The sequence below is a fragment of the Apium graveolens genome, chromosome 6, assembly GCF_009905375.1.
Source record: "Apium graveolens cultivar Ventura chromosome 6, ASM990537v1, whole genome shotgun sequence".
NCBI classification, from domain to species: Eukaryota; Viridiplantae; Streptophyta; class Magnoliopsida; order Apiales; family Apiaceae; genus Apium; species Apium graveolens.
Genome location: NC_133652.1, coordinates 47,209,192 through 47,281,280, shown reverse-complemented (window position 1 = coordinate 47,281,280; position 72,089 = coordinate 47,209,192). Strand labels below are relative to the sequence as shown.

At 34.7% G+C, this 72,089-nt stretch overlaps 1 protein-coding gene across 4 annotated transcripts; it reads left to right on the top strand.

The window, feature by feature from the left end:
* The first annotated feature begins 34,953 nt into the window (after positions 1-34,953).
* On the top strand, positions 34,954-43,984 carry LOC141664172 (lipid droplet phospholipase 1-like). 4 transcript variants are annotated; one of them, XR_012551866.1, is made up of 11 exons: positions 34,956-35,309; positions 37,136-37,280; positions 39,508-39,575; positions 40,202-40,272; positions 40,625-40,891; positions 41,502-41,665; positions 41,899-41,954; positions 42,090-42,142; positions 43,141-43,309; positions 43,434-43,505; positions 43,591-43,984. XR_012551866.1 is itself a non-coding variant. In XM_074470061.1 (11 exons), the coding sequence occupies exons 1-11, from the start codon at positions 35,153-35,155 to the stop codon at positions 43,705-43,707; spliced, it is 1,365 nt and encodes a 454-aa protein (XP_074326162.1). In that variant the 5' UTR covers positions 34,959-35,152; the 3' UTR covers positions 43,708-43,984. The 4 variants fall into 4 exon arrangements, 3 of the variants coding, with proteins under 3 accessions (XP_074326164.1, XP_074326162.1, XP_074326163.1); XM_074470061.1 differs by having other exon boundaries at positions 34,959-35,309; positions 43,408-43,505; XM_074470062.1 differs by having other exon boundaries at positions 35,177-35,309; positions 37,129-37,280; positions 43,408-43,505.
* The last annotated feature ends 28,105 nt before the right edge of the window (positions 43,985-72,089 follow it).

Below are 72,089 nucleotides of genomic sequence, written 5' to 3'. Positions count from 1 at the left end.
AGACTATGGTCTACAAGTGAAAAGAATTCCTATTTTCTGTGATAACACAAGTGCAATTGCCATTACTGAGAATCCAGTACAACATTCAAGAACAAAGCACATAGACATCAAGTACCATTTCATTAGGGAACATGTAATGAATGGTACTGTGGAACTACATTTTGTTCCAAGTGAAAAACAGCTTACATATATATTTACCAAGCCGCTGGATGAATCCACCTTTTCAAGGTTGGTAAGTGAGTTAGGTATGCTTAATTATTCTTGAATTATTTCAAATATTTTTGCAAGTTGCAATGCAGCCAGAAATTTAACTGATTTCAATGTCTTAGATGAAGTTTTGGCTAAGTCAAAATTTACATCCCGACGGATGATCATTATCCATCGAGTTTGATTATCCGTCGGAATAGAATATCTAAAAATCAATTATCTTTCTGGATTATTTTAATAACCCGACGGATCAAATGTTTTTTCCTCATCCGTCGAGTTGTCCAAATCATGGTCGTTAATTCTCTGAACATCATCCATCGAGTTTACTTACAGTCTGTAAGTATATTTCTACGGATGGTTGATAGAATTTTGACAGTTTATTTTAATTTAAACGGCTATTTTGGGCAAATTAGATTGGTTCTTTATTACTTTTGTCAGTTTATTTTTGAGATAGTATAAAAGCAAAATTCATTTTCATTATTTTTCTTTTATCATTCTCAATTCATCTGCTCTAACTTCTTTCTTTCTCAAAAACAATTACCCTCTCTCTGTGCAATTTTTACTCTCTAATAATGGCACCAGTCGTCAAAATCATGTCTCAAACTGGCTTTATCTATGAGAAGAACAATTTCACAGCTCTAGTGAACAAGGGGATTTAACAGTCTGGAGACAACTACAAAATGATGGATTTTATGCAAGGCTGTAAGATCAAATATGCCATGCTAGAGTCTCCCACTATCTACTGTGAGGTTGTGGAGGAAATATGGACAACTGCAGTCTACAACTCAACCGACAAGACCATCACTTTCACTATTAAAGGTAAGGAATTATGTGTTAATAGTGACATTGTTAAAGCATGCTTTAGGATTCCTGATAATACTGTCACTACCACACACACATACACTGATATTGTTAACATGTTAAACTCCATGGGTTATGCACTCACCATCTCTAAATTAAGTGAAATTAGAAGATTGGGTCTTAGGAAAGAATGAAGTTATATGTGTAATGTAGTTACTAAAGTATTTTCTGGTAAAATTAGCAATTTTGATTTTATTAATATCTCCATGCTCAACATGCTTTACATGCTAGTAACTGATAAATACTTCAATTTTAGTGATCTAGTACTGTTTGAGTTGGGGTTTAAGTTAGGGGAGCTTAATAAGAGGGGTAAGAGTGTTTATTATGCTAGATTTTTCATGATGCTTGTTAACCACCTCTGTGAGGACATTATGATTGAGAACCCAACCAACAAGTTAGATTGTTGGGTTCAAGAAAGGAGAATTGCAGATCTAAATACAGCAGATCACCAAAAAGAGGTGCCACTCTTCTACCTTCCAGTAATGGAGGCACCTCAGGTAAGTGAGGTAATTTCAACTGTCTCTACTCTCCCAACCACAAACATTTCTTTGCTTTCTAGTGCATCAATGACAACTGTGTTAATGACCCAACAGTTACCTACCTAAGCTGCCAAACCATCAAAACTTTCTAAATCCAAAGCTAAGAAAGCCCCATCTGATTTCTTTCAAAGAGATCAGTTGTAAAATCCACCAAATCTAAAGAGGGGAGTGTGAAGGTGGGTAAGAAAGGTGAGGGACAAGGTGAAAATCAAAGAAGCCCTAAGAATAAGGATGGTGAGCATAGTGTACCCAAACCAAGCCACACCACAGTTTCCCAACAAACTATGGTTGTTAATAAGGACAAAAGCTCAATTCTAGTTTCATCCTCTCAAAAGGATGTAACTATTGAAACAAGCTCTCAACCAGGAGCACAGAATAAAAGGGGTAGGGACACAAGTTCACCATAAACTTACACAAGAAAGAAGAAAAATAAAATACTTGGGGATGTACAGGGTACACACACAGTGCAAACTGGAGCTAAAGACCCAGTCACTGCACCATCTCAAAGTCAAATTGATGTGGCTCCAACAAATGTGGAGTCACAGCCAAAATCTGTACAAATTGAAACACCTCAAACACCAAACTCTCCCACACACTCTTTGGATGTTGACATGATTCAAACACCTCAACCATATTCTCCATCTTTAACTCTGTTGGAGAAGCCAAAAATCCATGCAAGTGAGCATCATCTTCAAGATGATTTGTTGGCTCACTTGCCATTTCTTTCTGAGACTGTTGAGACATCTGTGCCAAAATTTTCATCAATCTGCACATTGTCTACAATAGTCTCCACTCCACACTCATTCATTTCTACTCACTCGATGAATATTGTTCATCCGTCGAGTAATGATTATATCCCGACAAATGTGCCTAACAGCAGTCATCCATCGGATAGTTAAATTACTAACCCGATGGATATTTCTCATCCGTCGGGTGTCTATGCACAACTCCAAAGTTCAACTATAGTTACAAGTGCAAATGACTTAGTAATTATGCAATCACTATTAGGATTGAGGGAAGGTAGTGACTTGAGTGAGAGTCTAGGTTGCTCCCAGGAAAAAGGAGAGAAAAAGAGTGATCCAATGCAGACCATTTCTTCAGGACTGGAAAAAGTGAGTGTGAGGAGTCCCACCTTAGATGGTGAAGGTGAGGGTGTGAGGGTGGGGAGCCAAGGTGAGACCTTGATGCAAGAAAAGAAAGAAAATGAGAGAAATGCAGGTACAGGAGATATAAGGGTGGATGTCATCGTAAGTGAGTTAATGAATGTCCAGGATGCAGACAGGGAGGGACTATCTCAGCAAACTCAAGTTGTTATAGATTCTACCTCCTTAGATGCTGAGACATTTACTCACCCTGTTCCAGCATATCAACTTCTAGCTGGACAGGGCAATGCCAATGCAAAAAGAATGCTCAATTTGGTACACACCACACAGTCCATGCAAAGAGCTAAGGAGCTCTCGGCTTCTCCATTTCTTCAAAGAAAAGAAAATCCAAATTCAAGTTCCAAGCATTGTTAAATTGTGAGGTAATTATCCAAGGTTCCTTGTACATAGATATAGATATCCTATGAATCTAAATTTCCATTTCCTTCACAATCTCTTCCAATAATTCATGGAAGAAGAGGGTGAATAGTGTTTTCAAGATCTTGAAAATTTTGATCTTGTGTTTTCTTTAGATAAAGCTTTAGTAAGGATTTTCAAGGGTTGTTTCAAGCTCCTTAGTTACTTCTACTCGCCAAGGAAGGTATAATCTCATACCCTAGCCCTACTTTTGAATATTTAGAGTTTTTATGTTTGGTATGGTTCATGAGAAGCATGATTCTTGTATACTTAGAGTGTGGTTGGATTTGTAATGAGTTTGAAGTTGTAAATCTTGATTATTGGTTAATGAACTTAAGTATAGTTTTTAGTTCATGTTTAAGGATAGTATAAATTAGAAATCTTGAGATGTTGGGGCTGTTGTAGTAAAGTATGGATGGAGTTTGCTTGTAGTAATGATTGTGGGTTGATCGTGGATTGATTTGGAGTGGTACAAATTTGGTAATCGTGTAAACATAACCGTCGTAATGCCCGATTTACCTTAGACTGTTTTTGTTCTTAACTTCAGGACCCGTGAACTCACTGTTAGGTTTTGACCATTGCCATGATTAGATAATTCATGTTACAAGCTTCGTTTTGATATGTGTTTCGCTTGAATCCGATGTACGGTTTAGGAGAAACGACGTTTTAAGTAACGGCATTTCGCGAACGAACCATTACCCATCGCCTTACTTTGAAACCTTGGTTAAGGCCCTTAAATGACTAATTGGGGTATGAAACAATTATGTAAAGTGGATTAGGCAGTTTTTAGGGTACGCGGAAGAATCGCCTTAAAATTCTTAATGGTTAATTTATTAAAAATGGTGGAGCCGAGGGTACTCGAGCGACTTAAGTGAATCGTTAAGCGCAAAAGCGAACGTTAGGGTCTAATTGGTTAAAGTATAGATTCTTAAGCGACTTTGGTTTAATTCCAACTTATATGTTATTTATAGGTTACCAGACTCGTCCCAAGCCTTTTCCACCCCCAGTCGCTCAGGCAAGTTTTCTACCCGTTATACTGTTGTTGTGATGTATATATGTATATGCATTATCTTGTGATAAATGCATGATTGTTATTTGCAAATCATGCGATATCTTGGAGCATGTTGATATGGTATATATACATGCCTGTTTCAAAATCTTGATATCTAATTGTTGATTCAAATGCTTATAAGTTGCATAATACCTATGCTAGAGATAAGCAGTAGCTACGTATACCCTTAGTATAGGGGACCCGAAGGTGAACATTTTTCTAAACCGGGAGTCGATGTTCCCGGGTATAGTATATGTATATATATATATAAATAGTTTTCAAAACTAGTAATCGAATAAGGTTTATTCGATAACTTTATTTTATTTAATGAATATTATTTTGAATATTCATTCGAGGACTTATGACTCCGCTTATTTTATTTAATGAATATTATTTTGAATATTCATTCGAGGGCTTATGACTCCGCTTATTTTATTTAATGAATATTATTTTGAATATTCATTCGAGGGCTTATGACTCCGCTCATTTTATTAAATAACATTCTTCATTTTATTAAAGAATAATGTTTCGATAATCAAACTTATTTTCGATTATTCAAATAAAGATCGTACTTTCGTATAAGTATATCTTTGGTTATTTATTATTAATTTCAAGTATGAGTCTTAAAACTTCTACTTCAATTATTTTTATAGAGATTATCCTTTATGGGAATATTATTTAAATAATAATATTTAGATATTCTCCAACATATCGGGACTGATTTATTTTATTAAATCAGCATTACTCCAAACATTCTTAAAAATGTTTTTGAGTCTTCAAAATGATTTTGAAAGTTAGAGCGGATCCCAAACTCATTTTTATATTTAAGATCTTCCTTTCAAAGGGGATTTAAATACTCGCTCAAAACCCAAGGGGTCCGGCTCTGTGGTATATTTTATATTCGCAACAAGGTTGTTGTTTTAAGAAAATATTTTGATTACTTGCCCATCGTTCGGGAAGTAAGTCCATCTATTTGAGTCGGCATAAGCAACATGGGCTCAGTGGGCGTCCATGAAAGTGTAAGTGGCTCAGTGGGAGTCCATCAATGCGTAAGTGGCTGAGTGGCAGTCCAGCATAGGTCCTAATGCGGCCAGGGTGATGACGAATGGGGAATTCGTCCGTCTACTAGTAGAAAAGGTTACTTATTGGTATCTTTGCCTGATCAGCAAGATATCGGGTTTATGCCAAAATTCTTTCTTCCCAAATTCATTGGGTATTGCAACTCTGTTCATACTTTACATGACAGAGGTTTTCGGGAAATGTATGAGAGATATATATGGATATATATATATATATATATCGGGACTTAGTGAAGTATCTCGTAACTTCATTTCATTCAATACTATTTCAAAGGTCGAATCTATTCAAGTCTTATGTTGTAGTCCCACCTATGTGATGAACTTCGAAAACTTAGTATACTTGAACAGTGGTAGTTCAAGTGGATTTCTAAAATGGTATAAGTATAGTGAAGTAATTGGTAACTTCATCTTCCTTTAAGCTTATATCCAGTAAGTAATTACCTTACACTTGATAAAGGTTTTCAGTAAGTTATCCATTTAGATACTTGCATTATTGTTTCACTACTAGAAAAAGTAGAATAGACATCGCCTCTTAGACATCGGTTGCTTTTGGAGCCGATGTAAAAGGTGTTTTCTACATCGGTTTTAACGAACCGATGTCTTTTGTTAATATACACATCGATTTTTTTAGCCCAACCGATGTTGTAAGTATATTTTAAAAATTACAGAAGCGCACCTTCCCCGTTTTCCCCCTTAACCAAAATTTCGATTTCCTCTTTCAACTCCCCCCTTTTTTGCCTTAGTCTTTTTTTCATTTCCCCCCCTATTTTCAACTTTACACTTGAAAACATAAATTAAAATATAATAATATACTCTATCAATGATTACATACGGATCCAATTTAAACATTACTCATAAAATCAAAAAACAATTTACCCTCTACTCTCTCTCTCGACGGAACCCTAAAGAACAAGAACAGTGTACTCATCGCTGATGAAGATCTACAATCTTCGACTTCAAAAATCATATCTCCCACAACTATGCCCTTTACAAGCTTCGAGGTCAAATACCAAAGTTTCAAGGTTAAAACTTCAATTTCAATTTGGGGGTTTCGAGTCCAGATGATGAAATTTGGAGTCGGAGGTTTAAAGAGGAAAGAGCCTCAAGAATGAGGCTAACTTGAACTGGGTAAGGTTTAAACACCAAGTTTCAAATTGGGGGTTTCAATTTAAAACCCTAATTTTTTTATTAGTCGAGGATATATTAATAACTCTGTAACAACTAAGTATCGATTTTTGTCCATAAATTTTTAGTCTCGATAACGATATAGTCTCAATATTGATTTATGTTTGTGCGGAGTGGAATTACGGGTAATCATATATTATATTCTACTACCTTTTAATGGTACGATTTTGGATTTTTTGATTGGATACTTGAATTTATTTGGATACAATGTTATCTGCATTATCACATCTCTATCTGCATCTATTTTTTCTCCTCTTAATTCACATTACAAAACAGATTTGCAAGTATGCAGTAATATGATGATATATACAATTAACCGAAGTCTTTTCATATGTTTAATCTCTCACAGGTGCTCCTCAACACTCGGCCTAAAATTGATGAAAGTAGTAAAGCTAGCCAAGTATATAACATATTAATTAGTAGAGAAATATTATGCATATGATTTGGCCTTTCGAGGTGTTATATATTAGTTGTACGTATGTTATTAAGATCCTTAGCTTGTAGCTAAGCAGGCTTTATTAGTTAATTCTATTTGCAAGTCCTGAGACTTTGTAAGTGAGTACTTGTATAACTCTATATATAACATATTCATTATTCACTCTTTCGTACTAATGTAATGGAAAGTGAATAAAATGGCCATATATCACTCGCAGACAAAGATTATTTATAGATGATCTTTACATATATGTATTAATGTGATTGTATACAAGAGTGCTTGATTCTTACACACATTGTTCATTGTATAAGTTTGTCAGGGGTACTAATAACAAACCCTGTTCTTATAAATTAAGGCTTAGGTGGTAGGTTGCGCTGCCTATGGATCCAGTCAATCCATGTATACCTCCGACAACTAAATTTCTCTCGTGAATTTTAATACACTAGTAACTAATTTATACTGGAAATATTAGTAAGAAAAGCACAAAGCAGTTTGCACAAGGCTTTTAATGAACTAGTGAAATGTTATAGTATTATTATATATCGCATTGTTATGTGTTGTCATGGTATCCTGGCACCAAACTATACCTCTTGATTGTCACGTTTTCCGGCACAGATTTTACCCTTATTTGCTGGACCGATATGAGTAGGGATATAATGAAAATTCCTTATCTTGTTCATGTTGATTCCCACCCTAATGACTTTTCCCGACAACGCAACTTCCCCATGGTGCAAGTTCCCATTTTTTTTCTTTTTTTGTGGTGTTCTCTCTTTTCATTGTCTTCTATTTGTTCTTTTCTTTTTTCACATTCTGGCCAAAAAGCATGTAGTCTGTAGCATGTAATTGAGAAATAAAATCTTATGTTTGGGATAATATGTATACTATATACAGGTTCGAAGAGATGGAACCAATATGTCGCTTGCACAGAGCAAGAAGTTGTCACAGCTCACAGCAGATAATGCTTAATGGGAGGATCGGCAACTATTAAGGTCTGAAGTTGTTAGAGGTACTGAGGTGAAGACTACAGAGCAGGTAAAACCAATAACTGTAGTGTTATATTGTCCTTGGATCAGATTGTATAGACTTTCGTACGGGTTTTGGATTGAGTGGCACATCTTTTAGCTAAACTTTGAAACTCAAAATTCGTAGGCAATTACATATTATAAACGCAGAGATAATCAATAAGGCATCTGTCATCTATTGAAATCAGACAATTGTTGTGTGATATTTTTCCTTAAAATGTTAGCTTGGTCTCCAATGTACAGTTATTTTCTTCCTATGTGTGACGTGTTTTGAATTCCATAGTCTGCAATCATATTCATGAGTCTGTTGTTGTAATGTGCACGGGAGCCATTATTAGTCAATGTAATATAGAGTTTTGTGCATTGGTAGATTACTTAGAGAACTAGAGCTGTCTACCTCTGAAATATATTTTTAAATGATGCCAGGTTGATGCAGATATTACAGTAGTTGGTGATGATGGTGAAGTTGATTTCAAGGAGGACTGTAAGTTTGCTCAGCATTCGAAGAAGCATGAAGCAGTGGGTAATTTTGTAAAGTCCAAGACACTTTCTCAACAGCGTCAGTATCTTCCCATATTTTCTGTGAGGGATGAGTTATTGCAGGTTTGACCTTCTTATAATTTTCCATGTTGCAAATTTGATGATAGTTTGCTAGTTTTTTAAGTACTCTCCATCTATGTTGCATTTGGTTGTGTTGAGATAATTTTCTGACTACATCAGTTGATTCAAATATGTTTAGATTGCAGATGCTTCCAGTTTCACAAATGCCATTTAATGCTCTATATTTTATATTGCTACTTAGTTTTCAGTCCACGCATATGGTTTCTGTTGTTTTTTGACTCTTGTAGACAAAATCGAGCTCTTGAACCTCATGCTTTGATGCTTGCTTAAGTGCTGGTTTTACTTAAACACTAAAGATAGGTCAATTGGTAGGTAGTTGATGCCAAGCTACTATTATTAATAGTTATGTAATCGTTTTCCTTTCTTAATGCAAGGCGTACCATTAGTTACGTTAAACATTTTCCTTTATTATTGCAAGGTGTAGCATTGACATCTTTTAGGCCCTTTCTTTAATTATGTAATTGTTAGGAGCACAACTTGTCGGGAAGGCTAAAACTGGAAGTCAGTATAGTGCAGTATAGTCGGTATAGTTGTTGTATTTTATTCTTCCAATCTGGTGGAAATAAATTGTCCAGTATTACCATGGACTACTTTAGAACACTAGATATGCTAGAGAAACTCTTATCCAATCATGTAGAAATGTTTTCTAGGGTACCTGACCTGAGCAGCCTTTATATATTCATTGACAAGTACAAGTACGCAACTCATATTTATTTTAGTTTTAATAAGATGTACTTAATGAGTGACCTGTTATGGTTATAAGTGGTAGTGAATATTCATTTTAAAAACACGTTTACTTGGTTTTATCTTACCAAATTTCTATGACTACTTATCTTCAGATTACGAGTCCAATTAAAGTAAACATGGCAGCTGAGGAAAATTATAAGAATCAGCGAGGTGATGGAGATGTAGTAGCTGAAGTTTTTGAGGTTTACGACATGATTCTATATTTTGGCATAATTGGGATAACTTTCAATGTTTTGATAACATTTTGTCGGATATTATAGTTAGTCACAATTAGAAGAGATGGATGAATATATACATACAAATATATATATATAGTATTGATGTTTGGATTGGATGAAAATATTGTACTTGATGTTTGGATATTGGTTGATGAATATATAGATAATTTGGTATTATGTAGTAATTGGATTTGGAAATTTTTTGGTCTGGCAATTTTTTTAGTATTTTTTGGCATCGGTACAAAACTGATGTCTATCAAGGCTTAATATATCAGTTTAAGTAGTACATAAACATCACTTTATCAAAAAACCGATGTTAAATACTATAACAGACAAAGGCATAAGAATGCAAAACTGATTTTAAATAGAACTTTAGACAACGTTTGGTTAAAAATAATGGTATTATTAATTCTTATAAACATCAGTTTGGTAACTATAAAAATTGGTTCCCATATAAGAACTGATGTTAAAGTTCAAATTCACATCGGTTTTGCTTGAAAACCGATGTTATAAGTATTTTTTAACATCAGTTTAATGGATAAAGGGAAATATTTTGCTTATCTGGCATATGTTTAAATTGATAAAAAAAATATATTATAATAATATATAAATAATTGTTGTGCATTAAAAAATTAACATCAAGATATAGATATCAGTTTCACACAGGAAACTGATGTTATATGTTCACTTTCACATCAGTTTAAAATCGATGTTAAATGGGGGCTCTTTAACATCACCCACAAAGACATCGGATTTTTTTTATTCATAGACATCGGTTTTTAGCTGATGTTTATTGATGTTTTTCTAGTAGTGTTTACACTATATATTATCTTGCGAGCTGTAATGCTCACTCTTGCTTCATTTCTTCATCACACAACAACAGTTAGAAAAGATGGCCAGACTCAAGCAGACCCAGCGCAAGCGCATGGGAAGCGTTCCGCGTCTTCTTGTTGATATCGTAGTTGCTGTAGCTGTAGAGGTAGATCTATTTGTAGATCAGGCATTCTACTTTTGGGAATCAATTATATATAATTATAACTTGTGGCAGATAATGGCAATTAACTGTAAACTTATCAAGTAATCATTTTGGGTTGTAATAACTTTTAAATTGTGGATTCAAGGACTTGTACTTATTTCAATTTCATATTTGAGACTATAACGTGTTTTGGTGTGTGTTAGTGTGGGGTCACAGCATGAGGTTATTTATTATTATTAATTAAGTTAAGTGATATTATGGAAAGAAAGACCGTGATGACCCGGATCCCCGACCCCGGATCTGGGGGTGTTACAGAAATGGTATCAGAGCTAAGCATGATAAACCTCAGAGATGATGCGACGATTTAATAATAAAATCACAACGATAATAAGAACTCTTGCCAAGTTCATGGTCGGACTACTTAAAGTAGCGCTGACAGTTAAAACCCTTACGGGAACCCTTATAAGAATCATGATAGTAACTTAGCTCGTTTAATGTGTAGGCGCCTGAGATAGAGGACCCAGAGATGTTCGAGCGTGAGCATGATGAGGCACTGCTAGATGCCGAAGATCAGGAGGAGCCTGAGATGGAGGAGGAGGACCCCTCAGAAGAGTCAGAGACAGAGGTTATTGCGATTTCAGATGAGGAGGACCCAGATGAGGTCCCAGTAGTTGAGGAGCATGTCGTAGCTATGGTAGAGTACACTGGTACCCCTTTACCCTCACTCCCGGTGGTCAGAGCTCCTACCCCTCCACCACTATCTTGGAGACCCTATGATGACAGATCTGAGACCCATATTCCCGAGCCTAGGCAGACCGAGGAGGCACCCCCAGCGGCTCCGGATTCACCACCTCTCGACCCTGCCCATAGGCAGTCTTTGTTAGCTCACGACTATGTTCAGGATGTTCTGAGAACTCGAGTGGCTGTTGCTGAGGCCCGGCTGGATGAGGTCAGGAGGGAGTTGGTGTGGAGAGGGCTGGTAGGCGTGCCCGAGCTCATGAGGCTAGAGCTACCATACCCCGATCCCTGAGGAGGGAGCTGATTGGGATAAAGCTCACGACCCGTGCGAGACTCCGATCACTTCAGGAAGATAGACATGGCAGGATCTCCAGGAGGTAGGCTGACTACATTTTCCGTTGTGCGACGGAAAGAGTGTGGGAGCTGACCCGCTCCGGAGTTTGATTCAAGACCAGTGATGTGGTAGTCTAGTCGTCAAGTTAGTCGAGGCCATAGTAAGAGCCAATTTTCCGTGATAGTTGACTTGTACATAGTATCCCTTTCTCTGACTGGACAGATAGACTCATGTATTTCACTTTTGGGCAGATGACTATAACACTGTTGTACTTTTGACCAGATCAAACTATGTATTTCTCGCATTATGTATATATTTGTTTCCTTTCAGTCCAGTTCCTTAGTGACGAGATCACTATTTTTATCGTTATTATTACTGCACTTCTTATTAGAACTGTCATAATATAATAGAATTGCGAGATACATTCTCCCCATTATAAAAACTGTGCAAGGCACAATTTTATGTATGATTGTGACCTAACGTTGAATTTTCCCAAAATTTATCAGTATCATGCCGCCAAGAAAGATTGGAACTAGGGCGAACCCTGGATTTGAGGACCAGAGAAGCCATAACCAGGACGGTAGGAACCCAGATTACAGTGAAGAGGAAGATGAGGATTGTGTTGAACAGGATGACTCCCTGTATGAAGAAGAGGAGAAACATTTGATGTTGAAGGATTTGAGATAGAGACTGAAGAAGGAGAAACTGAGGTTGAGCAACAAGTACCCAACCCAGACATGGATCCCATGGGACAGTTCATGCAACTACTAAGGCAGAACTTGGAACGTCAACCCAACCCACTCCCTCAAGGAAATAACAATGTTGTGGCAAACTCTTTCAGGGCTTTCAAGTCCCTTAAGCCCCCTGAGTTCCACGGATCAGCCGACCCAGTTGAGGCAAGGGCATGGCTAAAGGAAATGGAGAAATCCTTTGAGATTCTGAGTACCGATGAGGCACAGAAGACTGTATTTGCTACCTACCTTCTGAAAGGAGAGGCCAACTACTAGTAGGAGGCCAAGAAAAATATGGAGACATATGCTATCATAACTTGGAAGAGGTTCAGTCAGTTGTTTTTGGGAAAATATTTCCCAAGGTTTATGGAGAACCAGATGGAGCTCAAGTTCTTGGAGCTAAAGCAGAATAATTTATCTGTGGCAGAGTACGAAGCAAAATTTACTGAGTTATAAAGGTTTGTGCCGGATTTTGTAAGCACCGAGGAAAAGAAAGCTAGGAGGTTTCAGCAGGGACTGAAACCATGGATTCAGAATAGGGTGGAAATCCTTGAGATTACAGATTATGCCACTCTGGTACAAAAGGCAACAATTGCAGAAGCCGGAAGTGAACAGATGCAAAAGGAAAGAGAGAAGAAGGGAATAAAGAGGAAAAGTATGAGCATGGGTGGAGGTTCCGGAGGAGGGAGCTTCCCAACTAGATTTAATCGAGGAGCAGTGTCCCTAACGGGAAGGAGCACTGGGTTTAAGCGGCCCGTGAATGTGAATGTGAGCCAGAGCGGCCAGAAGTCAAGAATATCCTATTCCAACCAGTCTTGACCCCCATTGTCAGCCTGTAACACTTGTGGAAGGATGCATTCTGGGGAGTGTAAGGGAAAGCCAGTAACCTGCTTTAAGTGCGGTCGAGAGGGTCACTATTCAACTAAGTGCCCTTCGTCAACCCCTGTAGTCATTCCAACCACCACTTGTCATCAGTGTGGACGCCCGGGTCATTGGAAGAGGGAATGCCCAATGAACAAACCAGCAGCTTCGGGAGCCAGCAGGGCTGCCTCCAATAAGCCACCTACCGCGAGGACTTTCAACATGACAGTGCAAGATGTTATGAAAGACTCAGATGTGATAGCAGGTACCCTTTCTCTAAATTCAGTCAGTGCAAATGTTTTATTTGATTCGGGAGCAACTAAATCTTTTATATCAAATGACTTTGCGCATAAATTAAGACTTAAGGCTGAACCCTTGATAGAACCCTTACAAGTGAAAATAGCCAACCATGAAATTATTCCTGTTAACCAGATCCACCCTGCCTGTGAGTTAGACATAGGGGAACAATCTTTTAGTGTTGATCTTATTCCTTTTAAATTAGGGGAATTTGACGTAATTTTGGGAATGGACTGGCTATCTAGCAATGATGCTCAAATAGACTGTAAGGGGAAGAAAGTTAAGTTGAATATCCCAGGGAAGAAAGAAGTCATATTCAGAGGGAAGAGGCAGACGTAGAAATTTTTGACCATGACCCAGGCTAATAAGATGCTACGAAAAGGAAACGAGGCTTACCTAGCCTATGTGGTGTACACACAGAAGGAGGTGCCCAACTTGCAAGATATTCCGGTAGTCAACGAATTTGAAGATATATTCCCACAAGACCTTCCGGGACTACCACCCGATAGAGTGATTGAATTTGCTATTGAATTGGCCCCAGGGACGACGCCAATTTCAAAGGCACCTTACCGGTTAGCCCCATTAGAAATGAAGGAACTGGCTACCAAATTACAAGAACTTTTGGATAAAGGTATGATAAGACCCAGTGTGTCTTCGTGGGGAGCACCAGTATTATTTTTTAAGAAAAAAGATGGGAGCATGAGGCTGTGCATCGACTACTGAGAGTTGAACAAGCTAACCATAAAGAACCGGTACCCGTTACCCAGAATAGACGATGTGTTCGACCAGCTAAAGGATGCTGTTTACTTTTCCAAGATTGACCTGAGAACTGGATATCACCAACTAAAGATTAAACCCGAAGATATTCCCAAGACTGCATTCCGTACCAGGTATGGGCACTATGAGTTCTTGGTAATGTCCTTTGGATTAACCAACGCCCCAGCGACTTTCATGGATTTAATGAACAGAGTATTCAAGAAGTACTTGGACAAGTGTGTGATAGTTTTTATCGATGATATTTTAATCTACTCAAGGACCGAGGCAGAACATGCAGAGCATCTGAGGATAGCTCTAGGAATACTCAGATAAGAACAGTTATTTGCCAAATTCTCGAAGTGTGAATTCTGGCGGAAGGAAGTACAGTATTTAGGACATGTGATCAATAAAGAAGGAGTATTGGTCGACCCCTCCAAGTAGAGGCGGTCTCAAATTGGAAAAGGCCAACCACACCCACAGAGGTAAGGAGTTTCATAGGATTGGCCGACTACTATCGTAGATTTGTACAGGATTTTGCGAAGATCGCAGCTCCTTTGACGCGACTTACTCGTAAGACAGAGAAGTTTGAATGGACAGAAAAATGCGACAACAGTTTTCAAGAATTAAAGAAAAGGTTAGTAATGGCCCCGTTGTTGGCATTGCCAGACGGAAAAGGAGATTTTGTGATATATAGTGACGCGTCGCACAAGGTATTAGGGTATGTGCTTATACAACACGGTAAAGTGATTGCTTATGCGTCGAGACAACTGAAGGAATACGAGATTAGATATCCTACTCATGACCTTGAGCTCGCGGCAATAGTTTTTGCCTTAAAAATTTGGAGGCACTACTTGTATGGAGAGAAGTGCAAGATTTTCACAGATCATAAGAGCCTCAAGTACATATTCACGCAGAAAGAGCTCAACATGCGCCAGAGGAGATGGTTAGAGCTAATCAAGGACTATGATTGTGAGATTCTCTATCATCCAGGGAAAGCCAATGTGGTGGCTGACGCCCTTAGTAGGAAGGAAAGACTCAGAATGATAATGACTTCGGAAGAATTGATAAAGGATTTCGAGAGAATGAAAATAGAAGTAAAGGTAACCGGAGCCGGAACTGAAAATTTGTTCGAGATCTCGATGCAGCCAGAGTTATTGGAAAAGATTAGATTGTGCCAAGAAAAAGTAATGAATGAAGGCAGAGAGTCAATGACTGGAGAAGAGATCCATACTGAGAGAGATGATAAGGGGATAATGAGGTATACCTACAGGATTTCGGTTCCGAATGTTCAAGAGCTTAAAGATGAGATTTTGGATGAAAGCCATAGTTCAAGGTATTCCATTCACCCGGGGAGCACCAAGATGTATAGGGATTTAAAGGAATATTACTGGTGGCCCAACATGAAGAGGGACGTAGCAGAATGGGTAAGCAAATATTTGACTTGCCAAAGAGGAAAGGCAGAGCACCAGAGACCAAGTGGGCTTTTACGACCCCTGGAGATTCCCGAATGGAAATGGGAACAAATAGCCATGGATTTTGTTGTAGGCTTACCAAGGAAGAAAGCCAATAATGATGCCATATGGGCAATTATAGACCGACTGACAAAGTCAGCTCATTTCATTCCTATCAATGAGAGATACACAGTCGATAGACTGGTGGACATTTACCTTAAGGAAATAGTTACGCGACATGGAGTCCCAGCATCCATTGTCTCAGACCGAGACCCCAGATTCAACTCCAGATTTTGGAGGAGCTTTCAAGAATGTGCGGGAACCAAATTAAACATGAGTACCGCTTACCATCCCCAAACGGACGGGCAAAGTGAAAGGACCATCCAAACACTAGAGGATATGTTGAGAGTCTGTGCAATAGACTTTAAAGGAAGTTGGGATGATCACTTGCCGCTGATCGAGTTTTCTTATAACAATAGCTTTCATGCCAGCATCAGAATACCGCCTTACGAGGCCCTGTATGGAAGAAGGTGTCGATCTCCCTTATACTGGGATGAAGTAGGAGAGCGGAAGATGCTCGGACCCGAAGTGCTCCAAAGGACCAAAGACATAGTGGATCTTATCAGAGGACGGCTGGTAGCAGCCCAAGACAGACAGAAGAAATATGCAGACCTAGCTCAAAAGGACAAGGAGCATGAAGTAGGGGACTTAGTACTGCTAAAAGTATCCCCTTGGAAGGGATTAATGAGGTTCAGAAAGAAAGGGAAACTAAGCCCAAGATACATTGGACCTTTTGAGATACTAAGACGGATTGGGAAATTAGCTTACGAGCTAGCCTTACCCCCGAACCTACAACAAGTTCATAATGTGTTCCATGTGTCAATGCTAAGGAAGTATCATCGGGATGCCAGACACATAGTGGAGTACGAGCAGGTGGATATGCAACTAGATCTGACTTACGTGGAGAAACCAGTAAAAATTATGGATAAGAAGGAGCAGGTGCTTCGAAACAAAGTGATCAAGCTAGTCAGAGTGTTATGGCAGAATCATAATGTGAAAGAATCAACTTGGGAACTAGAGAGCGCAATGTTAGAAAAGTACCCCATTTGTTTTCTATCTGATTTCGGGACGGAATCCTTTTAAGGAGGGGAGACTGTAATAACCCCAAAATTTTGGACTTTTTTGTAACCCTTATGAATAGTGATTTTGCTGATTAGGCTGAATAAGAAAACCTTTCATGCCACACTATGTAGGGGTTCTTTTATTGTTATTCTGAGATCTTATTAGTACTCTATATGGTATATAAGTGTATGTAAAGATCGTCAGAATCCAAATTCGAACACTTTGATTTTTCTCGAAAATCCACCAGATACAGAAAGAATTGAGTATAAGGTAACATGATAAAAATGATTTAAATTCAAGGATTTTAAGAGGGGATCATAAAAAGGAATATAAAATATTGAGAAGGGTTTAGGGGAACCCAGGTAATAAGATCCCGTGTATGATCCCTCAAACGATAAACGAGAACGAAAGTTAAGCGAACTGTATAACAGATCAGCGATCATTAGCCAAGTAATTAGGAGTTAATCAAAGAGGTTAGTGGATGATGATGTCATCACACCAACAAGAGGGAGACAAGTGTAACAAGATGACATAAGCAGATGACATAAGCATGACAAAGTGGGAAGGATTGGTTGGTTGATTGTGAGCCACACAATTTTTACCATAGTAACAATCTAATTAACAACAAAAGGAAGCAACCAAACCAAAATAAATCATAACACAAAAACACAAGTTGACTTTTCATTATTCAAGCAAGAAGCTCTCGGCTTCATCATTTCTTCAAAGAAAAGAAAATCCAAATTCAAGTTCCAAGCATTGTTAAATTGTGAGGTAATTATCCAAGGTTCCTTGTACATAGATATAGCTATCCTATGAATCTAAGGTTCCATTTCCTTCACAATATCTTCCAATAATTCATGTAAGAAGAGGGTGAATAGTGTTTTCAAGATCTTGAAAATTTTGATCTTGTGTTTTCTTTAGATAAAGCTTTAGTAAGAATTTTCAAGGGTTGTTTCAAGCTCCTTAGTTACTTCTACTCACCAAGGAAGGTATAATCTCATACCCTAGCCCTACTTTTGAATATTTAGAGTTTTTATGTTTGGTATGGTTCATGAGAAGCATGATTCTTGTATACTTAGAGTGTGGTTGGATTTGTAATGAGTTTGAAGTTGTAAATTTTGATTATTGGTTAATGAACTTAAGTATAGCTTTTAGTTCATGTTTGAGGGTAGTATAAATTGTAAATCTTGAGATGTTGGGGCTGTTGTAGTAAAGTATGGATGGAGTTTGGTTGTAGTAATGATTGTGCGTTGATTGTGGATTGATTTGGAGTGGTACAAATTTGGTAATCGCGTAAACATAGCCGTCGTAATGCCCGGTTTACCTTAGACTATTTTTGTTCTTAACTTCAGGACCCGTGAACTCACTGTTAGGTTTTGACCATTGCCATGATTAGATATTTTATGTTACAAGCTTCATTTTGATTTGTGGTTCGCTTGAATCCGATGTACGGTTTAGGAGAAACGACCGTTTTAAGTAACGGCATTTCGCGAACGAACCATTACCCCTCGCCTTACTTTGAAACCTTGGTTAAAGCCCTTAAATGATTAATTGGGGTATGAAACAATTAATTAAAGTGGATTTGGCAGTTGGTAGGGTACTCGCGAAAGAATCGCCTTAAAATTCTTAATGGTTAATTTATTAAAAATGGTGGAGCCGAGGGTACTCGAGCGACTTAAGTGAATCGTTAAGCGCAAAAGCGAACGTTAGGGTCTAATTGGTTAAAGTATAGATTCTTAAGCGACTTTGGTTTATTTCCAACTTATATATTGTTTATAGGTTACCAGAATCTTCCCAAGCCTTTTACCAGCCCCAGTCGCTTAGGCAAGTTTTCTACCCGTTATACTGTTGTTGTGATGTATATATGTATATGCATTATCTTGTGATAAATGCATGATTGTTATTAGCAAATATTGCGATATATTGGAGCATACTGATATGGTATATATGTATGCCTGTTTCGAAATCTTGATATCTAATTGTTGATTCAAATGCTTATAAGTCGCATAATACCTATGCTAGAGATAAGCAGTAGCTGCGTATACCCTTAGTATAGGGGACCCGAAGGTGAACATTTTTCTAAACCGGGAGTCGATGTTCCCAAGTATAGTATATGTATATATATAAATAGTTTTCAAAACTAGTAATCGAATAAGGTTTATTCGATAACTTTATTTTATTTAATGAATATTATTTTGAATATTCATTCGAGAACTTATGACTCCGCTTATTTTATTTAATGAATATTATTTTGAATATTCATTCGAGGGCTTATGACTCCGCTTATTTTATTTAATGAATATTATTTTGAATATTCATTCGAGGGATTATGACTCCGCTCCTTTTATTAAATAATATTCTTTATTTTATTAAAGAATAATGTTTCGATAATCAAACTTATTTTCGATTATTCAAATAAAGATCGTACTTTCGTATAAGTATATCTTTGGTTATTTATTATTAATTTCAAGTATGAGTCTTAAAACTTCTACTTCAATTATTTTTTATAGAGATTATCCTTTATGGGAATATTATTTAAATAATAATATTCAGATATTCTCCAACATATCGGGACTGATTTATTTTATTAAATCAGCATTACTCCAAACATTCTTAAAAATATTTTCGAGTCTTCAAAATGATTTTGAAAGTTAGAGCGGATCCCAAAACTCATTTTTATATTTAAGATCTTCCTTTCAAAGGGGATTTAAATACTCGCTCAAAATCCGAGGGATCTGGCTCTGTGGTGTATTTTATTTTCGCAACAAGGTTGCTGTTTTGAGAAAACATTTTGATTACTTGCCCAACGTTCGGGAAGTAAGTCCATCTATTTGAGTCGGCATAAGCAACATGGGCTCAGTGGGCGTCCATGAAAGTGTAAGTGGCTCAGTGGGAGTCCATCAATGCGTAAGTGGCTGAGTGGCAGTCCAGCATAGGTCCTAATGCGGCCAGGGTGATGACCAGTGGGGAATTCGTCCGTCTACTAGTATAAAAGGTTACTTATTGGTATATTTGCCTGATCAGCAAGATATCGGGTTTATGCCAAAATTCTTTCTTCCCAAATTCATTGGGTATTGCAACTCTGTTCATACTTTACATGACAGAGGTTTTCGGGAAATGTATGAGATATATATATATATATATATATATATATATATATATATCGGGACTTAGTGAAGTATCTCGTAACTTCATTTCATTCAATACTATTTCAAAGGTCGAATCTATTCAAGTCTTATGTTATAGTCCCACCTATGTGATGAACTTCGAAAACTTAGTATACTTGAACAGTGGTAGTTCAAGTAGATTTATAAAATGGTATAAGTATAGTGAAGTAATTGGTAACTTCATCTTCCTTTAAGATTATATCCAGTAAGTAATTACCTTACACTTGATAAAAGTTTCCAGTAAGTTATCCATTTAGATACTTGCATTATTGTTTACACTATATATTATCTTGCGAGCTGTAATGCTCACTCTTGCTTCATTTCTTCATCACACAACAATAGTTAGGAAAGATGGCCAGACTCAAGCAGACCCAGCGCAAGCGCGTGGGAAGCGTCACGCGTCTTCCCGTTGATATCGTAGCTGCTATAGCTGCAGAGGTAGATCTATTTGTAGATCAGGCATTCTACTTTTGGGAATCAATTATGTATAATTATAACTTGTGGCAGATAATGGCAATTCACTGTAAACTTATTAAGTAATCATTTTGGGTTGTAATAACTTTTAAATTGTGGATTCAAGGACTTGTACTTATTTCAATTTCATCTCTGAGACTATAATGTGTTGTGGTGTGTATTAGTGTGGGGTCACAACATGAGGTTATTTATTATTATTAATTAAGTTAAGTGATATTGTGGAAAGAAAGACCGTGACAACCCGGATCCCCGACCCCGGATCTGGGGGTGTTACATAGTGTATGAGACACCAAATCCTGATGAGAAGAAGCTGTTGGCCAGGTCTATAGCATTCTACAAAGATCTTGCAGATTCAGCTCTAAAAAGGAGAATTTCCAAGGCTTTCAGAAATGGCAAGGAAATTTGTGCGGTGGCTGGACATCCTCAATTTTTTGAAGCAAAAAGGGAAGAAAAGGCAAGATTGAATCAAGAAAAAGAAGCAAGCTGCTCTAGATGCTAAAAAGCTCAAACAAAAGAGCAAACTGCTATCTTGGCCTAGTTGCAAGCTGTGAAACCCACATAACAAATTCCTGAACAACCATCTGAAACCACTGAATCTAAAGATCAGAAAATGCAAGAAGCACCTTATAAGAAAAGAAAATTCAGATACAAGCTTCCCTCTAAGAGAAAACTAGATTTTAGTGATGAGGAGATGGAAAACTACTTTCCCAAAGAGTCTACTTCTGCAACAACTCAAACATCAATGCCCTCTGTGGCACATGAAGAATTCAAGATAGATCCATCCAAGAATTTTCATGGTGAACCTATCATTCCTAAGGATGAGCCAATAGACTGAGAGAGTCTACTAATTCCTGAACTCAATCTACCTCATTTCATGAAGCCAAAGAAAACAAAGACCAGAGCAGTCAAAAAAGTGTAGCCCTCAACTCTCAGATCCAAGTCCCTAACCAAAGCTCAAACTAAGGTCAACAAGGAAGATATCATGTACATCTGTGACATCAAGGAATTCTCTGATCTAAACCTCTATCTAGATGAACTGGAAGAAGTTAGACGGATTGATGCTTACAGGAATCTACATGAAAGGCTAGTATTCAAGTACCAGGCAGGAAAAGAGATGACATGACCACTTCATTGGATTCTTCAAGAGAGCCAATCTATACTGATAAAAGTCTATTCATCTTTCAAGAAAAAATTTGGATTCAATATGACAGCTAGAAGACTAGTTCTAAAGAAGATTGAAGAACTGAGGAGTATTAGAGCCAAAGATGCACTCCCAAAGACTTTAACTATTCCTTACACATGAAGTAGAGTACATCTAAGGCCCTACTGGCTGATGGAATTCTTGGATGATAAGGGAGTTAGAAGATTCTTCAGACTAGAGGACCAGCTGAGCATCTCTAACAATGAAACTCTCCTGGAAATGCAAGAAATGCTAGATCTGTCAGAAACTGATGAACTTGAATTCCACAGACAGCTCTAAAATCAGATAGAAGAAAACAATAGGAAGCTTGGAAAGAAATCCAGACCATCAAGGAAATAGATCAATCTGCTCAGATTAGAGGAGCACCTTGAAAATGACTGTGAGCAAATCTTTGTACACTTTGTCTTGTAAATGCTTCAGTAAATATTGCAGCACTTTTTAGTTTTATCTACTACCTTTTAAATTTGTATTTTTAGGGTGTTTTGTTATCATCAAGTTTCTCTTAATTTATAAATTGGGGGAGATTGTTGAGAATATGTTGTGAACTTGATGATTACATTAACAAAACACCTTAGTAGATATAACTTAGTGGATTTTGTAGCACACGACGGATGATCAATTATAGTCCCGACGGATGATTCAATATAGTCCCGACGGATGACTAATTGATATCCATCAGGTGAGTAGCTTATGTAACAATAAGTCATGTAGCCCATTTCTGCAAACAACTTTGTATAGATTCTGTAGTAGCATATGAGTCATGTTGAATCTCATTAGATATGCATAACAGGTTGATTAATTGTAAATATAAGATGTCTTGTAATTCTGCATAAGTGAAATGAAGTCAAGTGTCAAATAGCTACCCGACGGATGATCAACAAAGCTACCCGACGGATGATCAACAAGGCAACCCGATGGATAACAAGCATGTACCTGACGGATGATCAATTCAAACATCTGTTGACAGTGACAACACAGTAACATGCATTGGGTGTTTGCAAAAGGAATGTGGAAGCCTGTTTAACAGGAAATGAAGAACAAAGAAGCATTACCATTTCCATGCAAGTCAAGAAGATTTTCAAAGGTGCCGGAATAGAGTAGTGAAACAGCATGGAGTTTGACTTGATAGTTTTGTTTTATTATCTGTCTTATTACCATGTAAACTTGGTGGTATATAAACCAAGTGTAGCTAGTAGAACAAACAACTAAGAAAACACTTTTAGAAGAGAAATAGAAAAAGATGTAACTGTTAAGAATTTCTCTGTAGTTTGTTTGTTCACTTGTAAAACAGCTGTGAGATAATTTGTTCTTCACAGAGTTCTTAATTCGATATATATATATAAATCTTTGGTGGATACTTTCAAATCCACCAGAAAGTTTTAAGGACTTGTGTTTTATTACTTTGTGTTTTTTATTTATTTAACTCGTGATTCCGCACCTTGCAAATCAAAACACTTATATATAGTTTGAGTTAGAACATTTTATAGTTCAAGAAAAAGTTTACTAAAATTACATTCAGCCCCCCTTCTGTAATTCTTTTTGCATTGTTAGGGACTAACAAAAGTAACTTAATTTTCTCATCATGCTCATTTCATATTCACTCTGCATGAGTCTTGGGAATCTTTGACATAATTTCTCATTAGTAGAATAAAAAATGATAACATCCACATAGATTTGAACTAGAATCATATCACCACCATGTTGCTTGTATAATAGAGTCTTGTCAATTATTTCTCTAGTGAATCCATGTTTAAGCAAAAATTCTGACAATGTATCATACCAAACTTCAGGTGCTTGATTTAATCCATAGAGAGCCTTGAGTAGTTGGTAGACAAAATCTGGAAACTCTGGATCTTCAAAGCCAGATGGTTGTTGCACATAAACTTCTTCTTGCAACTCACATTAAGGCATACACTCTTCACATCCATTTGATACCCTTTAAAATTTGAGTGTGCGGCAGATAAAAGAAAAATCCTTATTGTTTCGAGTCTTGCAACTAGAGCGAAAGTTTCATCATAATCAATTTTTTCTTCCTGTGAGTAGCCTTTTGCAACCAACCTTACTTTGTTTCTTGTTACAATTCCATTTTCTTCTATTTTGTTCCTTTACACCCACTTTGTTTTAATTATACTTCTTTTCTTTGGTGCAGGAACCTATTTCCAAACCTTGTTTCTTACAAATTGATTTAGCTCTTCTTGCATAGCAGATATCCATTCAGGATCAAATAGAGCTTCCTCAGTTTTCTTGGGCTCCATTTGTGAAAGAAAACATGCGTGTAGATATTCATTCACGGTTGCACTTCTAGTCCTCACACCAGCATTTGGATCACCAATAATTGCATCTCTTGTGTGACTCCTATCCCATTTTCTGGTATGATTTTGTTGACTTGAATTTTCTGCATTTTCTTCACCGTTGGCACGAATTGCAGAACTTTTTCCTATTTCTCCCCCTGAGTTTGTGCTATCGAATTCAGGTGTATGAGACGAGTTTTCATTCTCATGATTCACTTGCTCAGTTGACTCTTCTTCACTTGCTCAGTTGACTCTTCATTCATTCTGTTTCTTGTGTTGATGTCAGCTTCATCTTCAGAATCACTATCAATGTTGAGATTTTTAAACTTAAGGGCATCAAATTCATTCTCATCAAGGCATTCCAAGTCTGAACACTTATCATCATCAAAAGTCACATTTGTGCTTTCCATAATTTTCTTTTGTTCAAGTACATAAACTCTGTAGACAGTTCTTTCCAATAATTATCCCAGAAAAATTGCTTCAAAAATTTTAGAGTCAAATTTTCCCACATATTCAGAGTTGTCTTTTAGAATAAAACATTTAATTCTAAACACATCCAGATGCTTCACAATACGCTTCCTTTTTGACAAGATTGAGTAGGGTGACTTGCCAAGATTTTTGTTGATGAGATATCTGTTTTGAGTGTAGCATGCAATGTTGACAGCTTCTTCCCAAAAATTTGTTGGCAAATTGGCATCTTGCAGCATTGTTCTAGCAGCCTCAACTAGAGTTCTATTCTTTCTTTCAACTAGAGTTCTATTCTTTCTTTCAACTACCACATTTTGCTGAGGTGTTCTTGCAGCTGAGAACTCTTGAACAATACCCTTATCTTTGCAGAATTTATTTAAAATTACATTCCTGAATTCTGTGCCATTGTCACTCGTCAATCTTTTTACACAGTTTTGATCTTCAGCATGCTTCTCAATTTTCTTTATGTGTTCAATAATGATGTGTGGAGTTTCATCCTTTGAATACATAAACTCTACCAATATGTATCTTGAGTAGTCATCCACCATCACAAGTGCATATTTCTTTCTAAAAATAGACAAGACATTAACTGGTCCAAACAGGTCCATGTGAATGAGTTGCAAAGGCACACTTATGGAATTCACAGCTTTGCTCTTGTGACTAGACCTTTTCATTTTGCCTTTTTGACAAGCCTCACTAACTTGATCTTCAGCAAATTCCAAATTTGGCATGTCTCTCACAAATTATTTTTAAACCAAGGTATTAATTGCTTTGTAGTTCAGGTGAGAGAGTTTTTTATGCCACAACTTGCTTTGCTCAATAGATTCCTCGATGTAGAAGCAACATATACCATCCTTATTTGCCGAGTATAGATCTGCAACAAACAAGATTCTCTTTCTTGCTCCTTTCAAAGCAACTTCACCAGTCTTTTTGCTGATAATTGAGCAGTCTCCTTTGTCAAATGAAACCTTGAATCCACTATCTGTGAATTGAATGACACTCAGGAGATTCACCTCAAGACTAGCTACTAGTGCTACATCTTCAATGATAATATTTCCAGAAACTAACTTGCCATATCCCATTGTAAATCCTTTATTGTTGTCTCCAAAAGTCACCAATGGGTCAGTCATCTCCTCAAATTATGATAACAGGGCTTTAACACCTGTCATATGCCTGGACCATCCACTGTCTATGATTCATATGACTTTATTCACTTTGCCATGCACACAATGAGGATTAAGTGTCTTTAGCTGCCCAAATAGTATTGGGTACTTTATTCATTTTAACAGAAGTTGCAGAAGTAGAATTTGATGATTCAGAAAGAACAGTATTCAAATATTGATTTACATTTTCCTTTTTAGCTGTAGACCCAAGTTTAACTTCTTTGATATCTACTCTCAATCTATGATAGCTTGTCATTACTTTCATATTATAAGAAATGCAATCAAATTTATCACAAAAGGAATAGGGATCTTCAGCCTTTGTTTCATTGTATTTGCTTACTCCCACCTTTGGCCCACTAACAACCTTTTTACAAAGGTGAGTTAGGTAATTGGTTGAGCCACACTTCTGACATTGTTTTCTGGGAGCATCTGCAACAAATGCAAAGTTATTGCTCTTGTTTACTCCAATTTTCCCATTCATGTTCTTCTTTTTCTTTCCTGCATTCTCATTCTTGATTGGTGTCTTGGAAACTTGATTGATTATGGGCTTCTTTTTTATTTCAGCAGAAGGAGTGGTTTCTTCATTTTTCTTTTCATTATCTTCATATGCAAGTTTTTTCTTGATGACCAACTCAACTTCACTAAAATTGACTTCACATGCCTTGAACAAAGGTGCATCGACTTTTCTCAGCATAACTGGGACATCTTGATTTGCAATTAATTTATCTTTGTCACCTTCATTTTTCTTGTTGATTTTTAAGGCATCGTAGTCCAAACCAATAACTATATTATCATATGGTTTATTTTTCTCATGGTATTGTCCAACCAACTGAGATGCATTTCTGAAAGACTACAGTTTCACCTCATTCTTATCCAACTTTTCCCTCAACACAGCTTCTATTTCACTTGCACACTTGAGCTTGTTCTTCAAATATTCGTTTTATTTCTTGATAGTTTGAAGCTCAACAAGCTGCAGTTCCAATTCTTGCTTCTCAGTGTCAAGCTTCTCATTTATCTTTTACAGCCTACTCACTTCCTCAGTAGCTTCCACCATGATTGTGTGGATATGAAACATCCCTACACTCATCTTTTCAACAGTTTCTTTATATTGGCTTGTATTTAGATCAATGGTAGTTAGAGTTGGTACCTCTGATTTTGATGAGGATGATTCTCCTTACTCAAGAGCCATAAGTGCATAATTTCCAAACTCTTCATTCGCATCCTCTTCATTAGTTTCATCCCAACTCTTGCCTTCAACTATGTAAGCCTTTTCTTGCTATTTTTTCAAGACAGGTTCATACTTTGCCTCCAATTCTAAATAGACTTTATCCTTCTTCACTTTCTTTGGCTTTCTACACTCAGTAGCAAAGTGACCCAACTCATCACAATTGAAGCACCTTATCTTTGATCTATCAACAGATCCATTCTTTTAGCCACCTTTTCAAGATGAGTTATACTAATTTTTTTGTTTCCAATTGTTACTATTGGAGTACTGTCCCTTATTCTTAAAAAACCTTGGCTTTTTAACCCTAATGTTTGAGAATTTTCTAGCCAGGTAAGCCATAAATTGATCCATATCATCTAGCTCGTCAAGACTGTAAAACTAATCTTCCTCTAGCTCCAAAATAACTTGCTTCTGAGGTCCTTTGTTCTTTTATTCCATAGCGTGAATGATTGAAACTTGAGCATCTTGCTCATCTTCACTTGCTTCACTGTCATTGATAACTAAGGCACTGGAACCATCAACCACATGTCATTTATTTGCCTTTAATGAATTTCTTTACAATATTTCAAGCTCATAAGTTTTCAAGATTCCATACAAAACTTCCAGTGTTATTCTGCTCAAGTCTCTTCTTTTTCTAATAGCTGATATTTTCTGTTCAAGGTGGTCAGGAAGAGCTATCAAGAACTTAAGGTTAACCTCCTCAACTTTATAATATTTATCATGAAGTTGTAAATCAAATATCAGTTTGTTAAACCTTTCAAAAACTTCAGTAATTCCTTATTTAAGCTTTGCCATGAAACCATCATATTGAGACATCAGTATTCCCCTTTGATTTGATCTTACTTCCTTTGTACCCTCACACAAAATCTGAATCTTCTCCCAGATCTGTTTGGCTATGTCACAGTTGACAATATTGTTGTACATGACATTGTCAAGTGACTCTATCAGAATTAGTTGTAGGCCACTATCCAGAGAGACTTTTTTCTTTTCAGGTTCAGTGTATTTTGAGGGGTCTTTAGGGGCATAATGAGCTGAAATGAATGTATCTCCATCAGTAGATTCCCCAACCCTTTCCATGGGAATAAAAGGGCCATTCTTGAGAATTTGGATGTACATTGGGTTGGCCATCCTTATGAACAACATCATCTTCTTTTTTCAAAGTGTATAGTTAATTTTATCTAGGTTGGTATCTTGATACTGCTTATCTTTTGTGCACTCATACCTCCAAGATCTTTATCTGTTTACTTTCATATTTTACTCTGATATCACTTTTTAGATATTGAGTACAACATAGAGGGGGTGAATGTGTTTCTTTGTATTTTTAGTCTTTTTAAACTTGTTTGGATATTGTGTAAATAAAGCAGTTTATATTTGCAGAGATATTGTGTTAACAGAAATAAAACAACAAACACAATATTTCAAAACTCACTTAATTTGTATTAATTAAGTTTGGCTTGCTACAAATTTTGTGTTCTTAAAAATACAATAACTCAGCTTCTTCCTTGAGAGAATACAAGAAAATATGAATCTGTTTGTTACAAGTAAACTAAGGACCAGTGCATCCTTTATACACTAGTAGCACGTGTTTACAATAATTGCACTAAAATATATTGAACTACTTTCTAAAACAACCTTTTTCTATTTCCATTTCTAGCTTAGCAAATATGTGCAGAATCTTGCCTGTCTGTGACCATCCTTTGTCCATTTAATATTGGCACTTGATCTTGTATTCTCCCAGCTACTTTGTACACTTTTCAATCTAGTGAATAGATCGTTTGTTGACTGATAATCTTGAATCTTGAACTTGTCTGTATTCTGTAATTGAGAGGAATATCGAGATCTCCTGTTTGTTATATAGAGAAGTGACATCTTGATACGTATAATGACTTATCGAGATCTTTGAGTTCTCTATAAGTATATTTGACGTATCGAGGTCTCTTGATCTTTTTATGTGAAATGACTTTTCGATACGTCTGAGATCTCTACATGTAGAATTGACTTGTCGATATCTCTGAGATCTCTACATACACATTTTGACTTGTCGATATCTCTGAGATCTCTAATGAGAAATTAACTTGTCGATATCTCCAATTATTCACATCTTCATTTTACTTGTCAATATTTCTAAGTTCTCTACATGAAGAAATGACTTATCGATATCTCCAATTCTCTACATCTTCATTTGACTTGTCGATATCTTTGAGACTTCTCTATAAGCCATTTGGACTTCTCGATAAGTCATTCTGGACTTATCGAATGACTTCTCGATATTGCTTGATCCGTGACTTGTAGATTTCTTGACTTAGAACATTTTTCCTAGAGCAGCTTTATTCAACTGCAAGCTTCTACACTTTTCTCTGAGGCATAATCATGGCTTGATCTTCTTCCAGAGTTTATTCTTTAGCTTGAACCTGTTCATAGAAAAATCCTCCAGTATAATCTTCTAACCTTTTTACAGACTCAAGAAATATAATACATAAAATAAAATTGATTATCAAACAACTAAATCTCAGGGTTGTCAACGTGATTTAGTCTTGTTATTATACATACATGTCTTTCACAACAGAAACACCTAGTGATCCACTCTTCAAACCCGAATAAACGGGCTTTCAAGTGAGGGGAGATGTTAAGATATGAGATATAATTATGGTAAGCCCAATTCCTAATACCTTGAGGTTTTAGGAGAGCAGGTAACTTAACATGGTATTAGAGCTCAGGCTGGCGGGAGGAGGACTCGGGTTCAACTCCCTGCTACCCCCAATATTCTGAATAATTATTAAAAATATTAATATTGTACATTGGTTGGCCCAAATAAATGGGACGAGGTCCCCACCGGGTAATTGAAAAATGTGTACTATGATGGACCCATAAATGGGACGAGATCCCCACCTAGTAATTGACCGGACGTTAGGCCTAAAAGGGACAAAACACCTAGTGACTTGCTCTTCAGACCCGAATAAATAAGATTTAAAGTGAGGGGGGATGTTAAGATATGAGAATTAACCCTTCTTCTCGATAAACGATTCCATTAATCATCCCTATAATTATAGTGTATTCCCCATCATAACAAGTTTAGAATGATTTGTGGAGAGCAATAGGCTCTGATACCAACTATAATTAAGAACAATTAATAAAATCATTTTTTGAGAAGAAGGGTTAATTCTCATATCTTAACATCCCCCTACTCAAAAGTCCGTTTATTCGGGTTTGAAGAGTGGATCACTAGGTGTTTCGTCCATTTTTGGGCTTAGCGTTCGGTCAATTATTAGGTGGGGATCTCGTCCCATTTATGGGACCACCATTGTACATATTTTTCAATTACCCGGTGGGGACATCATCCCATTTATTTGGGTCCACCAAGGTACAATATCAATTTTCCTAGAATGTATCCAGTATTAATTATTAATAATGTTACAAAATACTAAATATATTCTTTAAAAATGTGAGATATTTTAATATTATAAGATTTTATTAAGTTTATTTTATAAAATTAAGATTCTTTAAAATCTTCTTAGGCATTTTTTATGTTTTTACACAAGATTCACTTAAATTAGATTTGTAAATAATTTATTTAAGGATGAATAAGAGATCCTCTTCATTCGCATCAAATTACTAGATTTAATTACAGTACTACCATTCTTCATGTATAATAAAATATATTAATTTTCAAATTAATCAATGGTATAGATGATATGTCACTCGGTCTCTTGATAAGTATGGTCTCCATGGAACCTTACTATATATATATATATAAAATTTGATTATCAAATTTAGAATTAGACATTCATATATTTAAATAAAAAAATTTCGATAATACATTATTATAAAATAATAAAATAAAATTTCATGGAGTCCACTTTTTTTCCGGAGTCTTGGAGTCGAACATTCTAACCATTCATTACAATCCAATCTAAAGTTTCATCTTTTATGTATTTTAATATTCTAAAAAAATAGTGAACTCCAGGATACAACGTGTGTATTGTTTTGTATCATTACTATTGAACAAATAGAATATGTTTGTTCAACAACGTGAACAAAGATGTTATACATATACATCTTTGTACTTCTTAATATGTTACTAGTCAATATGTGACTTACAACATTTTTTCAAAAACTTTATTCAATCCCAAACTTTTACACTTCTCTAGCATGATCAGACTTTCAGAGATGCTTTTGTTATTTCCAATAAGACGGCTCGGTAACAGATCGCTTCTTCCAAAGCACACCCCATTCGTTCCGCCCGTAACAATCCAATTAATTCTCCGGGTAAGAAAACATTTGACATCTCATCTTCTGATTTTCTTTCAGAGCTTATTCTTTAACTTGATGGTTATTCATAGAAGAATCTTTCACTATAATATTTTTAATATTTTTACAGACTCAAGAAATATAATTACAAAATACAAAATGATTATCATATAACTAAATCTTAGGATTGTCAAATTGACTTAGTAGATGCATGTCTTGCACAACAAAATTCTTAAAAAAATCATGAATATTAATATTTAATCTTTTCTATATAAATTATTTTTATGTCACCACCATAATTGGTGCTCGTTTGAGCAAAATTATAATTAAATGAAATTATTTATTAAATAATTATATTTTTAAATAATTAAATACATGTTACTTGAGTAACAAATTGGCTCACTAGATGTTACTAATGACTAAACATCTATATTATACTATATTTCAATACACGAAACAATTAAAAGTTTGGTAAATGTTCGCTTGTACAAGACTGGCCTAAATTACTTAGTTACTCTTACTTATTTATTCATATTATTTTTACTTAATTAACCTTACTTAATTATTTTTAGGAACTATTTATTTTAAAACTATTTTAATCCTAATTAGTATATAAATCAATTACATTTTAACTAAAATCTATTACAACTACTAATAAATTCTATTTTAACACTAATTAGTATATAAATCAGTAACCTTTTTTAATTAAAATACTTTATCTTTTTAAATTTTCATAATTAAAACACTTTTTTTGTAAAACTATCACGCGCAATTAAATTTCATAAAAATAAAATAAATTATTAGAATTACTATTAACTAATCAATTATTTTTTTAACTAAAACACATTAATATTTTTGTTTTAAATTTCAAATTTGCTAATTTATCGCAATAACATTAAAACAAATACGTGCATGACATGAGCTCTAAGATATCATGCATTAATAAGATACTTAGCATATAAATATAAACGAGCCAACAGATAATCTTCTTGAAAATATTACAAAAATAATTATATATACATACACTCACATATGACTTTACCTTTACTAATTATAAAATATTCTATGTTAACATTGTATTCAGATTCATTGATACACTAGAAAAAAACAATAAGTATTTAATGTTGTGAAAGTGAGAATGATCAATTAAATTGGTAATTTTTTTAATGTGTTAAAAATAAGTGGATTATGCTAATTTTAATTGATAAATTATGACATTAATAATTATCTGACATATTATAAAATTAGGGATTTTTTCAATAGATTAATAACTAAGGACAACGGATCAACCCAAGTAACATATTATGAAATTGGCGATAATATAATATCATCGTATACGTTGAATCTTAAAAATGACATATTTTTTTTAAAATTAATTGATATTAACAGTAGTGTAAATTTTACTTTGTTAAATATGAATTCAAGTATTTACGACTTAGTTATACATTTTAATTTTTTAAAGTTAAGCAAAGTAGTTGTAAATATCTCATAGCTCATAATATATTAAACCAAAACTCAATTTTCTTTGGGTGAAAAACCAAAATACCCCCCATTTGGGGAAAAAATGCCCAAAATGCCAATTGATGGTACTATGCGCCCAAAATACCCGCTGAATACATATGTGGGGGATGCGTATTCACCATTTCAAATTTTTACAAAAAATACGCATGTTCAACATGCGCATTCACTTTTTATATTTTAGTGAATTGAACATGTGTATTCTTCTTAAATCAAAAAGTGAATACACATGTCATACATGCGTATTCTTTATTAAAATTTGAAAAGTTGATTACGCATCCCTGAAATGCGTATTTCGTGGGTATTTTGGGTGATTCGCACGCATCTGGACATTTTGGGCAGTGGAAGATGGAAAGTGGTGTATTTTAGATATTCTTTAATTTTCTTTTACTAATTTTAATTCAGCATATGTCTTAATTTTTAGTTTACACTTTATGAATATACTATAACATTTATGGATTTAGTTCTTTAAAACGTACGTTGACTACGCTATTTGTATTCATATAGTAAACACATATAACAATGCACATACAAGAAAAAAATATAATTTATTTAATGAGTTATATTAGAAATATTGCGTGCATCGATAATAATGTCATGCATAAAAATAATATACACCGTTAAACAATCAACTTATTTTTGAAACACATGAAGTGTTATACTTATCAATTAGAAAATAATTAAAAATATTATAATTGTATGGTGCACAAACAAATTATATACGTGTTATTCTACTAATTATTACAATATTTATTAATAATTAACCAAGAACGATTTCAAGACTAGAACATACTATCAAATTCAATTCACATTAATGGTGTATTATTATTTTTTAGTTCAAATCAAATTAAAAAATTTAAAAAAATAGTAAAGAAAATATGTGTATAACATGAGTTTCAAGCTAGTTAACACATATTTATAAAACAAAAATCTATTTTGAATTCATATTTGAAACAAGTTTGTGATTTTTTTTATTTTCTTTTCATCACGCTTTTTAGCATTTTCCATTAATAGAGTAAGGGCATGATTCTAAAAATTCTTGATTTTTTTAAAATTAATCCTTGATTGATCCTCTATAAAACACGTGAGTAATTCAATTTTTAAATTTCAATTAACATCTATGTATTTTTATTGATCAGTATATTCTAAATTAACTAGTATATATATAGAAAAAATTCAATTAAATTTAAATAATTATAAATATATAATATAATAAATATATATTAACTTATGAATTACTAATAAAATTGGGTGATGGCCCTAAATTCTACAACAAAAAATCAATGGCCCAAAATGCCCAGATTCAAAATAGATTACCCAAAATACCCACCTGACACGCAAATGGTACATGCGTATCCAGGGATACACATTAGAATGCGTATCACGGGAAACACATGTCACACATACATATCTTTCTTTTTATTCCGGTAATCAAAAATTGAAATAGTAAAAGAAAAATAGATATGCATTTGTATAATGCGTATCCTTAATAATAAACCAAACCAAACAAAACATATACAGTATATATCCCGCTTAACGCAGGGTGTGAGAAGGGTAAAATGTACGCAGTCTTTCCCTTATTCTGAAGAATGAAGAAGTTGTTTTTCGAAAGACCCCCGACTTGTATTTGCGTGTCAAAATACGTAAAAAGTGAAAAGAACAATATAATATATACGCAAGAATCAATACCCACTTCTAACAAACAAAAAATCCTATCACTTAAACTGAAAAGAGTCGAAACAAACCTTAACTCATGTTATTATTTACATGAGACTTACCTAATTATTTGTTAGTTGTTGCCCGATCACCCACAAGTTGCAACCAATCGGGTAAGAAGTTTAAAAATCCATTTTGAAATGGGTAATGATGAATAGGTACATATATGTGTATGATCGGTAAATAATAACCGCTCGAAAGAAAGTTGGTTCCTCTATATGAACAAAATGCATTTTCCAATTTTGTTCCAAACTTGATTTGGATTTCAAGAAGACGTAAAATGAAGAATTGTGGTGCCATTGATCTTAGTCTTGTAATAGTAGATATGAATTAGCAATGCAAGAAAGTTGAAGATGATGATGACGGTTACGTCGAGAGAGAGTTTCCAAAAGTTGATTCCAAAAGATAATATTGCGTATCTTTAGTAATATTTTTAAAAAAATAAATGAAGATATACATATTTAGAATGCGTGTCATGAGATGCGCATTTGAAAAATGCGTGTTTTTTATAAAGTTGGATACTCATTTTTCAAATACGTATTTCTTCGATATCTAGGACAATGTATTTCAGATCCGGATATTTTGGGCCATTAGTATTGAAATGCGGGTATTTTGAAGATTTTCTCAAGAAAATTAGATATTAAAATGAGATATAATTTAAAATATTTAAACCACTCCGATTAATTTTTTTTCTCCCGTGATCTCTTCCAATTACCTCGGGCGTCACTTCCGTCGCTCCATTTGAATTATACATGATAAACTTTAAATGAGCAAGTATGGCGAGCAGCTACTAGAACACAAAATCAAACCTCATCACATCTTATTCTCTCTCCTCTATCCTTTTATCCCTTCGACTTACTATTTATATACAATTCAACTTGTTCTTATAAATGGCATCATCTGCGCTCTCGTTGCTTCACTCTTCTCCTCAATTTCATCTCACACCTCCACATTTCTCTAATCCTTCTTCATCCTCATCTTCGTCGTTTAAGTCGTGGCTTGATGATAATCATCGTGTTTTGAGCTGGAATCTTTCCAATTTCCAAGGTTTTTTTCTTTGTTTTCGTTTTCTATTAGCTTCCGATTTTGTTTTTCCATACATATATATGGTTAATCAGTTGTGAAATATATTTGAATTATTAATATAGTTCTTAAAAGAGCACGGTTGGATAGCTCAAGGGGTTAAGAATGAATATCACATTAATTAAAGGAAATAAAAGTAAGATAATGCAAATTGATGATTTTGTGGAGATGATGATTTGTTTGTTTAAAAGGCGTATAGAATTTAGCTTAGTTGGCTAGTTGCAGTAAGGATAAATCGAGTGGTGGTGGTTGTAAAAGGTATAGAGTGGTGGAAACTACTATGTTGTGTTGGGTTGGGAAGAATGTAATGATTAAAAGTGATGGGAAATAATGGAGTTTGGAGGTAAGATTTGGGAAAGAATTGAGTGTGCACAAATTTGTTACGATAGAAATTGTGACGAAAATGAATATGGGAAGGAATGGGGAATTCCTTCTCATTGGGTGTTTGAACTCTAGTTTAGGGATTGAGCGACCAAGGAATGAAAAATGTGAACAACCTTACATATTAGAGTTTAAATTTCATTCTATTCCTTCCATTTTCATTGATCCCAACTAAACACAACACTAGAGCTGTAAGGGAAGGATGCAAGGAGCTTTGGTATTTCGAGATAATGTTGGGGAGAATTGGAGTGACATGGTTTACAGGAGGTGGGAGTAATATTGAAAATCAGGACTTTTAGGGCCTGGTTGGGTAGAGGGGAACTGTTTCGAGTATGAAGACGTTTCGAGTATGAAGACTTTGATAGGAGTAGATCTTACGGAGTGTGTTTGATTTGGTTTGGAAGTATGTGTTAACTGAGTGTCATCTTATACGGCATATTGTAAATTTTATTTACGTTTTACTTTTTGCTATATATTTAAAGCGTGAGTAAATACAATCTTTATCATTTTCACCATGGTTCAAAACATTTTTAACACCTTAAGTTTCACATAGCTATAAATTAAGCTAAGTGACAAGGAATCAAATTGAAAAAGACAATTGCAAAGCATCAATAGTAGCTCTATTAATTTGTTTAACATTACATTAAACACATACTAGAGATGTATACACCCAATTCCCAATTGTAAGCTCAAAAACTGTTTTTGTCCATGAAATTCTCTAATTTCAACTCAACAAATGAATAGTAATGAATAACAAAGCATAATTCATGGAATTAAGAAGGAATCGAAGAAGGTAAGAAACGTTGGATTGATTTTACTTGATTGGGTGATACAACTTGCATGAGCCATAAATCCAATGAGTTTTTAACAATTCCACATAAACAGCTAATCCAGATTACAAATAAATGAAAACTAGAAATAAATGAATACAGCTAATCCAAAAGAGCAAATTTATGGAATTATCGTGTCAAATATGTATTCATGTTTTTTATCCAAAACTAGAAATGCATAAATCTACTATTTAATTGATGAACGTATGCTCCATGGTTGATCTTGCTCTGTTACAAGGGAGAGTTAAAGCAACAAAAATATCTCAAAGTGAATTGGATGATAAACCTTAACTTTGTACTGCTTTTAGTAAACTCAGATTGTAAATTATTATATAAAACTGACTTGTACTATCACTACATTATTTTTCATGTTCTTGCAATAGCTAAAGCTAATCAGTTGATGTCAACCTTGGTGTCATGATTTCTTTTGATCCAAGACTCGTTCAGAAGTCAAACTTTTTATGTCACAAACATATTTTGTCTGGCTTATAAACTATTTTGAGTCTTTTTAATTGTGTTTTGTGACTGCAAATATATACCATGTGTGATACTTGAGCAAGTCTAACGTGAAGTTTGCAGGCATAAACATTTTCTTGAAACCACGAGGCGCAAGTGCTCAAGCTATGAGTACGAGTCAAGGAAATGTTGCGTCGCAACAAAGTCTCAATCAGGTGAATGATGAACCTGATCATCTTCTGGTCCTTGTTCATGGCATTTTGGCGAGGTACATGGTCTGCAAAGTTTATGAATGATATATTGTAAAGATCCACGAATACATAGTTTTTGCTTTTGGAATGTTGGTGCACTGTGGGAAAAAGGCTCCTACAATAAAGTCAAAGGGAAAAAGTAAAATTTCTTAAAATTTAAAAGATAAAGACCGGAGTCGGAAAAAAACAAGAAAATATGATGTGATTATTACTTTCATATTCACTATTAGGCTTCGTACTTGGTTTTTGTTAAGCTTCACTATCGGTGTGTATGTATTGCCTCCTAATTTCTTGTACACATTTTCTTATATCTGAGTTTTCTAAACGTTGATTTGTGCCGACTCTTCTTCAAATATAGACACTACAACTTACAACCCATTAAGTTCCATAAGTATTTTGAATGTTAATATATGACTTGCTTTATTGTCTATTGTCAATAGGGTCCAGGAGCTTTGACACAGACATTTGTACATTTAAACCTAATATATTATACCGAACTAGTATGTCTTGTGTTAATCTGATTGTTTTTTACTAAAACTGTTTACCTGGTATATCTCTTAAAGCAAGTCCTGTTCCCTGTACTACCTTACAAACTTACTTTCTTTCCCTTATATCTGATTGCTACTTTGTTGATGATGGGTTAATTTCCTCTAGATTTTTTTGCATTTTAGATTTTAAGATCTACGAGGATAAAGAAGTTATATAATTCAACTTGCAAATAAATCAGATTACTTTCTGGCATCTATTTACTACCGAAATATTGAAGTTATTCAAAATAAGTTCCTGAACTATTCCTAATATTTGGGTTTTTTACATTATATTATTTTCTAATTTTCCACCTCCCCTCAAATTTGAATTGATAGACGTGACTGCTTGTTGGATCTTACATGGCCGACAAGACAATTAGTGGGATGTGAACAGGATTAGATGTAGAATCTTAGGCATGGCTCGGTTTTTTGGGTAAAACTGGGACTATAACCATTATTTTTTTTTTGAAAAAGAACCAAAACCATAATCAAACCAATGGTTCAGTTATGAAGCATATTGGTTCAGTTAGAAGTGGTTTGGTTTCGATTTATTCATGCAAACGGTTTATTCATGCAAACGGAGTGGTTTACTATACTACAAACACATGTGCATGTATTGGATAATCAATAAAATAGTTAAACTTCTACTTAACTTCAAAATTTTGTTATTTCTGATAAAAAAAGATTAATTACCAAAAAAAGAAAGTTAAGATTAAATTTTAATATTAAAATGCAGATAATTACAGTATCTATGAATTGTTAAACAATGATTGTCAATATTTTATTAACTTCAGTGCAGAGCAGTATCACCACCATGCAATCTCAAATCCGACCCACCTTTATACCTAAAATGTCACTGTTATTGGAACCAAAGCTTGGGTATTGCTGCTGCACATCAGCTTCGACTAGATGGCAACATCATCGTTGTCTTCCAATGAGAAAAGTAGGTCGGTGATATGTGGGTAACTGAATTGGACTTGATCAGGAACCTCCTGCATTGGACTGAACTGCAGAGTAGCATATATGTCTTTCTTCAAACCACTTACCCTGAAAAGTGAAGGGTTTGAGAATCACCCCTTTGTGGATACTATCAACATGTAACTAGTCCAAGAAGGTATTTAGGCATGCGAAGATGATGATGGAGTATTTTCATGATCATGCGATTGAGTTTGGATTTGATGAGTTGGTGATATTTGAAGTAGAAGTTCTTGTTGTTGGAATTATAGGTAGGAAGTGGTAATGATCTTGGGGGAAAAGGATCAACAAGTTGATGATGAGGTCTAGGATGCTGTTGTGTGTGTAATAAGCTTAAAATCCGTCTTTCAAGTTTCCTCTTTTGCACGAACCCAGTTTTTTTTTCTCGATAACTTGCTTACCTTGATTTAGTCCCCCAGAAAAGGAAGCATGTTCATACATCACATTACTGTTGCTCATTCCAGATCCAGCAAGCAGCCACATCAGCAAAAAATTACCGCCTGATATTTTTTTTTGGTGGAGGGGATTAAATAAACTATATAACGTTACTGACCAAATATTGGGAAAAGTTGTTCAGAGACTTTTTTAGAAAATGTGTACAGTTCAGTGACTTATTAGTAATTTCCTCGTTTTCAGATGAAATTATTTTTAGTGCATGAAGATTAGATTTGAACCTGTTATTTATGTTTCTTCTTCCTTGTACATAATTAGTATGAGTTGGCTAAACCTCCTGGTGATGCAGCCCAAGTGACTGGACATATGTAGAAGCGGAACTGAAAAGGCGTTTAGGAAGAAAATTTGTAATCTATGGTATGTTCCTCATGTAAGTTACTTTCTGTTTCAGGAAAATAGTTTCAAATGGATACATCACCACCTCATAAATGAATTGGTTCTAATCTGACTATCGTTAAGTTTTTGATTTATATCATGACTCTTTTTTAAATTGGCTAGGCTCTTCAAAAGAGAGCCTTGACATTACAAAGATGAACTGGTACAATGTATTCGGGAGTGTTTTGTGGTGAATAACCAGAAAGGATTATGACAAAAAAACATGAAACATCCTTTAGGCTGTAAGATAAGTGGGAAATTGTGGAGTCAACATGTGTTCTTTTAATCTAGTTGGTGCCAAAATCGGAACTGATCAACTATTAGCATACGGTTGACTTTTGCAACTCAAGAATAAGGATCAGGGAAGAAGATTTGTGTTCAAAGTAACCATCGCTTTGGAGTGTGGATGATACTAACAAGTAACAACCACAGAAGCCTATATAGTAACATTGCAAATTTTTTTGGATGTGTTTTTTCTACCTTTTATAGTTCAAGGCTCTATGGCTCATTAATAGCCTATTACACGGTGGAATTTGCAACGTAACATTCAATATTCGAATTAGTTATCCTTCAATGTCTCAGATCATTTTGGTAAATAATCTGTGCAGCAAGTTCCTGCAATACATACACAAAGACATTTGGTGGAATTGATGGAGCAGGAAGAAGATTAGCAGATGAAGTAAGGATTTATAACTTAAACAAATCTTTTATTTAATTGTTTTAGTTTGAGTAAATATGTAGTTTACTGGTCATTATATAATATCATGATAAAAGTATGCCAATAATTTTTTTACAAGGGAATTAACTGTGGTGGTTAAGAAAAAAATTGTTAGTTGGGACTAATGGCACACTCGGTGCATAAAGGTGGACGTAAGAACTGCATCTGTTTTATTATACCCTGATGTAGTATAACAGACCACACGGCATTTCGTAGTACATTTTTTGTGCTTGTGTTCTTCTGATATTTTATTCGGTAGCTAAACCATTTCATCCTACAATATTACATGGTGCTGATCTGTCTTTTTAAGTAGGTCTTGCAAATTGTGAAAAAGACAGAAAGCCTTAAAAAGATCTCATTTTTAGCTCATTCCCTTGGTGGATTATTTGCAAGATATGCCGTTGCTATTCTTTATACACCAGACATCTCGAGTACTGATTATTCTGATGATATATCCTCTTCTACCAACGGGAACTCAAAAACAGAATGCTCTTTAAGTAGAGCTTTGATTGCTGGACTGAAGCCAATTAATTTTATTACCTTGGCAACACCTCATCTTGGAGTGAGAGGAAAGAACCAGGTTTGTTTTCACGGGTATAGCTTGCTGTCTCATCTCATCTCATCTGTGTGTGTGTGTATGTGTTTAAAGTTGAATATATGATGATTACAAGGCTGTGCCATCAACATTGATGTCAGAAGTTACATTCTGGCACTTTTTCCAGAATGCCATAGCATCGTCATGATGATAAGGTGTCCCCTCTCCGGTTAACCATACATCTTAGCTGTCATAGAGAGGAAGATTGAAAAGGATTGAAATTTAGTACTGGATAGTCTTAAGCCTTGGAAGTGCAGACATGGTTCTGTATGTATGGAAAAACAGTTTAGGTGAATGGAAAAATGCCAACTTTGTGCATATTGGAATGGATTTTATTCTAAATTCAAAGTTCAAACCACTTTTAAAATCTTATAAAAGTAATTTTGTGAGGTAGTAATTAAATACTTTCGAGTACAGAAAATTATGAAGAGTTAAAACCATGGACCTGGAAGAAAATTGCTGATAATATTTAATAAGCGACTAGGGACATGCTTCTTGAATTTTAATAGAATTACTCATGTGAAGAGATGTCTTTTGAGTGTTGTCCAACGATAGAGCTGATATAAAAGTTAATCTCTTGTTTTTGATGGTTCAGCTTCCATTTCTTTTGGGAGTACCTATCTTGGAAAAAATTGCTGCACCAGTTGCTGCCCTTTTCGTTGGTCGAACAGGTAGCCAACTCTTCTTAACTGATGGTAAACCCAGCAAGGCACCTCTTTTATTAAGAATGGCATCAAACTCTGAAGATGGAAATTTTATGTGAGTAACATATTCTTTTACTAGCTTCTTAAAATCGACGTATATAATGTTAGCAGATTAGGAAGGCCAGTGTTTTTTTTGGGTACAAAGACCCTATAGTATAAATCATTCTTGACATCCATATGTATATAACTTTCTTTTTTGGGGGATGGAGGGAGGGATTTAATTCTTATTAAAAGGTTTGTGGCTTACTTGGTACCCATTTCTAAAGTCTGTTATGCTATGATTTGCAGATCTGCCCTTGGTGCATTTAGATGTCGGATAATCTACGCAAATGTCTCTTATGACCGCATCCTAATGCATATGCTTATCTAGTTATCTAACATCAGTTTTAATCTGTGTCTTTAGTACTATGTTTCTATAGTACTGAGTTGTTTAAAACCTGTCTCTTGAAGATATTCAAATTCGGCTTAACTTTATTTAGATATGGTTGGTTGGCGCACATCTTCCATAAGAAGGGTGAGGGAACTGGTTAAGGTAATGTGATACTTTCTTGATATGAATTGCTTTGATAGTATATGATTTTCGTGTTCCGGTTTGTAGTAATCAATGGCATACTTTATAATAACAGCTTTTAAAGAAACTATGAATGCATTACTGTTCCGCAGAAAAATTAGATGCTCATATATTGGATTATCAGAGCTATATTCAGATGTCAGGCACAGTTACACCTGTTCCTGAGTTGAGACCTATAAAGGAGAGGAGAAGAAAGGTCCAGTAAATTACACTTGTAAACATATTCACGTGAAAAGGGAGAGAAGATTTTACATTCCATCTCTTGAAAATCCTCTTAGTAGTGAAGAAATTGAATGAAGTTGAAGCACCAAATAGTAAATATTTTATAATACAGTTTTTATCCCATCTCAGCTGCTCCCCCCCCCCCCCCCCGCGGATGCAGAGCTTTGCCCATAAAATGGTTCAATCACTTTATAATTCAATTCCATAATTTTTCGATGCATAATTTTGTCAGTTTTAATATTTATCTATCTTTTTAGATAATTATAATGTAAAATAATATTTGAATATAAGGCAGGTTATTAAAACCATGCATCTTAATCTGATAAGGTAGAATTGTCAAGCAACTATCTTCTTAAATTGTGTATAGACTTGAACAGAAATAGATCATGAAAATACTAATTTGTATAGACTAATTTTGTAAATCTTCACATTAGAATATAATTTATTTTGAAGGAAATTTTTGGTACATGACATAAATTAATTTGAAGTCCTGTTTTTCTTCTTATTTATCTTGAGAGCGAAGAATTGTTTACAAATTTTTCTTTCTTTTCACTTCTTTCAACGTCTGACAGTGTTTGCATGGTAAGTTGCAGTTTTGTATCGGTTACACTCTGGAATTGTATGGTAATCGAACAAGCAGTGTTGGATTTAATTATGTATATAGGAGCATGTCATGCATACAGCATATATGCATATACACACATAGACGAAGGTCGTGACACATGTATAATTGGCAGCCTCCTCTCAGATCCCTGGATGGTTACAAACACGTTGTAGATGTGGAATATTGTCCTCCTGTTTCTTCTAGGGGTCCCCAATTTCCTCCAGAAGCAGCCAAAGCAAAGGAAGCAGCGCAAAATGCACCCAGCACTCAGAACACGGTTGAGTATCATGAAATCATAGAAGGTAACAAAAATATTGCTATGAATAGTCAGTGCAGAAGGCTTATTTTCTAGTATTTCAGGTATTTAAGTAACAATTATATCATATTTATTTGTTAACAGAGGAAATGATACGTGGTTTGCAACAGTTGGGTTGGAAGAAAGTTGATGTTAGCTTCCATTCATCATTTTGGCCTTTCTTTGCTCATAACAACATTCATGTATGTGCAAGTCCATGAATATTTTTGTATCATGATCTCTATGACTGGATTTATAATATTAAATATGCGATTGTTTTTATTGCAGGTGAAAAATGAATGGTTTTATAATGCTGGCGCTGGAGTTATTGCTCATGTTGCAGATAACCTGAAGCAACAAGAAAAGGAACAAGAATGTTTCTCACACATAACGGCAAATCTGTGATTGGAATCTGTGGTGAAAAATCGTATTCATATGTACAGGAAAATGTGAAATAAAACAATACAAGTGGTAAAGCCATAATCCCTGGTGAGTGAAAATATAAGTTATACAGTTAATGAATTAACTTCAAGTTGAACGAAATCAATATAGAGAAATGAGAGTTGAGATTATGGTTATGATAACATTCGTAGTTTTGTTTCTGACTTTAATGTGGTATATGCTAGTACTTGTATTAATATGACCTGTTTGTTATATATGAGAGAAGTCAATTTGAATTATAGTTAAATCTCTTTAAAGTAATATGTTAGGGACAAAAAAAAAATTACTGTTTGGTTAAAGTAGTACACACCAAAATCTGCTATATCATATTTGGAAATAGCATATTTAGAAATGTATGTTTAGATTGTAGTTGATCACATGGAAATACGGAAAAAAGTGAAGTTTAGAGAGCCTTAAGAGATACATCATACAATTACATCATACAATGGCAGTGAGCGCTTTTTTGTCCGTATGTGTTTGCAATTTGCATGTAGTTCACCAAACAACATCATTATAAGAACCATATTTAGCGGGAACTAAAACAGATTATAAGAAGCATGGAGTCAGAAACATCACAACCTCTTGAACTTTCTCCTGCTTCTCCAAAGCATTCGGTGGATGAGAAGATTGCCTCTAGGCAAGAATCCATGGAGTTGCCATCAACGTTGCCAAAAGAGAAGAATAGTTTTGGAGCTGATATTTATCGATACAATGGTTATTGGTTCCTGATAGTACCTTTGCAATTTGTACAGTGGAGGGGATAAGTAGAGGTGCACCGGTTTAGGATCAAATTATAGAATATTGGAAGGAAAGCTCGGAAAGGCCAAATTAAGGGTTGTTTATGAGGTATGAAGAGATGAAATTAGGGGTGAGCGCGATGCGGGCGTTGCGGTTTTTTTCTCAAATCGCAAACCAAACCTTGCAAACCAAACCGTACATGCGGTTTGGTCAAATTTCCAAACCGCACCCGCACCGCGTATCCTTAAAAACCGCATAAACCATACCACGAAAATGCGGTGCGGTGCGGTTTGGTGCGGTTCACTGCGGTTTGGTGCGGTTCACTGAGGTTTACATTTTAAAAGTTCCGGTTTATATTTTAAAAGTTCGAAAGATTTAAATAAAATACAAAACTTAAATTTAATCAAATTTCCGAATAATATAACACAAATTTGCCAATATTCTTCAATAATACAAGTTAGAAATTACACACCGGAAAGTTTAACTTTTTAGAAATTCAATTACAAAACAAAAATAACTTAAAAGTGCAAAGCAAAAGACATAAGTAGTAGCTCTAAAATTTGATCATCAATTATTATTAAGGTTGAAAAATAAATTTGTAAACAGTGATCATAAATTGAGTTCAAGGCTAATCACGTAAGAAAGAGTAGGATGTAATATAATCTTGGTACTTGCAGGAAGTGTTTGTGCGGCCAACTGAGGAGCAAACAATAATTTAATTAAGTATTGAGTTGTAAATATTGAGTGGGATGATCTGATAGGAATATAAGTATATTCTCTCTCTCTATATATATATTTACAACATATTAAATATTGCATGCAAACCGCATTTCAGAAATTTAAAACCACAACCCGCACCGTATTACACGGTTTATTAAAAATTCAAACCGCAACCGCACCACGAAAATTAAAAATCGCGTTTTACGGTGCAGATTGATGCGGTGCGGGCGGTTGTTGCGGTTTGTACGATTTTCTGCTAACCAAGATGAAATGCGAGCCTCATGTTCAATTGAAGCGTCTGGCACTCTTCGTGTAGTTTTGCACTCTTTGTGTAGCTTTGGTAATATGAGAAATCTTGAGGTTAACGAGAGCGGAACAAGTAGGCTTGGTATAAAGAATCACACATTTTACAGGAGTGGTGAAATTGGAGATAGTAAGAAGTATTAATTGACCGAGGAAATGGCTGCTAAGTTGGATCATATTTTTTAAGAAAAGTTTCGTTCTTCAGGATTATCACTCTGATACATCATCGTCGTTGTGTTGCTACTGCTGCTACTAATTTTTACTGATTTCGAGTGATTTTGTTGTTGCTGCTAGTAGTCATCTCTGCCGGGTTTAATGATAACTATAAATTGTGCTCTGTTTATTTTGCTTATATATATATTTTTGACTAATCTATTATATATCTAATACAGCGGGGTTCGATAAGCAAATTTAATCATAAATACAGTAATTAATATCCATACATGATTTGTTTTAACCATTAATGCTCATTCATTATTATATATTAATACCAATTCATTCATGTAATTTTTATTACCTCAATTAAAATATCATTAATATGCAACTCATTCATTATTATATATTTAATACGGATTTATTCATGTAATTTTTATTACCTCAATTAAAACATTATTAATATGCAAGTCATTAGAAATAATTTCTTCATAAAATTTATATACTCTATTGAAAAAAATTAGTATAAAAAATTTAAATGATAACCCTTGCATAAGAATTCATATAATACATAATTGACTTACTAATATCGATTAGCTGTTGCATACTTAGTATATATATTTATTTATAACTAATTATTATAGATATACATGCATGCATCATATAATACATAAGTTATCTCATAAGTGACTTACTAATATCGATTAATTATTGCATACTTAATATATATATATATATATCTAATTATTATATAAATACATGCACGTATGCATGTATCCATATATACATACATACATACATACATACATACATATATTCATACAAACATATGTACGTATGTACGTACATGTGTATATATATAACAATTTAGTTAGAGATGTTATATTTTCAGAGCAGGTTCTTAATTATCAGAGCAAAAAAATAAAAATATTATATTACCCTGAGTTTGTTTTTCTATTTAGCATGTGATAGTCATGTCTTTTCCTTTTTATTTGCTTCGAAAATTAAAAACCTAATATTCAAATGAAATTTCTCTTTTAGTTAATGATTCAATTTTTTTTGTCTACAAAAAATAAAATTGTACTTATTTTTAACGTAAGTTAAATTCTAAAGACGAGAATACATAAATTATTAATTATCAAATTAATAATAGAAATACGTGAATTTTAAATATAAAGTAAAATTAATTATTAATAGCAATAGTAATAATTTTAAATTTCATTAAAAAATAAAAAATATTTAATTTGAATAGCAGGTCTATAAAACATATATATTAAAAATTCTAATAATAATAATAATAATTATTATTATAGTAATAATTATTATAATTATTATAATTATTATTATTATAAAAAAATAAACAATATTAATACATGAGAAACTTGAGTACAAAATTATTTTATTTATAGAAAAAAAGTGGTACTACATTTAAATTATAATAAAATTTATTTTTACAAAATATTATTGTTCGTCGTTAATCTTAATGACAATATATATATATATATATAGATAAAAAGATATGCGAAAATCTTACTATTAAAATAAAAATTTATTTATTTATATTAATTGGTCAAACTTGAGTAAAGAATACTTCGTCTCTCTTTGCCCCCGCCCCGAAAAACAGCACAGCGCTCATTCGCTTCGCATCCCAATTATGACATCTTTCCTCTCCCACTTCACACCCACCTTTAATCACATAGTTGACTGGCATATACCATATTTATCACATTATAGTCTACTATAAATATTTGTGAATTAAATATTAAAAACAAATCAACTAGAGAAACTTTTATATTAAATATGATTATGTGCATCGCAACCATTTATACCTCTAACTGAAAAAATATTTATATTTAATCATGTCATACTTTAAGTGTTATATTCTTATATTTACACAAAAAAATAAATTCAGGACTTTCATATATATATATATATATATATATAGACACACACACATATATATGTATATAATATATATATTCTTATATTTATACAAAAAAATAAAATTCAGGACTTTCATATATATATATAGACACACACACACATATATGTATATATAATATATATACATATATATATATATATATATATATTCTTATATTTACACAAAAAAATTAAATTCAGGACTTTCATATATATATATAGACACACACAAATATATATGTATAATATATATATATATATATATATGTATGTATGTATATCTATGTGTTAATTTATGCAAAAAACCTTTAACTTATGGTCTTCATAATTCATAAAATATATGATTATGTGGGTTTACATTGGTATTTTACGGCGTCATCATGGCGTGAACGAATAATATTAACTAAAATAAATAATCTTGGTAAAGTTTACATATGAAATACAACCAAGAAGCGCCTAGTATGTCGAGAGATGTGAATTTATTAATATTTTTCGAGAGAGGGGAAAGAGTTACTAAGGTCGGAAATTAAAATTGAAGAATACTAAAATTCAAATAACAATTATAAAATAAAATTTTATATAAACAAACAACTATATCATGCAGTAGTTTAGGCAATTACTAAAATTTCTACAAAACTTCCATAGATTGTTCTTAACGGTGGAAAACAAGAAATGCCACTGGTCTCTACGTCAATTGTAGATAAACACTATTGCACCAATGCCATCACAATAAAAATCTACTCATATACACAAATAAATCCATCAACATTCGGAGGGGGGATAACATGAAATATTATCATAAAGTATAACTAAAATAATATCGATTCGTCCAATCTAGAGCATGTCCGTGCATTGCACGGGCTATAGAGCTAGTTAAGTTTATAGTATATGTCTAACAAATTTTGGGGAACAACAAGAATGAACCTAAAAAAATAATTTATTAATACTTAATTATAGTTAAAAAAGTTGTTTTCCAGACCAGTCATTTACTAATAGAAAACAAAATTAACATAGAATAAAATTTAATTCGTGTTTTACTTGTGATTTAATAATATAAAATTTTAAAATTATGTAATTATCTGGTAAGAACTAAAATTTGATATTTGAATTCTTGCTATTTTGGTACATTTATGTTTGCTGGGCAAAACATGCATATACTATAACAAAACTAAGTCAAATTGACAAATCTAGGAATTAGTTGTATGATAATATTAATTTGCATTGTGTACTGTATTATTTGAGTCTGTAAAAATGTCAAAGATTAGACAGGAGTATTTTTCTGTAAACAGTCTCAAGTCTAAGAACAAGCTCTGAAAGAAGATCATGAAGATCACGCCTTAGAGAAATTGTGAATAAGTTTGGAGTTGAATAAATCTGTTTTGGAAATAATATTCTAAGTCAATATATCTACAAGTCACAGATCAAGTCATATAGAGAAGTCATGCGAGAACTCCAGAATAACTTATCGAGAAGTCCAAAATTGGCTCATCGAGAAGTCCAAAATTGGCTCATCGAGAAGTCCTGGAGATATCGACAAGTCAAATGAAGATATGAAAATTGAAGATATCGACAAGTTACTTTGCATATAGAGAACTCAGAGATATCGACAAGTTAAAGTGAAGACATGAAGATTGGAGATATCGACAAGTCAAATATTTCATTAGAGATATCAGAGATATTGATAAGTCAATATGCTTATATAGATTTCAGAGATATCGACAAGTCATTCCTACATGCAAAGTTTTGGAGACCTCGACAAGTCAAAGCTACCTCGAGAACTCAGAGACCTCGAAAAGTCAAAACACTTATAGAGAACTAAGAGATCTCGATAAGCCATTATACTTATCGAGATGTCAGTTCTCTATAAGTTCAAACTGGAGATCTCGATATAAACCTCAAGTACAGAATGCAAACCAGTTAAAGATCCAAGTTTGTCAATCAACAAACAAATCAATCACTGATTTGAAAAGTCTACAAAAGCAGTTTGAAGAGTACAAAATCAATGGCCAAGATTAACTGACAAAGGAAAATCACAGACATGCATGATTTGCAAAGATACACTAAGCTAGAAATAGAAAGTTTTAGACAACTTAAAATGGGGTTTAGTACATTCTATTGCATGCTGTGTAAACCTGTGTTTACTAATTTATAAAGTAAACACTGGTCCTTTATTTTCAGTTTGTATCAAACAGATCTAATTTTCTTGTAACATTCTCAAGAAAGGAGTGGAGTTATTTATCAACAAAGAACCCAGAAATTTGTAGCAAGACATACTTGATTTTAATATAAAATTAAGTGTGTTTTGAAGATACTGTGCTTATGTGCATATTTATTAATTCTGTTTAAACATTATATCTCTACAAGTTAAACTTCTTTGTTCACCATATCCAAAATACTTTAAAAGACTTCAAAATATCCAAAACACATTCAACCCCCTGTGTGTTGTATTCATTACCTATCAAGTGGTATCAGAGCAAAATATGAAAGTAAACAGATTAAAGATCTTGGAAGAATGAATACACAGAAACTTAGCAGTATCAAGATCCCTACCTTTGACGGATCTAACTACACATTATGAAAAAAGAAAATGATGCTGTTTATAAGGATGACCAACCCATTATATGTTCAGATTCTCAAGAATGGCCCTTTTATCCCCACAGAAAGAGTTAATGAATATACAGATGGAGACATGGTCATTCCAGCTCATTATACTCATAAGGGTCCCTCACAGTACACTGAACCAGAAAAGGAGAAAGTCTCTCTGGATAGTGGCTTGCAACTGATTTTAATAGAGTCACTTGACAATGTAATGTACAATAACATTATCAACTGTGACTAACCAAACAGATCTGGGAGAAGATAGAAATTCTATGTTAAAGAATTGAGGAAGTTAGGTCAAACCAAAGAAGGATTTTGGTATCTCAGTATGAGGGTTTTATGACTAAATCAAAGGAAGGGATTACTAAAGTTCTTGAGAGGTTAAATAAATTGATAAATGACTTGCAGCTACGTGATAAATATTATGAAGCTGAGTATGTTAACCTAAAGTTCCTGCTAGCTCTTCCTGACCATCTTGAACATAAAATATTTGTCATAAGAGAAGGAAGAGATCTAAGCAGAATAACTTTGGAAGTTCTATATTGAATCTTGAAAACTTATGAACTTAAGATGCTACAAAGAAAGTCATTGAAGGCACACCATGGACATGTGGTTAACGGTTCCAGTGCTTTGATTGTACATGACAGAGAATAAATTGAAGATGAGCAAGATAAACAAGTTCCGCCTATTCAAGCTGTGGAACAAAAGAACAAAGGACCTCAGAAGCAAGTTGTGTTAGAGCTAGAGGAAGATGAATACTACACCTTGGATGAGCTAGATGAAATGGACCAATCCATGGCCTAATTGGCTAGGAAATTTTCCAACATAATAGTCAAGAGCCAAGGTTTTTCAAAGGCAAGGGACAATCTTCCAACAACAACAATTGGAAACCAAAAGCTCAGTATAATTTAGCTAGCAAAGGTGGCTACAAAACAGGATATGTGGACAGATCAAAGATAAGGTGCTTCAACTGTGATGAGTTGGGTCACTTTACTACTGAATGCAGAAAGCCCAAAAAGGTGAAGAAGGATAAAGCTTACTTGGAACTGGAAGCAAAGTATGAAGCTCTTTTCAAGAAACAGTATGGAAAAGCATATATTACAGAAGGGAAGAGTTGGAATGACACTGATAATGATGATGAGGATGAAAAAGTTGGAAACTAAGCACTAATGGCTTTTGAGCATAGAGAAGCATTCACTTCAAAATCAGAGGTACCAACTTTAACCACTATTGATTTAAATGCTAGTCAATATAAGGAGACTGTGGAAAAGATGAGTGTAGAGATATTTCATATACACACTAGCATGGTAGCAGCTACTGAGGAGGTCAGTAGGCTAACAAAAGCTAATGAAAAGCTTGAGAGTGATAAGCAAAGACTTGATTTGTTGCTTGTTGAGCTTGACATAGTCAAGCAAGAAAATGAATATCTGAAAACAAGCTAAAGTGTGCTAATGTAATTGAAGCTGTGTTGAGGGAAAAGTTGAAAAAGAATGAAGTGAAATTGAAATCTTATAGGAATGCATCTGAGTTGGTTGGTTTATATCATGAGAAGAATAAGCCATGTACTAACATAGCTATTGCTCTTGATTATGATGCTTTGAACAACAACAAGAAAGTGGTAGGTGATAAAGGAAAAGCAACTGAAAGTGAAGATATCCCAGCTATGCTGAGAAAGATTGGTTCACCTATGTTCAAAGCATGTGAAGTAAATTTCAGTGAAGAAGAGTTGATCATAAAGCAAGAAATTGCTGATGAAGACAATGAAAAGAAAAATGAAGAAACAACTCCAACTTACAAAGTTAAAATTGAAAAGAAGCCCATGATCAACCAGGATTCCAAGACACATGTCAAGGAAGTTAAAACTGAAGATGCAAGAAAGAAGAAGAAGAATAGAAATGGAAATTGGGATAAACAAAAGCAATAACTTTGCATTTGTTGCAGATGCTCCAAGAAAATAATGTCAAAAATATGGCTCTGTGAATCATTTAACTCACCTTTGTAAAAAGGTTGTTAGCAAGCGAGTGGAAGGAGCATGCAAGTACAATGAAACAAATGTAAATGATCCTTACTCATTCTGTGACAAGTTTGACTGCATCCCTTGCAACTTGAAAGTGATGAAGATTTGCCATAAGTTGAGAGTAGACCTCAAAAAAGTGAATATTGGGTATGCACCAAAAAGGGAGAATGCACAACAGTCCATGGACACTATTCTTTCTGAACCAACTTATTCTAATTCTGCACAATCTGTAAACAAGAAGAAAGTACCCAACACTGCTTGGGTTGCTAAACACACTTAATCCCCATTGTGTGCAGGATAAAAAGAAGAAAGTCATATGGATCATAGACAATGGATGCTCAAGACATATGACAGGTGATATGGCCCTGCTATCACAATTTGAGGAGAAGGCTGGACCATTAGTGACTTTTGAAGACAACAAAAAGGATTTCATAATGGGATATGGTAAATTAATTTCCGTAAATGTCATCATTGAAGATGTAGTACTGGTAGTTGGTCTCGAAGTGAATCTTCTTAGAGTCAGTCAATTTGCAGACAAAGGATTTAAGGTTTCATTTGACAAAGGAGAATGCACTTTTATCAGCAAAAAGACTAGTGAAGTTGCTTTGAAAGGAGCAAGGAAGGGAAGATTATTTGTTGCAGACTTGGACTCAGCAAATGAGGATGGAATCTGTTGCTTCTACACTAAGGCCTATGTAGAACAAAGCAAGCTATGACATAAGAAGATGTCTCACTTGAATTTCAAAGCAATAAACACTCTAGTCAAGAAGGAGTTAGTGAGAGATATGCCAAACCTGGAGTTTACTCAAGATGAAGTCTGTGATGCTTGTCAAAAAGGGAAAATGGAAAAGATCAAGTTACAAGAGTAAATCTGTGAATTTCATAAGTGCACCTTTACAACTTATTCACATGGACTTATTTAGACCAGTTAATGTCCTGTCAATTTCAAAAAAAAAATATGCACCTGTGATGGTGGATGTCTACTCAAGATACACATGGGTAGAATTTATGCACTCTAAAGATGAAACTCAACACATCATAATTGAACACATCAAGAAGATTGAGAAGCAGGCAGAAGAAGATCATGAATGTATGAAAAGACTGAGGGGTGAAAATTGCACAAAATTTAGGAATGCAATCTCTAATGAATTCTGTGAAGACAAGGGCATTATTCAGGACAAAATGGGGTATTTGAGAGAAAGAACAAAACACTAGTAGAGGCTGTTAGAACAATGCTGCAAGATGCCAATTTGCCAACTAATTTTTTGGAAAAAGCTTTCAATACTGCATGCTACACTCAAAACATGTATCTCATCAACAAGAATCTTGGTAAATCACCCTACTCAATCTCATCAAGAAGGAAGCCTACTGTAAAACATCTTCATGTTTTTGGAAGCAAGTGCTATGTTCTTAAGGACAACTCTGAATATGTGGGAAAATTTGACTCTAAAGTTTTTGAGGCAATTTCTCTTGGATATTCATTGGAGAGAACTGCATACAAATTCTATGTAATTGAACAGGAGGAAAGTTATGGAAAGCACATATGTTACTTTTGATGATGACAAATGTCCAGACTTGGAATGCCTTAGTGAGAATGAAGCAAAGACCCTACAATTTGAAAATCTCAACACTGATAGTGACTCTAAGGATGAAGCTGAAGTCAACACAAATCATATAATGGATGAAGAGTCAACTGAACAAGTGAATCATGAGAATGGAATCTCATCTCATGTACCTGAATTTGATAGCACAAACTCAGGGGGAGAAAGAGAAGAAGGTTCTCCATGTCATGCCAATGGTGAAGAAAATGCAGAAAACTCAAGTCAACAAACTCACACCAGAAAGTGGGATAGAAGTCACACTAGAGAAGCAATTATTGGTGATCCAACTGTTGGAGTGAGGATTGGAAGTGCAACTGCAAATGAATATCTACATGCATATTTTCTTTCACAAGTTGAGACAAAGAAAACTGAAGAAGCTCTACTTGATCCTGATTGGATATCTGCTATACAAGAGGAGCTAAATCAGTTTGAAAGGAACAAAGTTTGGGAATTGGTTTCTGCACCAAAGAACAAAAGTGTAATTGGAACAAAGTGGGTTTACATGAACAATATGGATGAAAATGGAATTGTCACCAGAAACAAAGCAAGGTTGGTTGCAAAAGGCTACTCACAGGAGGAAGGAATTAACTATGATGAAACTTTTGCTCCAGTTGCAAGACTTGAAGCAATAAGGATCTTTCTTGCATTTGCTGCACACTCAAATTTTAAAGTGTATCAAATGGATGTCAAGAGTGCTTTCCTTAATGGTGAGTTGGAAGAAGAAGTATATGTGCAACAACCACCTGGCTTTGAAGATCCAGAATTTCCAGATTTTGTATACAAGTTGCTCAAGGATCTCTATGGACTAAAACAAGCACCTAGAGCCTGGTATGACACACTCTCAGAATTTCTAATGAAACATGAATTCACTAGAGGAACAATAGACATGACACTCTTCTACAAGCTACATTGTGGTGATATGATTCAGGTTCATATTTATGTGGATGATATCATCTTTGGATCTACTAATGAAAAACTTTGTCAAAGATTCTCTGAGCTTATGTAAAGTGAATATGAAATGAGTATGATGGGGGAATTGAGTTAGTTTCTTGGACTCCAAGTCAGTCAAAGAAGTGATGAAATCTTCATCAATCAAACTAAGTATGTCAAGGATTTATTGAAAAAGTTTGCTATGGTTGATTATTCACCTGCATCTACACCTATGTCTACAGCTACAAAGTTGGATGGAGATAAAAATGGCAAAAATGTAGATATCTCAAGCTATAGAGGAATGATTGGATCTTTGCTGTACTTAACTGCAAGTAGACCAAACATCATGTTTGTAACATGGTTGTGTGCAATATTTCAAGGCAATCCAAAATAATCACATTTGATGGTTGTGAAAAGAATTTTCAGATATCTAAATGGGACTCCAAACTTGGGATTATGGTATCCTAAGGGAACATATTTTGAAGCTGTTGGATACACAGATGCAGATTTTGCTGGATGCAGGGTTTGGAGAAAGTGTACAAGCGAAAACTGTCAATTTCTAGGACAAAGACTTGTCTCCTAGTATAGCAAGAAACAACAATCTGTTTCACTTCTACAGTAGAGGCTGAATTAGAGATGTACAAAAAGCTTGGGCCCAAAAATCTGGCCCGTCCCAATCCATTCAAGCCCGGCCTGGGCTTAGGGCCTCGACGAGCCCTATATTTTTAGGCAAAGCCCGTCCCAACCCGGTTGAAAACCTGGGCTTCGGCCCGCCCCGACCCGATTAAAAGCCCAAAAAAGCCTATTTAAAATCTGATTATTCTAATATATTTTCTTATATATTTATGAATTTACATTTACTATAAATATAAATAATACTTTAAACACATATATATATATTTACATATTTGTGATTAATAATATTATTTATATACTTCATTGCATAAATAATGAAAGAAGATATAGTAAATACACTATATATATTTGGATAACAATGCTAAAACATATTATTCTATAAACATATTTATTTTTTGCCGAACTTAAATATTTTCAACGAAGTAATGTTTTCATAAAATATTCCATGTAAACTAATACATTTTAACGATAATCTAGTTGCTAACATATGTAGTCTTCAGAATCTCTAATAAAACTCGATCCGATTTAAATTAGAAAAAAGCCCGGCTCGATCCGATCCGGCCCGAAAAAAGCCCGTTAGGCCCGCCTCGAGGGCCCAAACGGGCTCTGACATTTTCAGAAAGTCCGGCCCGGCCCAATGAAAGTCAAATCCCGAAAAGCCCATCCCGATCAAAGCCCGGGCTTTTTAAGGCCCGGTCAAAGTCCGGCACGGTAGGCCTTTTGTGCATCTCTAGGCTGAATACATAGCTGCAGGAAGTTGTTGTGCTCAAGTGCTTTGGATTAGAAATCAACTATTGGATTATGGTCTAGTGTAGAACAAAAATCCTATCATATGTGATAACACTAGTGCTATATCCATTGTGGCTAATCCAGTTAATCACTCCAGGACAAAGCACATTGATGTAAGGTACTATTTATTAGAGAACATGTTGCAAATGGTACCATTGAGCTAATTTTTGTTCCAACTAAAAAACAGTTGGCTGATATCTTTACTAAACCTTTAGATGAAGCAACTTTCACTAGACTTGTAGGTGAAATTGGAATGCTAAATTCTCCATCCTAAAGGCAAGAACTCAGCTAATATTTTGCATCAGATTAATTTCTAGTGAATCAAAATTAATTTAATTTAATCGGAAATTAACTGGAATATGAGTTATAAATATTTTAGAAATCTATGTATATTTATTTTTCAAAATTTAAAAATGTAGCTTGGAATTTTTCAATTCTAAGAAAACTGTCTAAATATTGATTTGCATTTTCAATATGTAAAATTAGCACAAGGCAGAATCAAAAAGAATAAAAGTATTTAGAGAACTGAGTTCTCGATAAGTCTAATTGACTTCTCGACAAGCCATTTTAAGACTTTTCGAATGAGTTCTCCATAAGTCATTTTTTTGACTTCTCGAAGGACTTCTCGATAAGCTTTATTCTGACTTATCGATAAGTCATTGTAGAGTACTCTATAAGTGTTAACTCATAGAGTTCTCTACAAGTATAATTTTAGATTTATTAATAAACGCAGAACTGAGATAATTTAATTTAATATATTATTTTGGTAAAATGCTTTTGACAAAATCATTCTGATTTTATTTTGATTTATTCAAATAAAAATTGGAAATAATTAAGTCTATTTAGGACAAACTGGGTATTTATTTGACATCTCGATGAGTCATTTTCTAGTTCTCGAAAAGAGTCAGGAAAATGACATATCAATATGTATCTATTTTCTCAATATGACTTCTCGATAAACAAATTTCAAACGTTTATTTTGAGTTCTCGTTAAGTCATTTACCTTTTACTATAAATACCCAAACATCTCGAAATACACCTCTTTACGCCTTCGAGAACTCTAAGTGACCTAATCTTTCAAATCCAAACCGATTTCTCTCTCGTTTCAAGCTATTTCTCTCTAATTTTTCTTACCCATTCACTCTTACTCAACTACAATGGCACTAAACAATATTAGAGCTGAAATCCCAAAGAATGACACTAACTACCTTGCTTTCACAGATGCTAACCAAACTCCTGATATTTTCAAGGGGTTTGTTAAATTTTTATCAGAGTCTTATCTTGCAGGAGCTTTAACTGCTAACCCAATCCTTTACTTGGATGTTCTACATGAGTTCTGGACAACAGCTGTGGTGAGGACAGTTATGCATGACAATTCTGTGTCTATAGTGGTGACTTGCTCTATTGAAGTCCAACAGGTGGAGTTCAATGAGCAAGATATGAATGCAGCTTTGGGCATTCCAACTGAGAACATAGTGGAGGTTCCTACTCAACAGGATCTGTATGAGTTCAGGGATTTTGTCAATTACAGTAATAAGATCAATCTAGCCAGTCTCAACAAGAAATATCTAAGGAGAGAGTGGTCTTTCTTATTTGACTCAATCATAAGGGCCTTCACCTGCAGAAAGATAGGCTATGACAACATATCAAGTGTTGTCCAGAAGCTGGTGTACTCCATAGCCTACAGCAGACATCTGACTGTGGGCTTGATAATACTAGCTGCAAGTGGTAAGGAAATATTCTTTCCTAGGTTTATAATGTCCATTTTAAATCATAAGGTTAAGGACATTCATTTACTTAATGGTATTAATAGTTCATTAATAGGCAATTCTAAGCAATTGTCCAAAATCTTTTTGGATCACTTACTACAAAGAACACGGTACCTGTAGGTCTAGAATCACTCCTTTTATGATTGAGAGATTCAAGACCTACCCTTAACCAATGCCTGATATGAGGTCTCAAATTACAACAATATCTAGTGCAGCTATGGTTCTTAAACCTGTGGAAGAACAAACACAGGAACACCAACAAGAACCTTCCAATAATGAGACCCTTTCTTTCGTACCATTAGAAGCTAGAAAATCAATGACTTCATTCTCTCAAAAGGGTGGAGTGAGTAAAAAGAAGAGAAATCAGGCAACCTTGTCAATTATCAATGAGAGTGGTGAGGAACAAACAGTGCCTGAGTCACCCTTGGCCAAGAAAACAAAGAAGGCTAAACAAACTGAACAGACCACCCAAGCCACCTCTGCATCCTCTCAAAAGGGTGTAGTTTTAAAACAAGGATAAAAATAGACTCTAGGGGCATCCTCTCAACAAGGTGTCTCTATTGAAAAGAGCACTCTCCCAAGTGCACCCTGTACAGAGTCTGCACAAACACTTGAACAAATTTAAGTGTATGGAAGGAGAAATAAGGATGGCACACACAAGGAGAACACATCTCTTGAAGCTCCCTCATTCATTCAGGGGGAGATGCTAAAACTCAATTCTGGCATTCAAAATCTTATTTCTAAAATTTCTTCTTCCTACAATAAAACTCTTGAATCTGGTTCTCAAGAGTTGCCAACCTCAAGTGACATGGTTCAAGAAACTCTGTTCACCACCTAAGAACCACATTTGGTTGGTGAAAGGCCACATGCTGGGGTAGACCTTGATGACACAAACACAAACACATGGGTTTCATCAGTTTTCACTATAGACCCTGTGATAGATACAAATGCACCTTCATGTGTAAATCAACCTTCACCGGTTGCTAGGTTTGAGGGTAGTACTCCTGATGGGGAGCTATCTAAATTCTCTCCAATTCAATTGGAGGTTCCTCTTGTGGGAACAACTCCCCTCACAACCCTAGCTAAGATTGCTCTCACAGTTGAAGCTAGGAGTTCAATTTCCAATGATCCTGCTATGTGGGAGGCAAGTACAACACTTTCAAGTGACAATATTTTGAAAGAAACACAAGGGTTTAAGGCTAGAGTATATGATAGTAACCTAGCTAACTCCCCTCCAATTCAAATGGAGGTTCCCACCACAAGTGTGGAACAACAAACTGTCATGACCACAGCTTAGCCTGTGAGTCAAACTGTGACATCTGTCACATGTGCTTCTTCTGACACAATTCCATCAACTTCCAACTTTCACAACAAACATCTCACCCTATCCAATAGTGGCTGCAAAATTCTCAATCTCAACCAAGCACTGTGGATGATCTTCTTGTTGATCAAATCTCTGGTCTTGCCAACATCTCACTGCATCTTCTCACTTCAGACATGATCAATCAAGATTATCAAGCAATTCTGCTACAATGAAGAAGTTGAGAAACAGAAGCAGAAAATAGTAAATAGAGCTGAGCAAGATGGGAATGTGGATGCTTGGTTATCAAAAGACTTCACTTTGGAGATGGATTAGGTCTTGGCAAGGTTTAGAGATGAATATGTCACTATACTAGGGAGTAATGCCAAGGTCCTGACTCCACAAGAGGTCTATGATGCAGTCAATAAAGTTTAAAAGGCTCAACTCAAAGCTTTTCACCTATTTGGTAAAGCTCTAGAATTAAAATTGACTGGTCATCAAGGCAAGATCAGAAATCTGGTGAGAGACAAAATGGATGAGATTATTCTTTCTCAAGTCAAGATCACTTCAAGATTCCAACATTTTGCTAACCAAATGGCAAGATTTGATCTGACTTCTGTAGATACAAATATCAAAAATCTCAGACAATCTTTTGTTGCCTTGCTTGAAGTGGTTCAATAGCATATTGCCAAATCAAATGAAACAAGACTCAAAACTGGACCAACTTCATCAAAGCAGGTATGAGCCATCTGCTCTCTTGATGGAAGGCATCAAACAGGCTGTGCAAGACACCTTTGGCACCTCTCTTCCCTCATGCTCTCATCAACTCATCTCTAATTCAACAAACCTACAAATTTAAGCTCTCCAAAATCAAGTCTCTACTCTTCAATCAGAAAATGAATCCTTAACATCTCAAGTCTCTCAACTCAAAACAATGGTAGCAAGTCAACAGGCTGATATCCAGACCTTGGTGGACTCTCACAAGCACTTACAAATGCAAAACTCTGTGTCTTTGGGAGCCATCATGGGTGCACTCAACATTCCATTGCCTACCCTCCAGAAACTGTGAGGCCTGAAATTCCTATACCTTTTATCATGCCTTCCAACAAGACTAAGGGGGAGATGGAGGCTAGGGTATTAAGATCATCTAGCCAAACTGGCCAAGCTGCTAACAAAGGCAAATCTCAAGAAGTTGATATTGGAATGGAGAGGCTTATCAAAGCAGCCGAGGGACCTAGTTTGAGTAGGGAACTTGATGAATTGATCAAGGCTCTCAGGGCTTCTCTAAACAATAATTTCTTCACATACAAAAAGACCTTGGACAAGACAATTAATTCTATAAGGGTGATCTTGGCGACCAAGGATAATTTTCAGGAGAAAAAGATTGTGGTCAACATTAATGATTCTAGGGTAGACAGATTTATACAGGTGTCCCTTAACTATCTCACATCCAGAAGGGCATTTGAGTCGGACATTCTGATAAATAAATCCACAGAGTGATTCAAGAAGATACTTTCTTGCTAACTGAATTGAAGAAAGCTCAAGTAGCTGCTTTTCCAGAAGCATACTTACAGCCAAGCAAGGGAGTGGCATATATCTGTCCAACCACCAAACAATGCAAATACTTCCAAATTCCTAAGCACTGTGTCATGGCCCACAAGAAGCTGATTATGACATTGGAGACAAAATTAAAGACTAAGCAATACAAAACTGCTGAAGATGAAGAAATGATCAAGTTATTGGGGAGATATCTGAGGAATCCCGAAGCCAATTTGCCTAAAAATCAAATCAATAAGGATGACCTGGATGATAATGATCAGAAGAAATATGATCAAAAACCTTCTGGCTCAATTCCAAGTTAATCCTCTAAGGCAACTGGCAGCAAAGAAGGAGATAAGAAAATAGATGCAAAGAAGAAAGGGAATAATGAGAAGAAAGGAGAAGAGAGAAGAAAGAAGAAGAAGGAAGATGTTTCAGAACCACATATAAATACCCTACAAATCCAAATCAACCAAGCTCAAACCCCTAAACCAACAAACTCAAACACCTTACAACTTATAACTTCTAAGCCTAAATTCTTGTACAAATAAACTGCTAACACCATAATGAAAATACCAATCACCTCAAGCCAAACTTCTCTAAAGAAAATCTCAAACCTACCTTCTTTTAAGCCACCGACCAAAGTTCATTACAAATCTGTTGGAAGAAAACCAAAGAAAATGCAAGTTACTGAGAGGGCCATCTGGAACTGCTTTAATCAAAAAGATTTTCTACCTCTGAACTGGTGCATCACAAATGATGACTACTTTCAACAATTAGCTGAAGAAATGGTCAAAGTTTTGGTTGTATCATTAAGGGGAGTAAGAATCTACTATCAAGATGGATCCTACACCTTACTTGGCAGAAACTTAATGGATATATTTTCAACCACAGAGATAGAGAAGGTGATAAGCTTACTAAAGGATAAGGATACTGGTACAATGGCATGGAGGTCTATATTGGCTGTATGGTTGGTAGTAAGGGAAGAAAGAAGAGCAAGAGAAAAGGCTGAAAGAGAGGAGAGGAAAAGAAAGTATATTGAGGAGTTAGAAATGTTTATACAAAGATCTGAAGAACTCAAGGCAAATGGGATGAGCAAAATTACCATGGATGGACAATTCCTAAACATCAAGGTTGGCAGATTCTCAAGAATTAGGGTTGGTTATTTGAACAGTTATCCATTAGATGATAAGCTCAAGCTTGTAGAAGCTCTAAGAGAGACATCAATCATAGAGGAACTGGAAGTACTTATAAAGTTAAAGGACCTCATTAGAGAAGAAATAGGAGATGAGAAATTTGTCTGATGAATGTATCTTTCAAACTCAAGAAATCACTTAACGTATAAAAGTTGTATTTTTGTCAATTTATATGTAATATTTTATTGTTCATCATAACTTGGGGTTAGTCTTTTTACCAGGCATGAATTTGTGATAAGTAGTCTTCTCACAAATTGGGGGAGATTTTTGTGCAAGACATGCATGTACTATAACAAGACTAAGTAAAATTGACAACCCTAAGAATTAGTTATATGATAATCTTAATTTGCATTCTGTACTGTATTACCTAGAGTCTGTAAAAATGTCAAAGATTAGACTGGAGTATTTTTCTGTAAACAGTCTCAAGCCTAAGAATAAACCCTGGAAGAAGATCATGAAGATCATACCCCAGAGAAATTGTAAAGAAGCTTGGAGTTGAATAAATCTATTTTGGGAAAAATATTTTAAGTCAATATATCTACAAGTCAAAGATCAATTCATATAGTGAAGTCATTCGAGAACTCTAGAATGACTTATCGAGAAGTCCAAAATTGGCCTATCGAGAAGTCCCAGAGATATCGACATGTCAAATGAAGATATGAAGATTGAGGATATTGACAAGTCACTTTTCATATAGAGAACTCAGAGATATTGACAAGTTAAAGTGAAGACATGAAGATTGGAGATATCGACAAGTCAAATATTTCATTAGAGATCTCAGAGATATCGATAAGTCAATATGCTTATTGAGATCTCAGAGATATCGACAAGTCATTCCTACATGCAAAGTTTTGGAGACCTCGACAAGTCAAAGCTACCTCGAGAACTTAGAGACCTCGAAAAGTCAAAATACTTATAGAGAACTAAGAGATCTCGATAAGCCATTATACTTATCGAGATGTTAGTTCTCTATAAGTTCAAACTGGAGATCTCGATATAAACCTCAAGTACAGAATGCAAACCAGTTAAAGATCCAAGATTGTCAATCAACAAACAAATCAATCACTGATTTGAAAAGTCTACAAAAGCAGCTTGAAGAGTACAAGATCAATGGCCAAGATTAATTGACAAAGGAAAATCATAGACATGCACGATTTGCAAAGATACACTAAGCTAGAAATAGAAAGTTTTAGACAACTTAAAATAGGGTTTAGTACATTCTATTGCATGCTGTATAAACCTGTATTTACTAATTTATAAAGTAAACACTGGTCCTTTATTTTTAGTTTGTATCAAACATATCTAATTTTCTTGTAACATTCTCAAGAAAGGAGGGGAGTTATTTATCAACAAAGAACCCAGAAATTTGTAGCAAGACATACTTGATTTTAATATAAAATTTAGTGTGTTTTGAAGATACTGTGTTTATGTGCATATTTATTAATTCTGTTTAAACATTATATCTCTACAAGTTAAACTTCTTTGTTCACCATATCCAAAATAGTTTAAAAGACTTAAAAATATCCAAAACACATTTAACCCCCTGTGTGTTGTATTCATTACCTAACAATGTTCCAATAAAATATTATTTTCCTTATTAATAAAAAAATATAGATTTATAGATTAATTGAAAAGGTTTATAAAATAAAATTATTAATATTTCTTTTAAATAAAATTCAAAAACTACATTTTATATAGAGATCGTTAAGGGTAAAGTCAATTGTATTGTAAAATAGGAGTATATATTGCTATAATTCAAAACCAAAATATAATTTTTGATGCTAAAATAACATCATGTCTCATTCGACATTTTAAAAAATTATTTCAAATTCAACTAACTTTTCTATTTATCATTATAAAATTTGTTTATTTGTTTATACTTATTTTTTATTTCTCTCTTTTTTAACTCCTGTTTTGTGGTGCGAAGAATATAGCATACACACAATACTCTATTTTATGTTATATTTATCACAAATTATCTGACAGTGCACTGCTATTTTAACATCAATTTGGATCAAGTCATGATTCCCATAGGTGGAGCGTGGATACTGGAGGCGCATGGGCAGATCCGAATCCAATAACAAGGATTCACAAAACAAACATTAGAAATATAAGGGCATCTTGAAAGCCTTCTTCATTAAATTCCCCTTTACTTTATATTACTTAATGTTTGAAGTTAAAATCTCTAAAATCTATCTCGGATGATACATTGTACATATGGTCTATTTCACTTCCTGTATAAAAACATTTTTTGATATAGTTGTAGTACACCTGTGTATGTTTATAGTTTTATAAGTATATAAAATGGGTTTGGAGTAAAATATAAAGGAATAGTTGAAGAAGAAATAGTAGTTTGAAGTAAATAAGGTGAAAAATTCAAAATATGTTGTAAAATACTAGCTATAACAATATTATATCAAACCTCTGTAAAAGTAAATATAGCAGAAAGGGAGAAAGAGAGCAGACTAGAGAGAAAATGAAAGCTGCTTGGTGTGTTCTGTATCATTCCGAAGAAGGCTATTTATAGCCAAAATAAGGAACAAAGAATTTAATGCAATACAAAATTTCCAAGTCTAAGCCTAGCCTTACTATTTATTTTTTGACAATAACAATCAATTCACAACACTCCCCTTTGATTGTTATTTTGAAATGGATCATAGACTGCCTCGTTAAAACCTTGTCAAAGATAAACCCAATGGGATAAAAAAATTTGACGAAGGAAAAAGAGTACAATCTCCCCTTGAAAAAAAACTAATCATTCTCTGAAATTTTGTTGTAACAAATCCTTGATTCGACGCATTCCAATGTTATATCGTAACTTCCCAAATGTTGAATTCAGTAATGATTTCGTGAATAAATCAGCAAGGTTGTCGTATGACCGAATTTGTTGTACATCAATTTCACCATTATTTTGAAGCTCATGAGTGTAGAAGAATTTTGGTGAAATGTGCTTCGTTCTGTCTCCTTTGATATATCCTTCCTTGAATTGATAAATGCATGCAGTGTTATCCTCAAACATAATGGTAGGACTTCTAGTGATGTTTTGATGATAGACCGTAACCAAACACATTCTCTACTGGCTTCATGAATCGTAATGAGTTCTGAGTGATTTGTTGAGGTTGCCACTGTAGTTTGCGTCGTTGATTTCCAGGAAATGGTTGTACCGCAATATATTAACACATATCCAGTTTGTGATTTGCCAAAATGAAGATCTGACAAATATCCAGCGTCTGCATATCCAATCAACTGAGATGTTGATTTTTTCGGGAAGAATAACCCAAAATCAATTGTTTCACGAAGATAATGAAATATATGCTTGATCCCATTCCAATGCTTGTCCATCGGAGCAGAGCTAAATCTAGCCAATAAATTCACAAAAAATGCAATATATGGCCTTGTATTATTTGCAAGATACATAAGTGCACCAATTACTCCAAGATATGGGATTTCAGGGCCGAGAAGTTCTTCATCATCTTCTCATGGTCGAAATGGATCTTTATCAGGATCTAAATATCTAACCACCATTGGAGTAGTCAATGGATGAGATTTATCCATGTAAAATCTGTTTAAAACCTTTTCTGTATATGTAGATTGGTGGAGGAAAATTCCCGATGACAAGTGCTCGACTTGTATACCAAGGCAATATTTTTTCCTTCCAGGAACTTTCATTTCAAACTCTATCTTTAGGTATATGACAGCTTCATCAACCTCTGTAGCTGTTCCTACAAGGTTTAAATCATCCACATATACAACAATAATCATAAAACCAGATTGTAATTTTTTGATAAAAACACATGGAGAAATTTGGTTACTAATATACCCATTCTTTTATAAATAACGACTAAGTTTGTTATACCACATACGACCAGACTGTTTCAGTCCATACAATGATCATTGAAGTTTAATGGAGTATATATGACGAGGTTTCTTGAACTCGTCCATTTTTAACCCTTCTGGGATTTTTATAAAAATTTCACTATCAAGTGAACCGTACAGGTATGCAGTAATGACGTTCATAAGACGTGTTTCCAATTTTTATTTAGTAACCATACCTAATATAAAATGAAAAGTAATTTCATCCATCACTAGCGAGTATGTCTCTTGATAATCAATGCCAGGCCTTTGAGAAAACCCCTGTGCTACAAGTAGGGCTTTATATCTTATAATTTCATTCTTTTTATTTCTTTTTCTTATGAATACCCATTTATCTCCAACAGGGTTCACACCGATTGGTGTTTGGACAACAGGTCCAAATACTTCTCTTTTACGCAGTGAATTTAATTCTGTTTGAATTGCGTCTTTCCATTTTGGCTAGTCTTTTCTTCGACGGCATTCATCCACACTTTGTGGTTCATGATCAGAATTTATGTCTACATCCAATGCTGCGGAATACATAAATACATCATCAATTATGGCTTTACTTCGATCCCATAATTTCATATCATGCACATAATTTATTGAAATTTCATGATTGTTTAATCCTGTATCTTCAGGGACTGGAATCTCTTCAGGAGATAATACCACTTCAGGGGTATTTGCTTCTTCTGGAGCATGTGCCACTTTAGGGGAAATTTTCTTTATTTTCTTTTTCGTGGTGCAACATCTTTTGCACCGACCGGTCTACCATGCTTCAGGCGTGGCTTTGATTCTATAACCAATTCTTTTATATCTGATTTTTGAATTGGTATATCTATTCTAGCTGGAGTATTTACTGCAGGTATATAAGATTTAGTTATATTTCTAGAATTGTTAAATGCGTCAGGCATTTGGTTTGCGATATTTTGCATATAAATAATTCTTTTAACTTCAAGTTCGCATTGACCGGTACGTGGATTTAGAAAATATAATCCTGATGCATTCCATGTTATGTCAGGATTAACTTTATTTGAATGTTTATCTCCCCCTAAGGGAGGAAACACAGACTCGTCAAAATGACAATCTGCATATCTTGCGGTAAATATGTCTCCGGTTAGAGGCTCCGGATATCTAATTATAGATGTGGAATCAAAACCAACGTAGATACCTATTCTTCTTTGAGCTCCCATCTTCGATCTTTGTGATGGAGCAATCGGTACATATACAGCACTTCCAAAAATTTTGAAGTGAGAAATATTAGGAACTTGACCAAGTACCAGTTGTAGCGAAGAATGTTTTTTGTAGGAAGTTGGTCTAATCCTAATAATATTAGCAGCATGAAGTATTGCATGACCCCAAATAGATGTAGGTAATTTTGCTTTTAACAATAGTTGTCTTGCAATAAGTTGGAGTCTATTGATAAAGGACTCGGCTAACCCATTTTGTATATGTACATGAGGAACTGGGTGTTCAACTGAGATTCCTACAGACATGCAATAGTCGACAAAAGTTGCAGATGTGAATTCGCCGACATTATCTAAACGAATTGACTCTATGCAGTGATCTGGAAATAAAGCTCGTAATTTGATTATTTGGGCAAGTAATTTTATAAAAACATCATTACGAGTTGAGAGAAGACAAACATGAGACCATCTAGTTGAGGCATCGATTAATACCATGAATACCTAAATGGGCCAGATGATGGGTGTATAGGTCCACATATGTCGGCTTGGATCCTTTCTAGAAAAGTTGGGTTTTCAAGCTAAAATTTAGTAGGGGATTGTTAGGAATATGTTTTGAACTTGATGATAAGTTAAACAAAACACCTTAGTAGATTTACCTTAGTAAATTTGTAGATCTCGACGGATGTTCTAATATAGTCCTGAGGGATTAAATTTACAGTTCCGATGGATGACAACTGAACATCCATCGAGAGTGTTGCTTATGTAACAATAAGTATTATAGCACATTTCTGCAAACAACATGTTTTAGTTGAGTAGATGCTGTAGGATTCTGTAAGTCATGATGACTGCTAGATTGATGTACATAATAGCTTGGCTAATTGTAAATATAAGATGTCTTGTAATCCTGTACAAATGAAATAGAGTCAAGTGACAGAAAGACTCCCAACGGTTAATCTACAAAGGATCCTGACGGATGATCACCAAGGCTCCCGACGGATGACCAACTAAGCCCCGACGGATGATCATATTCAAAATAGCTGTTGATAGTGACAACACAGTCATATGTGTCGGGTGTTTGCAAAAGGAATGTGGCAGCTTGTTAAGCATGATTTTGAGAACAAAGAAGCATTAACATTTCCATGCAAATATGAAGATATTCAAAGATGCTGGATAGAGTAATGTAGCAACATGATATTAGACTAGATTCATTTTGTTTTATTGTCTTTTCTTATTATCATGTAACTTGGTGATATATAAACCAAGAGTAGCAAGTAGAACTAAGGTACTAAGAAAGCTTATTTTTCCAGAAAAATAGATAAGGCTGTATCAACTAAGAATTTCTCTGTAAGTTTGTTGGTTCACTTGTAAGCAGCTGTGTGCTATTCAAAGCATAACAGAGCTCTCAATCTGATATATATATATATATATATATATATATATATATAGACGGTGGATAAATTCAAATCCATCAGAAATTTTTAAAGCTTTGTGTTTTATTGCTTAGTGTTTTGATTTCTATTATTCTTCCATTCCGCATTATTGCAAATCAAACACTGTTATATATATTAAGTTAGAATAATTTTAAAATCTTAAAAAGAAGCCAGAATTACATTCAACCCCCCATTCTGTAATTCTTGTTGTATTGTTTGGGAATAACAATTGGTATCAGAGCGAGCTTTTGAAGCACAAAGAGTGTAAAGATCACAACAAATCAACAAGATGAACAAGAAGGATGTTGGAGTAAAAATTCCATTTCTGGACAAAGACAACTATCATCACTGGAAGGTGAAGATGCACCTACATCTTCTCTCTCAAGATGAAGCTTATGTGGACTGCATTGAAAGAGGTCCTCATGTCCCTATGATAGCTGCTACAGGGAATGAACCATCAGTTCCAAAGCGTAGGCATGAAAGGTTTGATCCAGACATTGAGCAAGTTAGGAAAGATAAAAAGACCATGAATATACTGTTTAATGGTGTTAATGGTGATTTGTTTGACAACATCATTAACTGTAAAACAACCAAAGAGGTTTGGGACACAATACAGATTATTTGTGATGGTAATGAGCAAGTAGGGGAGAATAAGATGCAACTCTTGATTCACAATATGAGCACTTCCACTGTGAAGAAAGTGAGTCACTCACTGATCATTTTAGTAGGTTTCAAAAACTGCTGAATGCTCTAAAAATGCATGGAAGGGTCTATCAAACAAAAGACTCTAACCTCAAGTTTCTTAGATCTCTCCCAAAGGAGTGGAAGCCAATGATAGTCTCATTGAGAAATTCACAAGATTACAAGGAGTTCACCTTGGAAAGACTGTATGGCATCCTGAAAACCTATGAGCTTGAAATAGAGCAAGATGAAAAGATGGAGAAGGGAAGAAAGAAGGGAGGATCCATTGCACTAGTTGCTGGGGTAGAGAAGGAGAAATAGATGAAAGTGGAAGCTGTTAAATCTACATCAAAGGTCTGTGAAAGCAAGGGTAAAGGGCTGGTAGCTAAAAATGAAGAACAGTTGAGCCAAGATGAAATGGATGATATAGTTAAGCATCTAACATTCTTATCCATGAGGTTTGCCAATCTCAAATTCAAGAAGAATTTTGGAGCAACCAAGCCAAAATAGAAACATGGTTGATAAGTCAAAATTTAAGTGTTTCAAATGTGGCTTAGCAGGGCATTTTGCCAGTGAGTGTAGAACGCCTGATTGTGGTAAAAAGAAGTTTGAGCCTGTTGATTATAAACATAAATATTTTGAGTTGCTCAAGTAAAAGGAAAGGGCTTTCTTAACTCAGGAGAATAACTGGGCTGCAGATGGATTGGATGAAGATGAAGAAACAAACTATGTCAACCTTGCACTAATGGCCAAATCAGATGAAACAGAAACCAGTTCATCAAGCTATCAGGTAATCACAACAAACCTAGCACATTTATCTAATGCTGAGTGTAATGATACCATAAATGACATGTCTACTGAATTATATCACCTGCGTGTTACACTTAAGTCTCTCACTAAAGAAAATAGTAAAATTAAAGAGAACAATGTGTTTTAAGTGATAGGAACAATGTGCTAGAGACTTAATTCATTGATTTTGAAAAATTAAAATTAGAATGCAAGGTTGCTAAGGATGAACTGACAGAATCCTTAAAGAAAGAAGAGATTTTAAGGAAGCAGCTTGAGCGAGAACATGAAGTAATTAAAGCATGGAAATCATCTAGAGATGTTCATGCTCAAATTACTAAAGTTCAAGGTATAGAATCCTTTTGTGATGTAGCCTGGAAAAAGAGCAAAGAGAAGCTGGATTCCAATCTGGTTAAAGGACTCTCTACAGATGTGGACTCGACGGATGATGAAAATTATCCGTCAGATAATTAAAAGAATTATCCATCTAAAGACAATGAGCCACATCCGTCGAATGTCAGTAAGCCAGTTAGCAAAGCTAAGCTAGCTAAGTTGAATGATAAATATGGATCAGTTTCTAAAAACTTTATTCCAGGAGAATCAAGTCAAATGAGAAAAGAAAAGAGAGTTAATGTTGAGCATCTGTCTATCAAGCAATTGAATGACAGATTAGAAAAGATTGAGGTTAAAACATAATCAAAAAGGAAAAATAATAGAAATGGGAAAGTAGGGATTAACAAACATAACAACTACACACCTGATAAATATGCTCCAAGAAAAATCTGTGTTAAGTGTGGTAGTGTTAATCATTTATCTGTTAATTGCAAACTTGCTATGCCTACTCTCTTCTTTTTCCAACATGACTACCATGTCTGCAATGCCTATGAATGTTTTGCCTGCACAGAATATGAATGCACAATTTGTTAATATATCATTTGCACCTAATCCTTATTATCTGCATTTAGTATGCCTCAAATGCCATTTAGCATGCCTTACTGGAATAACATGTTTGCAAATAGCATGCCTTTTCCTGTTAATTAAAATGTGCATGATAATTCTGCTTCAATGAATGGTTTCAAAGGTCCAACTCAAATGACTAAGGATGAATTTGAAATACTTAAGTCAAATGAGGTCAAACCTTAGAAACCAAAGAAAAAGGCTAACAAGGCAGGACCCAAGGAAACTTGGGTACCAAAATCAACTTGATTTGATTTTGATGTGTGTAGGGAAACAGAAAGAATCTTTGGTATTTGGATAGTGGATGCTCAAGGCACATGACTGGAGATTCTACCCTGCTCACTGGGTTCAAGGAAAGAGCTGGCCCAAGTATCACTTTTGGAGACGACAACAAAGGATAATGTCATCATTGAAGAGGTTGCCCTAGTGGATGGACTCAAGCATAATTTGTTGAGTATCAGCCAGCTTTGTGATAAGGGCAACTCAGTCACTTTCAATTCTGAAGCCTGTGTTGTGACCAACAAGAAGAACAATAAAGTGGTTCTCACTGGAGTGAGAAAAGGAAATGTGTACCTAGCTGATTTTAACTCATCAAATGCAGAATCGGTAACTTGTCTTCTCAGTAAAGCAAGTCAAGATGATAGTTGGCTATGACACAAGAAGCTGTCTCATCTAAACTTCAAGACCATGAATGAGTTAGTCAAGAGAGAATTGGTTAGAGGTATTCCTCAAGTGGATTTTACTAAGGATGGATTATGTGATGCCTGCCAGAAAGGAAAGCTGATTAAAGTATCATTCAGAAAGAAGCTTGATTCAACAATTGAAGAACCTTTGCAACTGTTGCACATGGATTTGTCTGGACCAGTCAACGTGTTGTCCATATCTAGGAAAAGATATTTCCTAGTTATTGTAGATTATTTCTCAAAGTTCTCTTGGACATATTTTCTAAAAATCCAAAGATGAAGCTAGTGAAAGCATCATGAATCACATAAGGCAAGTCAACAATCATCCTGACTTCAAAGTAAGAAGAATCAGGAGTGACAATGGAACTGAGTTCAAAAATTTTGTGATGAAATCATTTTGTGAAGAAAATGGGATCATGTATGAGTTTTTTGCAGCAAGAACTTCACAACAGAATGGAGTAGTGGAAAGGAAAAATAGATCTCTCATTGAAGCTGCAAGGACAATGCTAGAAGAATCAAAGTTACCTACATACTTTTGGGCTGAAGCTGTGAATACTG

Bases quoted from the DNA above. Each gene is read 5' to 3' on its own strand.
- LOC141664172 (XM_074470061.1), top strand. From the start codon at position 35,153: ATGGCATCATCTGCGCTCTCGTTGCTTCACTCTTCTCCTCAATTTCAT. The intron at 40,273-40,624 runs GTAAGGATTTAT...CTTTTTAAGTAG, and splicing joins GAAGAAGATTAGCAGATGAA to GTCTTGCAAATTGTGAAAAA. The intron at 41,955-42,089 runs GCATCCTAATGC...AACTTTATTTAG, and splicing joins CGCAAATGTCTCTTATGACC to ATATGGTTGGTTGGCGCACA.